This window comes from Saccostrea echinata, unplaced genomic scaffold (genome assembly GCF_033153115.1).
Source record: "Saccostrea echinata isolate AGI-Se365-2 ecotype Australia unplaced genomic scaffold, CSIRO_AGI_Sech_v1 ptg000025l, whole genome shotgun sequence".
In the NCBI taxonomy this organism is placed as follows: domain Eukaryota; kingdom Metazoa; phylum Mollusca; class Bivalvia; order Ostreida; family Ostreidae; genus Saccostrea; species Saccostrea echinata.
This window is the reverse complement of record NW_026889774.1, coordinates 2,776,780-2,848,868: the sequence shown is the minus strand read 5'-3', so window position 1 is coordinate 2,848,868 and position 72,089 is coordinate 2,776,780. Positions and strand designations below refer to the sequence as shown.

Genomic DNA, 72,089 nt, shown 5'->3' with positions numbered 1-72,089 from the left:
TGGATCTGCCAGTTTAAAAGTACTCGCCTAAGTCGTTGTATTCGAGATCCCCTCCAGCAATAAATTTATATTTTACTACACGTATAGAAACTGTTTCCAGAACCAAGGGTCCGTTTTTTCAAAGGAACTTACGATCATGTCTAAGGCCAAAACTTGTTTACTATAAAATTTGAAAAAAATATGATTCTTTAAAAAAAAAATCCCGCATAAACTTTTTGAAAGGAATAAATCACTTTTCAAATTAATGTAAACAAGAAAGTTATTTGCAAAATAATATTTTGGTTGCACAGGCCCGTAGGAAGCAATTTCCGGAAGGGGGGGAGGGGTTCACATCCGAACCAAATTCCTTGAAAAGCAAAAAAAGTTATTATATTCATAGTAATGATAAAAAAGATATAAATTAAAAGAATAAATAAATAAAATGTCATCAGACTTTTTGTTTATTATTATTGAAGGGACACGTATAAATTACTTTGTTTTCTAATTTTTACAATATATACCAATAAAATAATGGAGGGGTGACTATCATACATTTGCTTTGTTTTCTATATTGCAATATATACACTGGCAAAATTATCCCCCTCCTCCCTACTACCACTTCTTACAGTCCTGAGAATTCAAGTCAGATTGATTGCTTTGTTTAACACGAAAATGAGAATGACCCTTAGCTTTGCGTTTAATTCTTTTACAATATGCAGGGTAATTCGTTTTGTAAAATAAACGATTCAAAAGATCATGGTTGTTCTTCCCTTAGCACCAGCCTCTCTCTCTCTCTCTCTCTCTCTCTCTCTCTCTCTCTCTCTCTCTCTCTCCATTTACCGATCGAGAAATAACAGCTAATCTGAATCCCCTCATTAATTAACATTAAAAAATGTTTTTTTTTTTTAAAGACATTCTCAATTGGAGTCACAAGGTTCTACCCTTTTATAATTAAATTGCTTATCAAAACGCTGTCTAAGATGTCGTCTCTTATCCTAACTTAAATTTTGAATCCACACTTGGAGAGCTGTATTATATTTATTATATTTTGTTTGATGCATGGGAGTCTATATAACTAACTCAATACATTAATATTTTTTTAATCTGGTAAAACCATGGCAAACAACATAACTTGCCATGTTTCATCTGTAGTAATTAACCTTTAATTAAAATCAACTTGGGGAGGGGGGGGGGCATCAGAATAGAAAACGACATCGTAATATATTGCACCTTAACTTAGGGTAAAGGCAGTATGTAAGCGCTGAAATGCTAATCCTTTCCTTTAATCGTCGGAACTGGGAAGGAGTGTAAGTGACCCAGATGATTTTGTAAAAGCAACCCACCCATCCTCCAAAGACATGAAATTCTCACAGAAATAATAGATAAAACTTGCATTTTTATCATATATACACTGTGTAAGACCAACTTTGTTGAAAGGCCACTGGGTGAAAAAAGCAGTTTCCCGTCATGGGAAACTATATGGAAACCACATGGAAACCTCATGTTTACATCATGTTTCCTAGTGGTTTCTGCAGCGGATGCCAGGTTATTCCATCAAGTTTCCGTACCACGGAAACTACTACGCTCCGATTCCATTAGGTATCCCCAACCACGGAAACCTCAGGAAACCTGAAGTTTCCTGAGCCTCCATGTGGTTTCCCGTAATGGGAAACCTGAAGATTCCACTGGTTTCCATAATTAGGAAACTATGTGGAATCGGAGCGTAGTGGTTTCCATGGAATGGAAACTCGATGGAATCCTCAGATTTCCCATGAACGGAATCTAGAGGAAACCTCGTGATTCCTCAAGTTTCCATGACTCAGGAAACTACATGGAATCGGAGCGTAGCGGTTTCCGTGTGATGGAAACTTGGTGGAATTATCTGGTGTCTCATAAAAGGAAATGACAGGGAAACTTCAAGATTCCCTTATTTTTCTGAGACGGGAAGCAATGTGTAATTGTGGTGTAATAGTTTCCATACCATGGAAACTACAGGGTAGGTTGAGCATTTCAATTTCGAAAAATGATCGACTAGCAACTGGAAGCTCAAGGATCCCTGTATTTACCATGGTAAATCTTTCTTGTCTAGAATGTGAAAAGAGAACAGCAGGTTTAAATCAAAATATATATTATTAATTTCCTTGGTAGACTGTGTTTTCTTTTCAAAATCTATCAAGAAAATGTATAAAAAGGAAAAAGCATTATCAAATCATGTGTTTAATAATTCATTTGATGTGCAAAAACATTATTTGAAAATGATAACAAAATAAATCAAATTATATATCTTGGTAAACAATGAAGTAGTCTTTCACATCTAAGTCCATTCATAAACTTCATTAAATACTCTATACTTCTTTCAACATCAGCTTCCTTTGTATTTTCTTCACATCATCTGCGATCTGCAATATATTTTCATATAAAATTATTATTTGATGTAAGAATTGTATGCTTGAATATTATTTAGAAATCTTACAAGATCACTCAATGTCCTTTAATGTACCAATATCAGTGATTATAATCAGTTTCAGTCTTTAAATTTAATGACCATGAACTCCGAATAATGAACATTACATAGTAAGGTTTTAAGCCAGATTAATATTAAAGCAGAATATGACCATCTCATACATGTATGACCATTTCATACACTGCTTTTAGTTGAGTGAATTGGAGAGAAATGTGCTCTGGACAAGGATATTATGAATCTTTTTTTTTCTTATTGACATTTGACCTAGAAATTTTGTTAAAGATCACTAAAAACCCTTCATCCCATGGCACACAAGCCAGATCATACCAAGGGAGAAAAATTATGCTGTGGACAAGGACTTTAAATAAAGATATATAGTGTGTTTTGATACTGACCTTTGACCTTGATAACTGGTCCAAGGTCACCTTTTACCCTCCATCCACAGGCACTCTATGAGTTAAATTTGAGTGAGATTGGGCTAAGAGGAGAGAAAATATACTCAGGACAAGTGATATCAGATGGACAGACAAGATCATCTCATGGCATCTGCAGAACAGGACCCTAAAAAAACAATGCACATACATGATAAGCTATATCCTTACAAGTCAATATGAATTCATCATATGTTGCATTGCATACACATACTTTAATCATGTTTAATACCTTCTGAATAATTTTATGTTGCATGTACACTCAGTTTACATACATATAATTTAAATTTCATAAAAAACGACCAACATATCAGCCATTCAAGATTTAGCTAATCAACATTCAGTACAAGTTCTACCACAGTATATGCTATATCATATGTACAGACACATACTAGTATTATTTACCTACATTCTAAATCTTGTTTTATGTCACTGAAAATTAAGGCAATAGCCATTACCGGTAACAAATTTTTACCCCCAATTTACATACATGCATGTTGTAATGTTTGTTCAAAACTTCTCATTTATAAATATTACCTTAGAGTATATTTAGTTAACATATACCTACAGTTAAAGCTTCAAAGTGTTTCATTGAATATTTTAGAAATTACAGTCATCAAAATACTGACCAGCCAGAAATCAGTAAATTTTTATTTTTCATTATTGTCTTGTTTCATTTAACATGTTTCAATGTTAGAAAGTTTTAGTAAGTTATAATATTTACTACTTTAGCATAGCCATACAGTTGAACTTTGGCATCTCGAATACCATAGATATGTCGAAGTAATTTGGAAGTATTTTTTAAATATTTTACTCCTGATATCTCGAATCCTCAAATACATGTATCACAAAATAATTTTAATTGAACTTTAAACCTTGACAGAAGGACTCTTAAACAAATATTCATTATTCTTAAAATAAAGTCTACAGAATACAAAATAATGAGTTGCTCAAAAATGTCTTATGATCATATCAATAATATCTGAAAGAATTGATCATTTCCCCTTGGGGTGAAGGGGGGTGGGGGGTGGGGTGGGGGCTTCCTCTGTACAATTTAAAATATTCTTACTTTGTGTCAACCTTTGTTAAAATTAGTGGTTCTTGAGAAGAAGTTGAAAATGTGAAAAGCTCACTGATGGATAGACAGTTTGATGGACAAAAGACAAAACAAAAGATGATCAGAAAAGTTTACTTGAGTTTTTAGCTCGGGTGAACTAAAATCCTCACTGCATGGTGTATATTATGCTAGATATCATCCAGACAGAAAATTTTATAGAGAAGTGACTCCAAGCCATACAATTACATAAGGCCAAACAAAAAAATATGTTTGCTTACTGTTACATGCTGAAATGAAATAGGGTCGGTTGGTAGGAATTTTTTATTTTATTGAATTTTTTTATACACAAATTCACATGAATTGGTTGAAATACAAAACAGTTTTACCATTGTGTGGTGCTGTTTTATTTTTTGTTTGGGCTTGCCATATAGGCGATAGACAATATCTTTCTTGCCAACTGCCTTACAGCTACCACACAATGAAAAAACTGTCTTGTATTTCTTCTTTAATTCCATGTTGCACTAACTATTTTTAGTACTTTCGATTCAAACGCTTGACCGATTAAGATGCATGTAAAAGTTAAACCGACAAATGAGTGACTTATGGATTTTTACAATGAAAAAAAAATTTGGGTTGGCTATTAGATATAGGGTCAGTCGGGTAACCATAAACAAACATATTTTTTTATTATGCCTAACCAGTTGTAGTTTGCAGCTGGTAGTTCAACATTCCAATTAAAATTGGAATCAAGTTCTTTTCTTTTAATGCAATTGTCATACATGCCTATTTATGACTGAATTAATTACCACTTACCACATGATCACATCTTGATTCATCATACATCTTTAGTTACTGGTTCTCCTTTAATGTCAGTTTTCTTCTCTCTGAAAGAATATATTATGTACAGTTACTACACTGTATTGCATTCTGATTTCACATATAAGACCAACAATAAACAAGAGTCCTAGGGGCCACATTGCTCACCTGAGCACTTTAGGTAGAAAAAAGCATAAATCAGTTCAGTATTTAAAAGTTTAAATATAAAAGTGGTTCAGAGAGAGAGAGAGGGGGGGGGGGTGGTTATGAATTCTACACTTTCTAAGGATGCTTTTGAATTAATATGACACATATTACCATTGCTATCCTTAAGAAGAAAATTTTTATCAATATATCCTTTTTCTTCCTTTTTACAGTAAAACTCAGGTATAACGAAGTCACTGAGACCTGTGAAATTACTTTGCTATATCCTTAATTTGTTATATCCATATAAGGAATTAGTAAAATTTATTTACCTGGGGATCCAAGAAAACTTTGCTATATCTGTGAATTCGCAATATCCGTGTTTATACTAAACGAGTTTTACTGTGTAACTGTGATCCCCTGTTATGGTCCCTTTATTCTCCTGGGGAGGGAGGGGGGAGTGTCATGATTTGAATAAATAGAATCTACATTACTTCAGGATGCTTTTATATTATTATGACCAATTTTTACGATATTGGTCTTGAGAAGAATTTTAAAGATCTTTCCTATGTAACAGTATCGTTCGTAAAACGTTGATCGCCCATTGTGGCCCCACCCTACCCATGGGGGTCATGATTTGAACAAACTTGCATCTACACTACCTGAAGATGCTTCCATATAAATATGACGAATCATGGCTTTGCTGTTCTTGAATAGAAAAATTTCTAAGATTTTTCCTATGTACTTTGATCGTTCATTGTAGCCCCGTCCTACCCCGGGGGTCATGATTTGAACAAACTTGAATTTACACTAGCTGAGGATGTTTTAACATAAGTTTCATCTTTCCTGATACAGTGGTTCTAGTGAAGAAGATTTTCAAAGATTTTATCCTATGTATTCCTATGTAAAACTTGATCATCCATTGTGGCTCCACCCTACACCCGGGGGTCATGATTTAAACAAATTTGAATCTACTCTTCCTGAGGATGCTTCCAAATAAGTTTAATTTTTCCTGGCCTAGTGGTTCCAGAAAAGAAGATTTTTAAATGATGCCATTAATTTTTCATTTATTTGTAATTATCTCCTCTTAGAAGAAGATATGGCCCTTCATTTAAATAAAGTTGAATCCCCTTTACCCAAGGATACTTTGTAGCAAGTTTGATTGAAATTGGCAGTGGTTCTTGAGAAGAAGATTCAAATGTGAAAAGTTTACGACAATGACAGCGACAGACAAATTTTGATCAGAAAAGCTCTTTTGAGCCATTAGCTCAGGTGAGCTATGAATAATTTGCTTGATGTACTCCAAAAGATCCATCAAAATCACCCATACCCAATCATTTTTTTAAGTGTTTTAATTTTACTTCATATTTTTCTTTTTTTTTTGGCTTCAGGGAAATAAAGTTTGTTTCATTATAAAGTTGAGGTTTATAATTTCTCCAAGACACTTGTTTTATTGAAAGCAATAAATATTAAATCTGTCTAGCTGTCCATTGTGTAATGATACATCAATAAATTTCTAATTCTGTGTTTTTGTATGACAAAAAATCAATTTGTTAGATACTGCCAAAAAAAAATCTACCTACCTACCTTACCATTTTACAAAATTTGGGTCGAAGTATACAGGGTTGTCCCTAAGAACTGAAATAGAAGGGGACATTTAAAAAGTAGAGGGGAACTGGGATTCCTCCCTTACTGGGAAGTTTAGGAGGAATATCGAAATAACCCGGGGATTACATCATTAAAGGTGGGGAAATTCCTCGACCCCCGGGTCTTAAAGACAACCCTGAGTACATCTGATCATTGACAAACAAAAGTATTTTTAATAATAGCCAAAACTTCAACAACTACCAGGGAGGAATAAAATAAACAAACAAAAATTTATCGTTATGATACAACATATATCAAACAAAAATTTCAAACAAATGAGGATTCACTTATTTTTACCATTAGACTTCTATGATGTTGCGACCACCATCAATAACTGATGATTGTTACTCAGATGATTCATTTGCATTACTTGAAATACTATCAAAAATGATCAATATTTGTACATCTTGTAGGTTTATTATTTTTAACATTTTCAGTAAATCTCTCAGCAGGTCACACATGAGAAATTTTGTCTTTTGAACAGTAAATTGTTTCAATTTACAATATATCACTTGTTTCTTACATAGTTGTTATATTATTATAGACAGTACTTTAAAACCAATACATTTTCCCTATACATATCATCATTATGCATATGAATAAGGGTTGTGCTATGACTTTGTAAGATGTATATGAACTTTAGTTACAGACAATCTATTTAAATTGTTATAATGATTCTTCATAATTTCTAATTTTATCTGCCAAATAAAGGCGGCTAACAATAGTCAGAACTCTCTCTTTTAACTGTTTAAATTTCCATCGATGATGATGTCCTTCGTGAATAATGATAAGTTGAGATTGCGGACACTTTTTGTTTAAATATTGGTGACTTAATCGTAATTTAGAAGGAGAAATAATTCATTTTTACCTTGTCGTTACATCATAAAAAGTTCCAGAAGTCCAAAAGTACAAGAAGTTGCATTCCGAGAACACATGTATTCAAACCGGATATATGTTTGTCCGTATTAACAAAGAAACCATATTCGGTAAAAACATTATTATCCGATTTAACAACGAAAAAAAATCATACACTTTTCATTTATTTATAGAGAGAGAGAACTATTATAGTAAGCATTCATTTTCATTAAAAAAAATCTACAAAGGCGAAACGTTAACATACAACATACAGCATTACCTTATATATATGTACCAATTAATGATCTATTTTACATACCGTTTTTCAATGTTAAATGTATCAATCCTTGACCTATGGAGAGAACGATTAAAGGCATTATGCCTGCTGTTCAATCCATTTCATTTGTAATGAATAAATATATTTTAAACTATACAGCATGGAAAAAGACAAATGTGGTGCCATAGGGCCTAACTATACAAAGTCTACTATCTATATATATCTATGATTGAACGTAAAACACTAAATATTGTGTAATTCAAGTTTCTCTTTCCGTTTTTGCAATATGTAAACTAAAATATTTAAAACTTTGATATCAAACTTTTCAAAATGGCGTCAAAACGAATGTGGTCTTCGATGGGAAAGATTTGTTCTGCCCAATATTAGTATTATTTACCGTAAAAAGTATATGAAAATATACTTACACTAAACCTTGGATGTTGATCATTGCATTTTTCATAGTTTTAAAGACACTGGGTGGCGAAAACATCGTTAACTTTTCACATTTGCACCTTACACCTGAGTTCTTCTCCGTCTTGCTCAACTCCAAAAATGGCGCCTCGTGAAAATTGACCAATGAAATTAAAGCCTCTGCAGAGCGACGCATTATGGGAAACGGAACCTGTTTACGTTAATTATGTTAGAGGGTAATAAAATTTTTTATATATAATATAATTTCCCTGTAACGGTGATTATGAGTTCATATCCATAGTGAAGTTCTTCACTGTTCATAGAAAGGGGGTGCTCCTCAATAAATTTGCTGATAATTAGTATACTATAGAAAACAAAGCGTTTTTCTGAGGGTAACCAGAGACATTTTATGTTTCTGGTGTGACCCCTCAAATTAATTGACTGGGGGGGGGGGGGGCTTGGTAGGTAGTGCCCATCCAAACAGAAAATGTCCGGTTATCCCCCCCCCCACTACTTTTTCATTAAATTATTCATTATTCTGATTAATGTATAATGTCACAACAAAAGATGTTAAACCTTTATACATGTATACATGTTTTAAAATTTGAAGCGTCAGAAAATGAACATTAGTTGAAGACCGTAGAAAATAAGAGGGGGGGGGGCATAGTGGACATGCCATACGTCCCTAAACATATTTTTTGCAGTATAGAAAACAAAGCTTATTTCCTGTTGCGCCTCTCAAATTAAACGTATAATGACTCTTTATCAGCTGTTTATTATTTTGTGACAAGAATGTTGTCCTTTGAAGTCTGCCGTAAATTTCGATCTGCATTTGGCATGCAAATGAACTACATGACATGTATACAGAACAGTATTTTATTTTTAGTGATGATGGAAAAGTTCGGTGTCAAAAATTGCTTGTTAGTAGAAGGAATCAGGGTATGTTAGATTAGTATACACTTGTGAAAATCAATACAAAATAATTTAATTACCAGCAAGGGCGGTTCAAGAATAATAAAGATCTGATGATTTTTTTTTCTCTTGTTCGGCTTTAGATACTTTATTGAACCCCCTCCTTTTTTGGTTTCGATTTTAGCCTGATATCAATAATAATCAGTGGACGAAATTGCTGGACTTTTTTCTATTTGCTATATTTTACTTCAAACACCTTTGCCTTTAGTTAAGATAATTCTCACCGTTATAATGTATCAGAATTTTTCACATTAAATTTGAAAATTGATTTATAAAAAAGGAGAGTAAACACAAGGTCCCACTTTTGAAACTGTTGCTACTGACCTGAAACACATAATTAAAATAAGCCCAAAATTTTTGCAGGTAACCTACAATCATGTCCATTGCGTTCAGAGTTTTAGTCGTGACTGGTAACAATTAGTCAATATTTGATCATCTGATTTGTTGGAAAATACTCTTTGATGTGCAGGGCTGTATATATATATATATATATATATATATATATATATATATATATATATATATATATATATATATATATATATATACGTGGCTTTAGCCGTTCAGCCAGTACCGCCCTGTATCTTTCATACATGTATATCTTTTTTCTGGTAATTTCTGGTAAGGTTTGCTAGTTAAGAACTTTCTGGTAAAGTTTGTGCCCCAAACTGAAATTATACAGGCCTGTGGTTTGAGTAGACAGTTTTAAGTGCAGTTTTTTTTTTAAATATGTAATGGTACATGTAGGGGTATAAAAATCAAGAAATGGACGGCATATATAAAGAAATGTTTGTACATGTAGTAGTATTGACAATCACCACATCAGTATATTATACCTAAATATCGAAAGAAACTATTTTCTCTCCATATTTTGAAGGAGGGGAGGGGGCTTAAATTTGAAAGGGGTAACCTTCTGTTTAACACAATACACGATTTAAAAATATTAAGTTTTCGCTAAGCATCTACGTGTAAAACAAATTAATAAATTATTGGGTTTTTTTTCTTCAATGAATTGCCTTAGCATGCAGTTCTTCAGAAGACGTTGTTCTTAAGGAAAAGAAAATCATGTTATATAAATATTATAGACTTTTCTTTATTTAGAGCCAGCATTGGTCTCTGTGCACAAAATGACTAAATTAAATATACGTGCATGTATGCATTTAAGACCAGCATTATTGTAATTTCCTGCGAAAAATGAAGACATTTACTACATCAGGGTCTGTGTACAGATATAAATTAAAAAAATAAGTTATTTAGTTAACACTCATTAATTTTGTATATGAATATTATTCTGCTGTATTATCTTATACATGTCTTTGTAGAGGACTATATACGAATTTCACACAAAACATTAGTAATTTAGTTCTTATGTTGTATATCTCATAAACAATTAAGCAGGCAACAAAGTTGATAATTAATAATTCTTTCTATGTTTTCAATATTCAACGTTTACATTGATGTCAAACAAGGACGATTCGTTAATTACCGATTAAGAAATTTTATTTCATTTATCTATGCACTTACAAATTTATTTGAAAAGGAATTACGATTTAACACATAACGAGAATTTAGATTTATTCTAGACCGATAGAAGAGTATATAGAATTTTTAAACGGCTAGGAAATTTTGTTTTTTAATCAGTAATGAAAAATTAAAATACAATTCTTTTTTTTTTCTTCTCTCATTGAACATCTTAAAATTAATTTAGTTTATTTTATCAATATTCTGTGGTGTTATTGATAATTTAATTTTTTTTTTTTTACATCAAATCAATGGCCAGCAATTATCACCTAAATTTAAACTGAATTTGTGGAGACTATGTGTATGTACATGTTTGACCACAGCCCATTGTTCCCCTTAGGTAGAAAACCCTCTCAAATCACATAGAATATACAAAAAATACACAGTCGCAGGTGTCTTCGCGACACGTGTCTCCACCTGTGGCACGTGAGAACAGGTGCCCGCGATTACAAGGTTAGCGCAATGATTGAATTTTATCTGAACAGTTTACACTGATTTTTCTAAAATTAAAAGTTGTATTTATTCTTCTCTTACTACTATAATTCCAATTCACGTGTCTTTATGAGTTTTACCGAGACTAAAATGTTAAAAAAATATTTAATTTGTCACAGAATGTTCAATTTTATGACACAGAATTACAAAACAGCTTTTTTTAAATTATTCTTTTGATACACGTTTCCAAAATGTCTATTATCGGGAAAATAGGTGTAAACCACAGCATACGTGTTTTCCATATCTGGGAAACATGCAGGAAACTACAGGTTGATTGCTTCCATATCAAGAATCTACCTGGAAACCACTACTGCATGTTTCCGCGGTTTCCCATATTGGGAAACTTACGGGAAACCACAGGTTGATTGTTTCCATATCGGGAATCTACCTGGAAACCACTACTGCATGTTTCCACGGTTTCCCATATTGGGAAACTTACGGGAAACCACAGGTTGATTGTTTCCATATCGGGAATCTACGGGGAAACCACTATGTGGTTTCCATAAAATGGAAACTATATGGAAACTACTGATGTCACGATTCCCATATGTTTCCATCGGGTTTCCAAATTTGGGAAACCTGGTTTTTCATCCTGTGGGCCATGCAGAGGGTTTTTAAGAGTGGATAGACAATATTACTTTTTTTCCAGTTTTTTTTTTAGCATGTCATAGTTTCGAGTACCATTTTCAGGCAAGCAGGAGAAAAGAACTGTAAAACCGAAGACGGATCCAGCGCCGGGCGCCCCCCCCCCCTTATTTGAATTTTGTTAAAAATTTTGTTTGTATAACAAGCATTTATCTTCACTTTAGTCCAGTGGAGCAGCCCCCAGACCCTTGCCTTCTACTCCCCCCCCCCCCCGCGTTATGAAATTCCTAGGCATTTTACCGGTATTACATGTACCAAATAAACAGTAATGGACTATATTCCTCCTTTGGGGTGGGGGTGGGGGCTTTTTGCTACGTACGTAATTTCGGTCAAACACGACAAGGAGACTAAATGGTAAGTTAAATTAACCAGACGAAAGTGTTCCACCGAGAAAAGAATCTGAAATTAAATCTCTTTTAATATCTTTGCAATGTGTACTAGTAGTTAATGTACATTTAATATGGCTGAATACTCTAACTGTACATTGATTTAGGATAAAAATATCTAACATTCAGGAAATGTTTGTAAAATAATAGGGAACACCATATTTTGGATGTAATGATTTGAACTTAAAAAAGAATAAACATAGACCAAAAAAAATTTGATAAATAATGAATAGTTGAATGACTAAAAAAATGTAACCAAGCCATTTTTTTTTCAGTTTATTCCTTTTATACCAAAGTAAATATATAATTACAAAATTTACCAACATTAATTAATACAACCCCATTTGCAAAAATGTAGAACGATATTATGCAAACAAATCTGAATTCGCAAAAATTATTAATCAGGAATATAGATCGAATGAATGATGCTAATTTTGACTTAAGTTCTATGTGTGTGTGTGTGTGTGTGTGTGTGTGTGTGTGTGTGTGTGTGTGCAGTTGAACAGGTGGGAGAATAAACACAATGGTATGTACAATGCGAAAGCACTTCCTAATTTTTTGTTTCGTAATCCTGCATCCACTCAGAAACTTGTTTTCGTGAAGGAGTAACGATGTCACTGCTGCACAGGAATGCATCATAAATCATAACGCTGCTGCTAGTCGCCCTATAATTACAATTGTCAGATGAAAAAGAATGCAGGGATCTGCCCTCACCACTAGAATCACACATTTGTAGCTGTCGGCAATCACTACTCATATACATCCTTGCTGATTTCACTTTTTTGTGTATTTATGTTGTTTTCTGTTGTGATATTAACAACAAAATGGCGAGAGACATGTATTGCCCTAATGAAGGTAAGTTGCAGTGACATAAACTAGTTTTGAAACTTCAGTTAAAGTTTTAGGGACATATGCTAGCTGCTTATGAAATCGTGCTATATACCTTTTATGCAAAATGGCAAACACCTTATGAATCCATCATTTATGTTGAAAGTTATGTTTGTTACACGACGTAAAGAAACATCGCTCTTGTCTTTCAAATAAAAAAAAAAACTCATGTAATTTTATGCCATATTTAATATCTGTAGACATTTTCCCTGAAGTTTTAGTTGCGAGCTGTGTTACAAAGTTATAATATCTGGATGTTTTGATTTCAAATTAACGCATTCATAGGATTCTGTTCTACATGTTTGCCCACGCATGCTTTCGTGAAAACACGAATCAACATGGAATCAACATGAAATAATGTACATGTACGAAGCATGATTAAAGTGTAAATTGTTAATCAATCTGCGCCGAAAATTTCAGCCAGTATATTTTTCTTCTTTTGAGGATTGATTCAAATGAATATAAATTACTTAACAAATAGTAATAATATATAAATAAATCGTAATTAAAATACATCTTAAATCAAGTTGTTATTGTCTGATTTACAGAAATTGTTGTTAACAACAATAAATAAACAACTGTAGGCGGAATAAAGATTATTCGTTGAATTAAGCACTGCATGTGTATGACTAGTACAAACAACACAGCAGGAGATACTTATACTCTAGGAATTCATTTGTTGTCAATGAGTTCAGTGTTTGTGTTTGTTCTATTTTTAAATTAACTTGCTTTGTTTTTGTATAAACGCAGAAGATTAGGCCTGAAGGTACATCATAAAATTTACAACAAGAATGTCAAAATCGTAGCATATTATATGAAATGTAAGAAGATTATGTTGTATATTATCAATGGATCTCTTGAATGAAGGATTCAATATGTTATAATGACCACCTTCTTATATTCTTATATTTAATACTTGCATTCGTTTCCCTATATGTTGAATTGTTTGAAATTGGTTTCTAGAGCTATTTCATAAAAGAAACTCTCAAAGTTCCACCGACAATTGCAGTACAAACAAGATTGAAATAATCTCAAAAGGACGTACTATAAAGCATATGCAAACAACCAACCCACGAATTACATGTAGAAACAATAACGTCATGATGATCATACCTAAGTACAAGATATTATTATTAAGCGGTTCGAATGATACTTTGCTACTTGCATGGTCACCTCTCTATTGGGAACTTTTTCGTGCCAGCTTCCTTTACGGCATCTACAGTCCGACTCAAAAATCGTCTTCACGTCCTTCAATTTGATTCGAACCCGCGACATACTGTAAGGATCAACTCCTTACTCCACATTTTAGCTGGTAAAAGTACAGTATATAGCGGGGGATAGCTTCTTTTTATGAACCCCAAATTTAGAGAAAACTGAAAAACTTATCCTTAAAAGTAGCTGTTTATGCGTTGAAGTAATACTTCTTATTTGCACAAAATTAAACAAGCCATTATGTACATGTACCAAAGGAAAAATAAACGAAATGGTAATTTTATAAATTTAAACCCCTAAACAGTATGTGTGTTGTCAAGAAGCACCTTGCTATTCTAACGAAAAACAACAACAACGACAAAAAAGACAAGCATAAAAACAAAACAAAGGATGTGTTTGTGAAACACTGATGCCCCCGTATGGCAGCTTATGGCGAAGGTTAAAGTTTCTCAAATGCAAGTCAAAATCCAGGCCAAAAGATAAAAAATGTTGATACCCAAAGAAAGATCTTGTCTCGAGGAATACACCTGTGAAATTTGAAAGACCTAGATACAACTGTTCAAAAGTTATGGCGAAGGTTAAAGTTTTTTAAATAAAAGTAAAACGTCAAGGTCAAGGTCAAAGTGGTTGGTATCCAAAGGAAGATCTTGTCACAAGGATTACATATGTGAAGTATGAAAGCCCTAGCACCAACCATTTAAAAGTTATGGCCAAGGTTAAAGTTTTTCAAAAGTAGGTCAAACTCCTAGGTCAAGGTCAAAGGGTGAAAGTGGTTGGTATCCAAAGGAAGGTCTTGTCACAAGGATTACATGTGTGAAGTATGAAAGCCCTAGCATCAACCATTCAAAAGTTATAGCCAAGGTTAAAGTTTTTCAAAAGTAGGTCAAACTCCTAGGTCAAGGTCAAAAGGTCAAAGTGGTTGGTATTCAAAGGAAGGTCTTGTCACAAGGATTACATATGTGAAGTATGAAAGCCATGGCTCCAACCATTCGAAAGTTATGGCCAAGGTTAAGTTTTTCAAAAGCAGGTCAAACTCCTAGGTCAAGGTCAAAAGGTCAAAGTGGTTGATATCCAGAGGAAGGTCTTGTCACAAGGAATACACGTGAAGTTTGAAACCCTAAGCACCAACTGTTCAAAAGTTATGGCCAAGGTTAAAGTTTTTCAAAAGTAGGTCAAAGTCCAAGGTCAAGGTCAAAAGATCAAAGTTGTTGGTATCCAGAGGAAGGCCTTGTCACAAAGAATACACAGGTGAAGTTTGAAACCCCAAGCACCAACTGTTCAGAAGTTATGGCCAAGGTTAAAGTCTCATAAAATTTTGCAAAAGTGGGTCAAACTCCAAGGTCAAAAGGTCAAATATGATGGTACCCAAAGAAAGGTCTTGTCACAAGGAATACACATGTGAAATATGAAAGTCATAGCTCCAACCAATCAAAAGTTATGGGTAAGGTTAAAGTTGACAACAGACAAACAGACACACGGACAAACAGACAAACAGATAAACTGACAAACAGACAGACAGGACAAAAACAATATACCCCCGGGATCTTTCGATCCGGGGGCATAATAAAAACAAACAAGTTGTACTATACAATTTTTGAATTATGCATCAGAACAATATCAACTTTATGCAGCTGTACGGAAAGGGAAGTTTAAAGCACAAGTGTAGTGCCTAGGCTGTTAAGATTAATATGTATTTTGAAGTACATGTATACACTCAGTCAATTCATTTGCTTTTAATATTTTGGGTTTCATTCCTTTGTTACTCTCTATTGTACTTCCCCCTTCCCTTTGTGTTTTTTCTTTGATAGCCCCCACATCGCATTTTTATTCTGCCTCGTTTTTCTATCTGATTCTGCTCTTTCTGTATTATTAGATCATAGCTGAATGTATTCTTCACCGTTTGATTAGCTTCCTTCAATATTTTTAGAATACTGGCTGCTAGTAAATATCAAATGTACATCTTAAGTAGTAGTACTAGTAATACTGTAATTATATAATGTACGAGGAGTTATCAAAAAGTTCGTGGACTGATGCGATAAAATTAATACTACATGTATGTAGTCTGTGCTTACAAAATTTATGAGGAACATAAAACAACAAAAGTTTAAGAAATGTTGAAAATTTTAGCTTGATACGTTGATAATTTGCCAAATTATTATAAAATACGAAAGACATTATATGTATATGATCACCCGACGCTGTCGCCGTTTAGTTTCATGACGTACGACAACGTCATTGTTTCTCAATGTTCGCTCACTCTACCCTATACATTTATCTTGATGAGATTCCCTGGAGTTAGGTAAGGACTTACACCCGTCTTCTTTATATATCTTTACAATGTCATGAACAGCAGCTTGCAATGTATATAATATTGTAAATGGATCTACACATAGGGAAAGATCCTCACTTGGTTATGCCAGCATATTTTGTTTGTTGGAGTTCAGTATCTACCACACATGCTCAACGTCACTTTTCGACGTGACTGACTTTTGGCACACTGACTACAAATGGACACTAACTGTGCATCTCTCATCTCTGCTAATCTTTTTTTGCATTTAAAAAACAAGTACTCTGGATGCATTTTATATCTCTGTAGCCTGTTAAATGTTTTCTAGGTCTACACCAGTTTTTCTAGGGGCGAAACTATATAGAATATTGGAAAAAGAAACCCCTCCCCCTTTTTGACGTCATTTTTAGCCCTTAGTTGTTTGGACACTCCATACAAAATTTACGATAAAATTTCATAGAACTTACAGAATGAGGTAAAATTGCAAATATTGCGGAACAATAGGGTCATACCGCATGTCTTAATTAGCAGGATTTTTGGATGACAAGTGCCCATTTCTCAAAACGTCATGATCGAAGTTGCGCTGCCTTGACATACTATTGCTTAGAAAAACATAAACAAATTATTAAAAAATACAACTTATGATTTATGGTTTATTCTATTGATAGAAAAGATGATGCTTAGTAAATGTTTTAAAATTCATTAATATAACTAAAGCGGTTTTAATTTTATTGCGCTAGTCAAAGAACTTTTTGATAACCCCTCGTTCATGTCTCTAAGACTTTGGGAAAATTCAAAGGATTGTTTCTTTAAAATTTTCCTTTCTTATTTCTCTAGGAAAAGATGGAACGGTTTAAGATATTATTCACGTTTTTCGGTTTTCACGTGCATGAATTGTGCGTATATGTGTGGGTGATAATCTTAATATCCTTTTGAAGTATATTGAGTTCTGAAAAAGTCACTGACTGTTGGAATCGTTTACCTTTTTATAACTTTGCCACTGTACATACGAAGTTATATCCCTTGGGAGCAAAGAACTCCCTATTTCTGCAGCAGCTGAAATATATGGTTTTTTCTTGCGTAAATATTCTAAGAGAACTGCTCCATGTATTGGAGGGTTAGTACAAACAATGCAAGTGATTTGATAAACGTTTTTTCCACTTAAATTACAAACCTGTCTACCCAATATTCATTGTTGGTCCCCAATTTTCATTATTGAGAGGCACCATATGGGAAAATAGCAGTTGTGAAACTAGCCGAAAGAAAATCAGGAATGCTGGTATTGATACACAGCGGGGTATGTGTAGGGGACGGGCATGGAAAGGTGGCGCTTGCTCACTGACCGTTCTAAAATTGGTTCCAATATATTTAATAACGTTTTATTGCCCAGTAGCAGTAGCAAGAAATCAGTTTTATAGAATTACATGCTTTTATCTTTTTCCTTATGTACATGTACCTAAACATAAAGATTAATGTGCCCTTGCTGGGTCATTTAGCTTTGACAAACATGATCGAACGCTATACACTAGCATACCCTATTACACTATCATAAAAATCTTACAAGTATCTCCATGGCAAAAAAAATTGTGAATCTGATCTTTTTAGACAAGGGCAAGGGGAAAAAACTGAAACGTTAATTCAGTAAGTTCATGGGCCCCAACGCTAATCTGAGTCATATTAGCCCTGATGTTTTCCTTTATATTCCCATGGGGGAAAAGAAAACGTTAAGCTCATATTGTGGCAACACCATAGCCCCAAGAGGCCATGGCTTAAACAAACCTGAATCCAATATGAGGATGCTGAATATCAATATGACTCGCTTTTCTTGAGAAGATTTTTTTTATCTCCCTTTTGTATCCACGAATTATGTATAATTGGTATCCCGCTTTTAGCTGCACCCTTACTCCGGCTAGCATCCATAATTTAAACACGTTTGAATCTATACGTGACTTGGGAATATTTATATATGAATATAATTTTGCGTGATCCTGCCACTCTTGAATTCTTGAATTTTCATTTTTTTTTTCAATTTTCAATTTAGGCTTAGCGAAAATGCAGGCACAACATCAAACTAAATATATAATGAACAGAATTATACATAAAAATTTAGAGACAAAACTTCACCTACTTGTATGTTTTGATAACCTTTACCCTTTTATTTTTATGAAGCGAAAAAATGCATATATACTCTGAAAAGGACCTTTACATTTGTAATAATAATTTTTTTTTTTTTTTTTTTTTTTTTTTTTTTTTTGCTGCATGGGTATAAAAGGTTTGTATCTATAAATGTCATTATACACAGGTCAATTCACTTCCCTTTTCTTCAAGGTAAAAAAAATGCACACTAAGATTGTAATCAAAATCTACTATAATGACAAGAGTCATGCCCTGTTCTATAATATTCATCGAAAAATGTACCCAAAAATAATACTTTCCCCTCATCTAATACTGTTAGATTTTTTTTACCACATATATTTTGTGCATTCTAAAGTTTATTTATAACCAAAAAATATTATTAATAACCAAAAATCTGTTCCAAGTAGTTTGATGTCTTATTGATGTTATAAATTAACTGAACTAAATCCGTATTTTAGCCCCTTCATAGCACCAGGGTTTTGATTGAATAAATATGATGAAGTGCCACAATAAAATGCTTGCATATCAATATTAGTAATTGTACCTGGGTTTTTTTTACCTTTTTTTTTTTTTTTGTGAGAAGGCTTTTAAAATATTTTATTTTTTTACTTTTATATTCTTCATGTATGTTAACATTTGGTCCCTCATTGTGGCTCCACAAGTAGTTTCTACACTATTTGGAGATGCTAGCGCATCAAGATTTATTTTTCTTAATAATAAAAAGATATAAAAATATTTAAAATAAAAATTTAGCTCACCTGAACTGAAAGCTCAGTGGACCTTTTCTGGTCACATTTTGTCCAGCGTCCCCTGTCTTTCCGACTGTAAACTTTTCACATTTTCGACATCTCAAGAACCACTGGGCCAATTTCAACCAACCTGCCACAAAGCATCCTTTGCTAAAGGAGATTTAATTTTGTTCAAAAGAAGAGCCGTACCCTCTTCCAAGGGTTTGTTAAAATTTTAAAAATTTTATGGCATCTTTTAAAAATTTCCTTCTCATGAACCAAGGGAACAGACATAATGAAACTTACGTAAAAGGTTCATTACAAAGTGTAGATTTAAATTTCTACAAAATTAATCATGACACCCCCCCCCCCCGGGGTAGGATTGGAGAATAATGGCCGCGGTATCTCTTTGATCTTTGCAATAATCGTAGTAGAATGGCCCACAATGGGCGTTCAAAGTATAACATAGGAATATATAAGAAAAACCTTCCAAAATCCTATTCCTAAGAACAACAAAGCCATGATTAGTCACATTTATATGGAAGTATTTTCAGGTAGTGTTAAAATCATGACCCCTCGGGACAGGGTGGGGCCACAATAGGCGGTCAAATTTTACATAGAAATATATAGAGCAAAAATCTTTAAAAATCTTACTCCCAAGAAGCAAAGCCATGATTAGTCAAACATGTATTTATTTGAATGCATCCTCAGGTAGTGTAGATTCGAATGTGTTCAATTCCTGATCCCGGGAGTAAGGTGGGGCCACAGTATGTGATCAAAGTTTTACAAAGGAATATAAATAGGGAAAATTCTGCTAATGAACAGCAAGGCCATTGTGACTCAGGTGAGGGTTGTTTTGAACATATTATATTGAATTAATCAAAAGGATTGGAAACAAGTTCTTGCAACTTACTGGTTCCTCTCCTTAAATATAACAATATGTCATGCAAGTAATACATTAAAATATAATATTTTCAAGTGATATAAGTGAATAAGAATATATATAATTATATATATTATATAAGAATATAAATAGGGGAAAACTCTGCTAATGAACGACAAGGCCATTGTGACTCAGGTGAGCGTTGTGGCCCATGACCCTCTTGTTTTATTTTCTCTTCGTATTCCCTGAAAACCTTGGACCCCTTATTAAGGCCCGACCCTACACTTGTGCAATTAAAAAAAACGGGATTATGACTTCCTGATGATGGTTACATTATATATATTTTTTTTAAAGTTCCTCTATATAGTACATGATATTCCCATGTTAACCTTGTAGTGATTTAACTTAACGAGGAGGCCATAATTTTAACAAACTTGAATCTGCATAGAGGATACTTGCAAAAATAAATCTAAGAAGTCAAAAATGCGAAATGTTAACGGACACCAGACGGACGGACCTACAAAAGCTCACTGTCTTCAGCCTTTGGTTCAGGTGAGCTAATAAAGCATATTTGAAATAAAAAGTCTTACAAACATTGCTTTTTCACTGGGAAAAAATCATAAGAAAATTAATGTGCACACATGTCATTGAATGACAAATGACGTAATCGATATCATTGTTAACGTCGTCAAACTGAACTGTGTCAAATTGTTCATTTAGTACAATACAGGTATATGGTTAACCATTAACCTTTGATTTATATTACAGTGTAATCAAGAAGTATAAGAATAAATTTACACAGTAAGTTTGTAACAACAATAGAAATATGTAACAGTTACTTTTTATATTATCCTTGAAAACTTAATGATAGAATTGATACTAACCGTCACTCAAACGCCTTATATGAATACAAAATATCATTGTCATAAGTCTGACAAATCTAAGGATTGAATTGTCGATAAATACTATTTTGATTTGACATCTGTAGACTGGAAGCCAGCTAACGACTGCAGACATTCAGTTTCCACCTACTCCTAACTTCTCATACGAGGGGGTGTGTGTGTAGTTCGCGGAGCGTTCAAAACTTCACAATAAAATAGCAGCAAAATTGAAGCATTGATTTTTTACTTCTTTACTAATGCATGGCATGTGCTCTTCTGGCCTCTGACCAGGCCTAAAAGTGAGACTGAGATCAAAATTGAGCTCATCTAAGTTTTATGGCCCCGGAGCCTGAAGATCTAATGCATAAGTAAGGTGTCGGTCTGTCAGTCTTTCTGTAAACAATTTTTTCGAAAACTACCCCTCCTACAATTTTGGTCCAACTACAATAAGACTTGATACACAATTAGACTACACTAGCTATAGTATACTGAACCTTGTTTATCATTTTTTGATTTCAACGAATGATGTTGCCATGATTACTAAAATAGAAATTTCAGTGAAATTCTTTCAAATCGGTACTCCACGACCAGCTACAGTTAGGTCTGATTTCAAAAAGACTTCAAGTTGGTACACAGGTAGACTATACTAAGATACATAATTCTCTTTATCGGTTTTTATACATTGAAGAACGTTGTTGCGATGGTCAATATATACTGATACTTTTTTTTTCGAAAACGATTCTCATCTTTTAGTTTTGGACCAATTTCAAAAGGACTTGGTACACAAGTAAACTTTACTAAAATACATACATAAAATACTATATTTCAGATTTTGATTTCGACGAAGACTGGTTACTAAAAATAGAAAGAAATTTTTGTGAAAATGATACTTCTCTTTCAGTTGTAGTCCAATTTGCAGAAAAATTAGTACGCAATTCCAGGTTTCGGTCCTTTTTCAATACGATAGGACTTTGTACATAATTAGACTATAACTAGTCCTGCATTTTTATTTGGTTTGGATTTGTTTTGGTTTTAGATGAATATTGTTGTAATGTGTACCAAATGTACGATAATGTTAATTGGATTTTCCCCCCCAACAAACGCTACTTTCTATGTTTTTGGTCTCACTTTAATCAATCTTGGTACACACGAAAACTAAGCCAAGGATCATACCGATAATTCTTATTTAATTGAGTGACCATGGCTTCTTTGCTTCAAGTGCAGGTGCTGCGTTTTTTTTTTTCTTTTTATCAATTTCAAACCAGCAGAGCTATAGGCACACCAAAGATTTCTGGTTGTAAGGAGTTGTTCTATTTGAATTATGTAACAATAAATCTTTGAATTTAAAAGGTGGAGCCCGAAAGTTATGTTTACAAAACCAACTTTGAACAAAACGGACGTTTGAATTTCCAAGCGTCAAAAAAAGATAGTGCTTGAATTTATCAGATATTTTTGTATTTTGTATTTAAGAGATTTATACGGAATTTTTAAACATTGCTGGTACACGGCATATTTGATGTGTCTCTTAAGCTTTCAGAATACCCAATTCAAGAGCTTGACGTAGTTTAAAAGGGAAAATCATCAAGTAATACATGTTATTTAAAACACGGATTGGGTATATATATAATATGTTGTGTAATTTTGCATTTAAAGACATCTTAACAAATGACGCAAATTTTTCACTATATGCTAGGTCGAAATAATTTTTTTCAATAATTATTCCAATGTAAACAACATTGCAATTAATTCTTTTCACGATTAGTCTCTGAATTTTAATTGTCTATCGAACAGAATTTAAGGTTATAAAAAATATTAACAGGGCCATCGCTAGATTTCTGACAAGGGCTTGGGTTTGGGGTCTGGACAGGGTATAAATGGGTACCATTCAAGGGGGATCTGGTGCATTCTTTACATATCAAATGAGCAAAATGAAATCTTTAAGCAAATACATAAAGATTTTAATTTGTTTCAAACATTTAATTTTCAACTGTTTTTTAAAGGATGAGGATGTTATCTCACCCAAAGCACCCCCATTCCGACGGCCTTAACATACACATTACTCGTTTACTTCGTTTACTTACATATATGTATATGTTCATACATTTTCGAACTCAATATTATTTATAATTACGAATTCAGTAATGATTTACAAACAGTATAGTTAGAAGAGAGAGCTCATTTAAGCATCTATATAATACTCATGCCCTCACAATGTCAGGGAGAAGGAGTGGACAACAATAACGATTTAAAACAACGATTTAAATTAAATTTGGGTTACATCTGCACATAATGCAGTCTCCCTGCTCGATAATTTATAATCACACCTTTGGCGTTTTGTCGGAATTTTCTTAGTACAGAAAGTAATAAGCAGTCCCTCTCTACTGTGCATTAAAATAAACACATCCTTGTTTTTGCAGCTTTGTGAGTATGGTTGTGTGTTTACTATAAGAAAATTTAAATATCGATAAAATTAGGACCCACTGATCGAATTCCGGTAATCGTCGATTTATCGTAATCATTCTACTGCACTTGAAGAAGGAAAAATAAGAGCAGAAAAAGAAAACGATGTACATGTATAAATTCACAATGCTCATGCATTTAAAAGTAGTTCTTTTGACAAGTAGACTATACAGTGTTTCAGGTGCGTTAACGTTCACAAGCAGGACATAAGTGTAGTGTAAATTGACCATATTACAAAAGCGAGGAAGTTGTTTACTTCATTGCCATCGATTATTTGAAACTAGTGTTTATTCAAGTTGATTGTGTTTAAATGACAAAAATGCAAGCGTTCTTTTCTATTCCAGAGAAACTGGTATTTTTCTCTTTGAAGTACTAAGCTGGTGAACCGTCATACTTGTATATGTAATACTCTTCACTTTGATGCAGCCGAAATTAACCATATTCAATTCATATGTGTCCGTGTTTAATAACACAGTACATATATGGATTTACTTTATAATGGAATTCAATTGACGACTATTATGTACCACTGAAAGTCTCTCACTACATTAATTTTCATTCTATGAATATAAAAAGTTCACTGTAGATCTGATAGTACCTAATGAAATTAAGGGGACAAAGATACTATATAACTAGTAGTTTATATATTTATGTGTGTCTCAGTGAGTATAAATGAACGGAAGTCATTACGACTAAAACGTCTGATAATCATGTGATTACTAATACTTACATCTGTCACCTAGATTCTTGATCTGCTCAAGTATTTCAAATCTTTTAATCGTTATACTTGTACTTAAAACGTGCATGACTATAACTGCATACTTCCATTTTTGTGTACCGTACTTAGGTACTTCCTCTGTTATTTGAAATAGAGATCTTGATGAGGATAAAGTTTTAAATGACTGCAGTATATTTCGAGTCATTTTAAGGCGTTGATATTTGTGTTCAGTTGTGTGCAACGATGCTGAACCAAATCTAGTAGTACATTAATATATACATATACGTCTACCAATTGTTTTGCTATCTACCCAGTTTAAATACCCATCTGGAATGGTTTAAGTGGTCGGAGTTACATTTTTTCGATTATAGGACCGCTTTTCGTTTTGTTTAATCTTAGGATATGTTAGCCATTCTAGCAGATTAATAATGAAGAACCGATTGTGGTATGGTAAGTAGTACCGGTGATTTATAAAAAAGCGTTAGAAGTTCTGCATTCTTAATGAAGACTCAATCTGTAATGAATTAAAGACTCATTCAGTTTGACAAGGTAGACATGAAGATATGTACTTAACATACACTTCTATGCATATTTATGTTGACACTTCCGACATGGCTATGCACATTGTAGACAAAATTGCTACGTAATTTAAAACCGCTATTTTATCGACATAGGTAAAGTAATGTTACATGGTATACTTTTTAAAATGATAGTACATGTACTATGTCATTTATATATACTGTTTAATTTTAATTGTACTTTTTTAAGCTGATCATTCATTTCTCTCTGCTTTTATTATTTCGCATTGTAGACAACTACACAGTCATACGTTTGAAAATTTACTTTAAGTTTTAATATAAAAAAAAATCTTGTAGCATAAACCCATAAATGTACATGATTTGCGCCAAAGTTCTCCATCCATTATATTCTTTAGTGATGGATTTACATTCCGACGTTCATTGTCGAAATAAAATCTTCATATTATATTGTGTAAAGGTCCAAAATTTTATGTGACATTCATATAAAGTTCCCAAGGTCACCTTGTAAAGCCGAAGTCCTTGGTTCATTTTCCGACCATATTTTGTACGTATTGTTGCTGTATTTTGTGTTTCGCGACATCTGCCGACCAATATTTATATACTTTCCCTTTTTATTGATTTTCCCCCTTTTTCGGTCACACAAATAATGTGGAGTATTACTTGATGTAATAATATTTTTATTATATTACTGGCTAAAGGGACAATGACTATTGTTCAACACCATATGTATTCCATCTGTGTAAAATGTTCAGAGATTTCTCTAACAATATAGTTATCATAGTTTGCAAATAATAATTTTCTTCACGGGAAATAAAACGTCGGCAAGAAGATAGAAGAAAACTTTTCTTCTTACGAGTACGGTTAAGGTTATTCAGTAGTCTCGCACTACGAGCATTGACTGGTTGGTATTTGTCGCTGTTTATTTATTATTATTTTTTTTTTTTTTTTGCATTGAGTAATGCAGTAGATTGCAAGCATTTTTATAAGGTGACGATAGTTGCATGCCTATTTGCCTAACTCTTTACCTAAAATTTGTTTTATGAAAGGGTTTTTGCAAACTGCAATGTTTGTTCTAAAGATTGTTAAAGGGTTGGAGAAATATGTATGAACGAAAAGTTTAGATTTTTTTTATCCAAGTTAGTTGTAAAACCCATTGAGATACTACTATAGTATTTTTCACATGATCTTTCCGGATAATATCATTGAGCGATGCATGGAAACCAATAGTCTTTACTTGTCCTTTGAATTTGAATGATATATCAAATATTACATAAACTGTTAGCAGTTTCAATGGTAACTCATCTACTTTGGAAGCTTTTGTAAATCAAGGATATTATAAGGCTGTGAGAAACTTAAAAATTTTAATTTCTTTCTTTAAACAATTAAAGGAGTTTCGCCCCGAAAAGTGTAATACATTATTCAGAATGTATCGAATCATATATAGACAATAACTTTGGCGGAAGAATTTTTCTTAAATTGCTATGAGATTTCTTCAATAAATATTAGGAAATGTGATATTGCATGTATGCAATACCCAATACTAAGTTGTCTGAATATTGCTTTCTTTTGATATTTTCCCTATTTTTACAATACGGTGTTTTAAAAGTTTTTCTTCAAAGCTGAACGACTTTACAATTATCACAAGTAAACCCTTTTTTATGTCAGTCCTGCTCTAAGGGGTAGTCAATGGTCAATCTTCTTCTCGACCTTTTCACCTGTATATGTAAAGGGTTTATTTCAAGGAACCATATTCACTTTCAATATCTATTTGTCTGATCTGGGTAAACGCCTCAAGTTGTAATCGGTCATTTTCATTTCTTGATTGTGGCCATTTATGTGTTACTTGGTAATAGATTGCATAAAAATGGATATACCACGTATTGGTTTGGGTTTCGTCTTGTCAAAAGTCAAAACGTTTAATATGTTTCCGTACCCCCTCCCCCTCTCTCTCTCTCTGGAAAGTACGGATAATTAGTTAAGATGACGCGTGACCTTGTAATGATCTTTATTGTCTGCCTCTTCACGTGTCTGCATACATCAAAACTAATTAAAATGCAGTGCTTGAAATGTAAATTTAATGTACATTTGTACATATTTATCTGTTTGTGAATTATTTGTCTCGTAACATTTGACATTCTGAAATTAAAAAAAAAATGTGAGAAATTGTGTGTGGGTCCTCTGTCTATCTAAAAAGTAAAAATTAACATTTAAGTTAAGGAAGTATAAGTCTTAAATTTGGTTTTATGTTTTTTCAAGACCGTCTGTTTAAGAAATAAAATTAATGAATATATTCATGAATTATCTCTTTGCGCATTTCTTTCGGTTGCATTTGGGATACTTATTCTTGTTCAAATACATGTAGCTACATGTACATGTAGTAACTTTCTAACAATAAATACCATAAAGCAAAAAGAACACAAACCCCTTGAAAGAAGAACAATTTTTGTTCATTTGACAAATGAAGCTGTAGGCATTAATAATAGGTTAATAGGTAAAATGCAAATTTTCTTTTAGCTGGTCTCTAATTAGGTTTGCCAGACCGTTAATGGAAGTGTCTTTGTGGTCCTTCGTGTGACATTCAGACGGTAATGTGTAAATGAATTAACTATGCCCTGTGTTAGGCAATAAGCGTAATGGTGCCAGACAGACAGAAAAGTAGGTAATTCAAATGATTTATAGTGGCCATATTGGAATTGTCAATAATCTGGCATCGTATATAATTTGTCACAAGTATGCATTTGTTATTAAACATAACGAAACCTTAAAAATAAACATAATATAAAACAATGTTTGATATTTAAATCTTAGGTTAACCAAGGATTATATGTGATATTAATTTATCAAGTGTATCGGTTTTCCCAAAATAATATCTCTTGCTAAGTTTCAGTCTCTAATTAGTCTTTGCTGATGGTTGCTAGCGCTATGTCTTCCAAATTAAAATTCATGCAGTAAAGCTAAGGATTGTTCTACTAGACTAAGCCTAAAAAACTTGCACATAAAGAAATGATATATACCTGCTGCACATATATACTCAAATTACATGTTTTGAAATTGGCTTCTGGAAAACAAAACTCCCAGCAAAATTGTGTAGAATGCAGAATTTCTTTTAGAGTACCTTATGTCCCAACAAATAACATAGACCCAATAAACAAATCTAGATCTTTTCTTGCATTTTGTGAGTATGCTCTCTTTATTTCAAAGAACGGTGCTTTTCTATTCACGGAACATTTTTTAAATGAAAGCTTTTAAACAATCTTAATATTTTCATTTTAAATTTGCATTCGTTTTAAAAATCCAGACTCCATTGAAAGACATGTTGCCATTGTCCCGATAAGGAAAAACAAGTAATTGTTGAACAACTTGACGAACATGTTCAAGATGACACGTAGTTACTTCTCAATTATGTCTAGGGGCAGTCCAGTTACACAGCGAATTTTTAAGCAATGATAATTTAACAACCTTAATATTCACGAGCGGCAGCCTCGTGCGGAAGTTAAAAGAAAGGGACTTTGCTTTATTAATTGATTAATCTAATGTCGACCAACGGTATAGGCTGGAGTAAAATCTATACAGCCGCTTAGCGATTGTTTTCCCGCGGGATCCAACTAAATCGGGACAAACAGGACTGAATATCGTCTGCTTGCTAAGTGCACAGTCGGGACTTCAGAGATTGGAATTGCTTCTTCCAAAGTGAAGACAGTTTCCGGTCATATTGGGAACCACGAACATATGTAAGGTCAGAATAATTATACGTATGTATATAACGAAGATCAGCCAACCGAATCGGGTCGATAAGTGCTTGTGTCAATCATTGTAAGTTTCTGCTCCAGTGGGAATTACACTATTTTGAATAAAACTGTGTATTGGATTTTATTCCATCGCTGGAAGTTAAGTTGGAGAATGTGAAGCTCTGGGATCGACTATACTGCCATTGTGCACAGGAGGCTTACAGAATTTATACACTATGTTTTAACCAATGCATTATTTATACTTGTTTCATGCTCATTCGACGTTGAATATTTAGAATTATCGGCTGTGTTTGAAAACAACCCCTGTTGCACTGCAAAGAGCCCAGGATAATGTGAGGAGAAGGAATTTACGCTACTTTCCCAGGCATACGTAACTGCGCATGGAAACGTAACTTTTTATGCACTCAGTTGTAAATCGTTTTGTTTGCAAACAAATTTACGAGGATATTTGAAAAATAAACTGGATTCCAGTTAATCATGGAGCAAGAAGGTCCCTGGGAATCTATGCGAGCTGAACAGGAGAACGGAGAACTGCTTTCCGAAGATGAAAGAACGGAAGCATCCAAAGACCCACGAGAAGAGGAGCAACAAGGCAACGTCAAAGAAGGTATATGCATTTCGTGACCCCATTTCCTGGTCGTTATTACAGCGGGAATGTTTATAAATAATTGAAGATTTATGCAGGTGTATAGGCTGTGTTCAGTAATCAGGAACTACTACAAATTTATATATAGAAAAGAGTTGTAAACATTCTACACAGGTGTTCTCAAGGTACGGGGCCAAATACCATGAATTAAATGTCCTCATATTAGATACGTGTTGTAACCTATATCCTTTTACAACAATGTAAATTGAACACATATGTATAGTAAAGGGGGTTGATTACTAGATAATCCTTTTGAATGAATGATTGTTTGTAAAGTAATATTGATGTACTTTGCCCAACTAACCTAGTTGCAATGTTATGGATCCCACTCAACTGACATTTTCTGTGCAGGAAAATTATTTAACTGATTGTAAATGCATGTGATTAACTATAACATATGTACATGGAAAACCAAGAGCAAGCTTATGAATTATTTTATGCGTCTGTAAATAATAAATCGGGCGTATACTTGAATGCATTAGCCTTCGCCATCGGGATATGTTCAAGATCAAAATGAATCTTAGAGGAACGATATGAAGTCCGGAGCATTTCCTCTGAAATCGAACATATATAGAAAGATAAAAATCATTAGCCCCATCTTGTTTCACTGACTACATTCAAAGATTAATTTCAAGAATAAATTAACTGTTGCTTTTCAGATTCTGACCTAGATTTTGTTTTAAGAGGGGGCGGACTGTTTTGTAAACCGTTAATTGTCGAAAGAGTTTTTTTTTTCCAGAGCATAGTTGTATAGTCTGTTTTTCATCATTTATTCAATTTTGAAGCGCCGAATTTGACAACTTTTCAATAAAGACAGTGTATAAGAAAAAAACGGTTGTATAATGGTAATGCCGAGTAGAACCACATGCCAACAAGACGCGATAGTTCCGTCTGCCTCCACAGAAAATCCTCCAAGACCATTAATAATTATCTCTTCATCTTCAAGCTCAAGCACGTAAAATAAAGCGCTCTGTGCTCCTTAAAAATTGTTTGTTATTCTAAATAACATTTTGTTTGTAAGCATTTCATCGAGAATCTATTTCACTGCACGCGTCAAACCTTAGCCAATGAAAATTTGATGGCAAACCACTTAGAGTGAACAAAGTTATGTTCACCTTTTTCATTATCTGCACTGATACATGCATTTAGTTAAACTTATAAGTACAACATATTAAAAACAGTTATCATCACGTATGTTTTTCACCAAATCAACTGCTCGTTTGACATTTATTAAAATCCATATTTATGGTACATGTATGACACGATATTGAAACATCATAAACTGTTTTGGGGGGAAAGCAGACGAATGTCAATAAACTGAAATAATTAGCTGGATAGTATGATACAGAAATGACATTATTGAGCTTATTAAGCTTCTTACTAATGAGGTATATTGATTTTTATTCTTTGCTGAGAGCAAACTAAAGATATAGGCTTCCAACCTTATATTGAGCATATCTCAACAAATAATGTTTAATTGTCGTACATGTAATTGATTCATTCAAATGTACCATTCGTATCAACCATACTTTGTTTTCATGTTGTTTTTTAATAACATTATATTAATTAACATCCAGACATTTCGACCGATGACAAATTAATACTTTCATTAGTATCTCTCAGTGCTGATGATTTCCAGTATTCCATATTGCAATGTCATGATATTTTTATAACAGAAAATACGTGGGATCATACTGTTCCATCATTTTACTTATTGCCAGTAAATTAAATTCACTCCAGTCTTCTCCAAATTTTAATTGTTTTCCCGGGTTGTAAAAATTTATGATCTATTATCAAATGACTCTTGTATTTGCTGAAAATTTTCAAAATGACCAAGAATGTTGACCCACGTTGTATGATAGAAAACGTCTAAACAAACTTTTAATCGGTTTTTCAGTCTGGATTTCCATGTCCGATGGTTGTACGTATTTTCACTATTTTGTTTGGGTTTTATTTATTTTTTAGTACACCTTATATTTGCCAATCGCTTTTTGACCCGCCAAAGCTATTGTGTCAACTGTTGCAAGATCACCTCACAATGCACTACACCACTCGAGACATGCTAGAAATTCTTAAAACTCTAAAGTTTCCTCAAGTTTAAAACTTGAAAAATACTTCAGAACTCATTACATTGTTGAGTTGATCTTGTAAATGCACTGTAATTTTTGTTTTTATAAGGTCAAGGGGAAAATGGAAAATGCTTGAAAATTCCTGCCAACAGAAACATCATTTGTATAGAGCATATGCCTTAGCAACGTATGAATAAGTAAATATTCATCTAGGTCCAAAAATGAGAAATATACCGAAATCACCCCCGAAATTATTGTTAAATAAATAATATACAGAAAAATTTGCTTAAAAATAAGAGATATCTCTTGAGAAAGATAAACTTATCTCGACTCCCCCGCTGTTTCAGCAACATGGATGATAAGTAAAAAGTATAAATCTTACACTGGCAGATCGTATGTCGAGGTAACCAGAGATACAAAAAGTCTCTACTGGTTTGTAGGGGATTTATTCTCTAAAGATAAACTATGTTGTTTTTTTTCTCTCCGGATCTAAGGATATGGCGTGTTTTTTAATCGAACTTTGATCCCTTTCTCTGTGGGGTTCTTCAAATTAGTTTTTTTTTATGTTTGTAAGAGCTAGGAGAAGATGTTTTATCTATTCGTGGTCTATAATTACAAGTCATATAATGAAGCTTAATGTAATTAATGAACAATCAAAGTTGGTTTACAAAGTTTGCGTTGAGCAAATTGATTTTTTTTCTATTTCCGGTATGATAACCCGGTTAACAAATTTCCCGTTGTCTTCACAATTTTACAAGGATACAAGAATGCACAGTTTTTATGCATGTATGTTGTGAACACCTTGCAACGTGCTAATATATGTTTTATAATCCTTCGCTGCATGCAAAACTGTAATATATATTATTGCACGTCTGTTGCAATTAGTAGTCTAGAATCTTTTTTATTGACATTGATCCCTGTTTCCAAGTAACTATGGAGAAACAATCAGTATAAAATAACTAAACCTTATCCTCTTTGATTTTTTTCTAGTGACAGCAATTTAATATTTCATGAGATGTATATTAAGTGATTCTCCCAAGTTGTAAAATGTGGTGAAAGTGTTTCAGAAAATCACTGAAACAGAACGAGCCGAGTGTATTTTCCGCATTGATTTTCATAGTTGTGTCTTGGCTAATTCTGGAATGATTGTAGCAGAACTTTGGTGATATTTTCCCAAAGGCGCGAGATAGCTGGGAGACTTTTGTCTTTAATGTTTTTGCAGACTATTAGGCTTTTGTTATTGCCAAGTTCCAACTCTGTGCTGTAGTAATGTGTTATCTAAACGAAAATACTTCATTACTGCATTAGCACGGATACAGATAAAAATTGGTATAATCCTCTTAGCTAATCAATTGGTATCATCATGAAATTAAGTTCTTTTTTCATTTTTGTCAAGAACGGTCACTGAACCATGTTTCATTATTATGTGTGTAAAAAAAAAAATTCAATGTAAAATTTAGGCTCCTCTAAGAAAACGGCCAAGCATTGAATTTTCAGAAAAAAGAATACTCTTTGAAATCTTTTTATCGGAAATCAAAGCAAAAAGGGAAATAAATTCTCCAAGGGGTAGTTCATTAAAACGTACATCGTGTGTCATATTATAATATTTAATGACTATTTGCAAGCCAGATCAATGTTTCTGAAAATTAAAGAATTTTTAAAACTCATATATCTGTGAAACTTTTTACACGTGATTATTATATTTGTGTCTGTACAAATTCTAATTTTCTTTATTTTGAATTTCCTCTTCTGTGCAAAAAAAAAAAAAAATGTATCTTGTTTATATTATGGCACTTTGCTTTGTAACAATCCTGTCTTATCTTGTTTCGACAGCAACAAGTACATGTACATTTATACATGTATAATACAAGCTAATGAAAATAAATTAACCTTCTTCTATTTCTAACAGAGAGCAATTTTGATCTATCCCTCCCCTTAGAACTCCGATTTCTTTTAATTGATAATTTGAATTCTTGATTTGCATTTCATAAGCCAAAAACATTTTTGATTCGTTACATAGGAGAAATCAATGTAATGACAATATAAAGCATTATTGTATAGCGCGCCTAATAAATGTTAGACTGTGTTACAAAATATAACATCAGCTGAAATTAATGGTTTTAAATCTACTAGTATTGTAAAAGCAATACAATGTATACTCTAAGTTTTGTTCTACTGCATTTGAAAATGCGAAATTCAATACCAGCTTAAACAGCACGAGTTTCAATTTGTCTGTGCGATAATTGCAAATTCTGGTATTTGGTTGCAATTTTCCAGATGAGTGTTTCATTACTGAGATTAAACTCATCTCATCAGAAGCTGGTATGATGTGAACATCAAAAAAAAAGGGTTAATCGACAACTGATTGCAGTGTTCTGAAAAGCAAGATAGTTTTCATATTTGCAATTCTCTTTAATGTATCGATTTCAGTGTGTTTTGTTGAAGCTTTTAAGATAAATTGTGTCACTATCGGTGTTTGTGTATCGGAGAAAATCGATGAAGCTGTCCCAGAAACTACTGTTTTGCTTTTGAAACTCCATTGTCACGTGATCATATTTATAATGCTGCAGCGAATAAGTATCTGATCTGAACAGAGCTGTTTTGCATAAATGGTAGATGTATGTGCTACATGTAAGAACGATTGGAAGGGTTAATTATGATTGATTGACGTCTTATTCTGTTGAAGTTTTGTTCCAACATTAATACCTATACTTCTCATTAAATGTAGAAAGACAGATCTCATATTAATTAACTACTTGATGGTATGTTGACACTCTTTTCTCTATTAGTTGGTATAATACTACATTGTAACTGTTCGTTTCTACTGTTAATTGGGATTTGTTTTCCGATTAAGCTTACATGGGAAACTGCTGAATAATTTCTTCTTTCTTTAGTATTTTGTCCATTCTTCCTGACATACCGATTTTCCATCGGTTTTCTTGGACCCCCTTTTTCTCAACTGAACTTGCTAGTCCAAAGTTCCTGTGGGTAATTAAGTTCAACTTTTGTTTCAGTGGATGTGCATCCTTACAAGGTGACATAATGAAACCATTAATGTGGTCATCTGTTCTTTTATTAGAATCGCCTGTTCCTTTACTATATACGTATTTAAAAAAGTTTCATGGTATACTTTCAGTACATTTCAATTTTCTTCATGTCCTGATACACTTGCAATGCGTGGCCCAAATCTCTGTGGGATAAAAAGTATGAAACATTTATTTATATAAAAAAAAAAAATAAATAAAACGATCCAGAAGGTCTGTATGTATACCAAGGAAAAAAATTAAAAGAAATCGAATTGACTGCAAAATTTTAATCAATATTCAAATTCAAGCATTCATTTGAAAAGTTTAACATAGGAAAAGTAGATGAAATTGAATTCTTTAGAATGTGGATTAAGCTTCCTCGACCCTCTGATAAGAGAGACAACTCTCACTGAAATAAAGGAATATTATTCCTTTATAAAATTATCAAGTTTCTGTCATTTTCCCCGCATGGTGTGATGAAACTGTGTGCATTTTAATTATAAATTAGGTTTCCTTTGGGAAATAATTATCATATAGGTGAAATTTCATGAGTGAATAGAGGGATAATAAACTTCAGACTACTTATATAGCTTAAGTTTTGATTATTAAATCAAGGAAAATCAAAAGTTATATTTTCGTTTGAAGACTGACAAGTTATATGGCCTGCAACGTCTAATGCTTATAATTTTCAAATTATTCATAGAAATATACATGTATTGAGTACGGCGAGTTTTTGAATGAATTACTTTGCCAACCACAGACGGGGTAGTACATACACTGTAGTCAATATCACACTCAGTCGGTTAGCCTCTCGGCTCTAATGGGGCGGAAATTAGCCATTGACACAAAATATCTTTCTTTGATTTCAAAACAACTTGTTATACCTTACAAAATATATTTATCATTTGAAAAGGTAGACTAACCAATCCAAGTCTATATGACTACTTTTAATTTTCTGCACCTGCATGTACGCAAACGTCCATAACGCTCTTAATAAAATGACATTTTTCATTTGCACCGAAAACACCTCGCTATTAATATTAGCATACATCACTTTCTAATTTCAAATTCATATTTATATAAATTCAGCTCTCTTTAAAGGTGACCCGCTAGCATATCGTATCTTGACATTGAAGAGACGTTCTTTCCTTCTTTTCTGTAACACTCTGAAATTGTAGGATTAACAATATGCGAAAAGGTTTGTGAATTTGTATTTTTATATATAGCTTGTTAAAATAACCACTCTACAAAAACAGTGAAAAGTTGTTTGTATGAAAATAATTGAATGTCATCTTTTTTCTCTACCTCATTTTTCTTCTTCCAGAACAGATTAATACTTGAATAGAAATATAAATAATATTCCTAATTTTTGTATAGATTTTAAGGAGATAAGTTGGCAAGATGTCGCATCACACCCTTAATCAATGTATACGACACAAATGCGATTTTAACAAGGTTCATGTACTGTAGGTCCTCAATCAATAGGTTAATGTTTTTGTTTCTTTGTACATAAAGGTTTACCCATGTCGATCGTTGGACAGGTTTAGTGATTGTTTCTTATTAATCTCAGCTAATGTGTACAAGGCCGCTGTGTGTGTATACTTACAGCGTGAATCACTACCTTGATTCTCAACACTTTTGAGAATCAGACATCCCGCCAGCCCTTCACACTTACCCATGTTTTTACCTATGTTGTGAGAATTGGATATTGATAAGAAAGCTGCCAAAATTTCCGAAACTACAGCGGAGTAGTTGTTGTAATCGCCATCTATCAATTCAGTACTACGAAAACCGATCGGATCTTCTGTACTAGCCTTAGGGTGTCTTCACGTGATAATGCAAAGATTGGGGGAAGACCCATAATTTACAAAGATAAGTGTTTCTTAAGCGTTTTTGGACACGGTACAATTAGGCGTGGGGAGGTGCTCCTATGTGTGTAACCTTATTTTTGTATAACTAAGGAGTAATTTGTGGTTTAAGTATATATTCCAGTGTGAGTAAATTTGTGTATCTTGGGAATTTTTCTTTCTTGGAAATGCAGCATAATAGTTGCCTTTGATCGACTGCAATCGGTCGTTTTGAACCATTAAATTTATAGTTCTTCATCATGGAAATAAGTGAAGAGCCAAAAGAGCGCAATGGGGTTTCCAACGAGGCTAACGATCAAGATAATAAACGTAAAGAAGGTAATTATTATAACAAGTGTGAGGAAGTGAAATGTGTATTGTGTTTGAGAATCTACATCGGAGTTGGAAGGTTGTAAAAATCCAGGCTCCACTTTGGTTCACTATCGCAGCTCTTCCTCTCAGTGATGACTTAAATAATGTCTTTTGACATCAAGTTCGAGGCATTATTATGCCGTAATCATATAACTCATTTTTCAGAATTCTAATGAATCTCAGTAGATGATTATACAGTCTTTAATTAAGCAGGTTTCTCTGAAGAACTATCATGGTTAATTAGATTTAAAGTTACATTTAGATTCCATCTTTCTAACATTTCTGTTGCGTTTATAAATGACCCCTTTAATTGGTCTTCTTTCACTCTTTCCATGTTCATTGCCTGCTTCAACATGCATAAGGTTAACGAAATGTCGCCGGAAGATATGTTGATATGTCCAAGAAGATAGTAAGCTCGGGCCTGCAGCGATGAACACTCTTTCTTAAAGGAAGATTCGTATCTTTATATTTTGAGGGAGATATGTTCAGAAAGCGTAAGTTTTGTACAGAAATTTAGGATGCTTCGTTTATAAATGACTATACCATTTATTTGTTAAACTTACGCGTTGTAGGCCATTGCTCTCAAAAGAAATAAATATCGATTAACCCCAAAATTTTACATCAAACGTTCCAGGGACATCCATTTGAATCCGTTATGTTCTATGTGGGGGTGTCATCGATGCATCGTTCCCTATATGTGAGCTTAATATCGAAGTATTCGACATTTTTATCGTTCATTCATTGATATTTTGTGGATAATAACGTCCAACCAGTGTTTTATTGCTCGATCTATTACCATCTATTAGCCATTAACTATAGACATCCGGGCAATACTTGTCATTACATCATTCTGTTTTCTGTGTCTTCTATACATCAATTTTTTTTCTTTACTCGCACTTTGTTCCTAAAATGGATTTTGTTAACTACATTGAGCATGTTGAGTGACCATGATTAAGTTGTACATACAAAGCATGGTCTGTATATTCCTGTCTCAGGCCAGTCAAACTCTTCTGTTGTTCCTAAAATGGATTTTGTTAACTACATTGAGTGACCATGATTAAGTTATACATATATACAAAATGTATGTCATATTCCTGCCTCGGACCATTTATCAAGTTCCCTTCAATGCCATTAATACATACATATCTTTAGATTATATTTAAAATATGCACAAGCTCATTTGCACTTGTATTTGCATTTCTACGTTTAATTCTGCATATTGTGCTGAAACCGCATCACTCTCTTCATTCACATCTGTCGTTGGCTCGCGTATAACCACGAGAAATACTGCATGCGTTTGTTTTAATTCATTATAATAATTAAAAGCCTGCGCTTATATTTGTCTTTTAAGGTAAATATTCCCTAAAAAGATCTAGAACTATTAGTTCCATTTCAAATTATCCATGGAATATCATGTTTTTAACTTTATGTCAAAAATTTTGATGTGAGCCCATTGCAGGTATGTCTTAAATAGGAACGAACGATAACTCTGCATATGTCTGTCAGAACATAATTTTTTTAAACGAGGTCAATCTATGCATTTTGACCATCAAAGGTATATAAAACAATTAAAAACAGTATGCATAGATATCATGTATTTCAATTACTGCCCAGACTTTCTCACAAGTTATGACAGATGACAATGTGTAATTGCCAGAGCAAGATTTACGAAACACATCCTTTGAAACACATGTTAGCTAATAAGTCAAATTCGAAAAGAACTTCAAATTCTTTACTTGAATAGATGTACAGTATAGGAATAATTTTTTCCTCACCTCCAGGAGTTGGTTTGAAAGCTTAAAAGTTCATGAAGCACTGATAAGGGAGATAACTCTTACTCTTCGGATAAATAGCTAATCCTCTGAAGAAATGTCGATTCCTGTCTTTTGACGCGCAGGGTATGCTAAAATTGAGTTTTAATTATAGATTAGATTTCTTTTGAAAAATTATTAATTACATGATATGTAGCGTTAAAACAAAGTTTTATATGTGTGAACAGACGGATGGGGAACTTCAAAATAGTGAAGTAACACAGTGAGCATACTTTGAACGTAATCAAAGATTTTCTTTTTTTCCGAACAGTACCACCTGTATATTATATTAACTTTTTTCACCTATGAACTCTTTCTAATTTGTTGACTGTGATCATCATGTCTGTCTACAGGAACATGGTTATTGTGTCCAGCATAACATAAGTTGTGATGCTTCCTTGTTCCTTTATTGACGCTAACTTCTGATGAGTGATTCGGGTTCTACAACTGACCTATATGTTTTGCTTCAGTTACGCTGATAAGTGGTATCTATTCAAACCAAACCTTGTCCTATTTAACACGACTAATTGTTTCTGTGATGGACATTTTTTTCAACCATTATTAAAAGTTCATCCGAAGAGGGGATTACTAATTTTGGAAGAGAACTCTACATTCTACATCATTTTTACTGTTATCTACATGTGAAGGTGTCATACTATGATGTTATGCAAGGTGATTTATAGCCAGATTTTATCTTCTTGAAAGATTATTTAAATGATAACGATTTTTGCATCTAAAATTTTTGCAACTAGATTTAATATCAGAGTTCATAGTGTAGGCACGATAGATAAGTTGTACCTGTAATCTACAGCATGCATTGAAATTGAGTGTAAGATCTTTATTTTGCTAAGGCTTAAGATCTTAAACTAGGGAGTTGTGAGTCAGGATTCAATGCGTCGTGAAACGGGTATCATTTTGTGGTGTTTGTTTGTTGTTTAACGCCCCTCTCAAGAATTTTTCACTCTTATGGGGACGTCAAAACGTGCCGGTGGATGGCTGCAAATTTATACCTATACTCGGCACTTAGGGCCATTGAGCAGTGAGGAATCTTTTTCCTGCCATCACCTAATGCGACGCGGGACCATGGTTTATACGGTCTCATCCGAAGGACCGGTCTCCACGTCCCGCAGTAGATTCGAACCAGCGACGTAAGGATCAGTTCTTTACTCCGCGACTCTAGAGCAAACGCTCTAACCACTGCGCCACATGAGCGACCAATATCTTGTGAATAAGTAATATAATAGAAAATTGAAGAAAAAACCTTTTTGGTCCATAATGATATATATTTATAACAACATAGCCTTGTTTGGTAATGACGGTTTATAATGAGGAACAAGACATAATTATGCATCTCCTTCAAAACAAATTAAGGCCTTTAATAATTGACAAATAAAATTATATATAATTACATCGATGATTTGTACAAAACATTATTCCAACGGGTAGGTAGAAAAACAACAACTTTTATGAATATACCACCAAGGACGTCCAAAGCAGGCGCTAACGATTCACCCTAGCAACAATTATCACCTCTGGATAATGGCGAACGTTTTGAGAAAAATATCAGTATCTGCTATACTCGGGTAAAGATGTCAGAATTTCTGTCATCCTCCGTCACAGAAAATAACAACAGACGCCCCAAAAGAGTACGGCCTCGCAGTACCTCTCTTTTCTTGACAATGTCCAACTCCAGTCAGGCGGAATGTCGACTGACCTTTTCCAGTAAGTAACTGAATGTGTGATTTTTGCTGCTTCTTTTAACGTTCTTAACGTTAATCAAATATAGACATGCAGATACCAAAATCGCAAAAAGGCTTCGTGACATTTTTCATGATTTTTAATTCGAGATGATCATAATTTCATCCTAGTATATTGATCAGAAGCAATATCGGTAGTTTATCCTCGAATAATGTCGGGAGATATTCCAAGTAGATTTGCGCACGTGTGTCTGAGTGTCTAAAATACGTCTTTGACACCATATGGAAAGAAGATCGTTTGGCTTTTCAACTCTAAACTTTTTTCAGAGACGCTAGAAGCCTTAAGAAAGAGGCACAACTTTCGATTTCGGTGCCACAGAATCAAAGCAATGAGTTAGCAATTAGTTGAATCCAAAATTTTGCAAAATTATGTCCCTCGGTCGCCATCTTTGGGGGAAACCCATGGAATCCTCACAGTAGCCTTTGTAGTTTTCTAGTTTATAACTGTCATTTGACTGAAAAAAAAATCTTTACCTCTTTTGTATGGATTGCCCCAGGATGGGGCTACTCATACATTGAAATAAAAAAAATTTAAATACAATAGATTTATATGAGCATGCAAATATGTTTGGTAGCATTAAGAGGAGAAAAGTCGTTTCTTCCCCTTTTCACCATTGGGTTGATCCTGCAAAGGGACACAACTATTGCAAAGTGTGGATTGGACTATACGGTTGACGTTAAACCAATTCAGGTTTGGTCTTTTCAGGGTCACTGTTATCGATATGTAGTAGAAAAGTAAAAAACCAACTGGTGTAAAAATATAAATCAAGCCTGAAATGTATTATCAATAAATGTTTCTTAGTATATGAATGTAATGTTGAAAAATGGTTTCCATGCAATAATGCATCGTGAGAAAGAATTCCTCATGTAACTCTCAATATTGTAAATGTCTGATGCATTAGTTTGATACAACTGAAACAAATGTCAAGAAACAAAACGCGATGTTAGAGAATTCTTGCCTGAAACTAGTCCAGAGTTAGCTCAAACCTCTGAACATTGTACAATAAAGAGTTCTAATTCCAGGATAGTTTTATGTAGTTAGTTAGAGTGATCTGCCCTTAGTAAATCGAGATCTGCAGGGAATGACAAAATCTGTATTAGACTTTAGTATAAATGCATTAATCCAAGGTTAGTAATTGTAATTGAAAACATTATTTTGTATGTATTTTCTATTTGTAAGTAAATAACGTTACCACTGATTTCTGTTCACTAGTGCATTGTACATCATTGTCTTTGAACATTTTTCCTGTACTGTGGTGTCCTACATGTCTATGTTGAAAATGCACTAGGTAAACTAAATATGTTACCTTCATATCATACAAGTTTCCCAAAATTAAAAAAAAACATTATTCTTTAAATTTGTGATACGTTTTGAATACCCCTTTCAATTTTTTTTTTTAATTTTTCATTGAGTAATGTTGAGTTGTTAAACCTGTATCAACAATGGTCGTCTATATAAACAGTTTTAAACCAATTATAATATAAGAGATCATCAGGAGTGGATCCAGTATTTTGTGTAAATAAGATTATAAATGAATGTGCTGTATTCGAAAAGTTAAAGACATGAGTGAGGTGTACACGGATCACTCATTTTTCAGCACGTACTTTTGTGGTATCCTTGTAGTGGGAGTTACGTATACGCCAGCTGCTTAATGGATGCAAACATGTATTTTATCCTCAAATGAATATATATGTACATAAAAGCTCATTCCTGCCTATTTCTACCAAAAGCTTTTGCTTAACTTTAATGTCTAGAAATTACACATGGCGGTTGACCACGATATTTATTTTACAAATAAAAATGCAACCAGATTATTTACAAGGCCAAAGGAAAACACTTTCCTGAGGTCCATTTAATGCGAACTTTTTTAAAATTGCTTAATATACACTTGTATGTAATACTATTACATAGACAAATTAAAAAAATAAATAAATAAACTAAGATATTCGAGAAGAATAAGTAGTTAAGAGTAGTGTTCACGTAACCCATTTGCTACGTGTATTTTCGTGGCAAGGTGGACCTTCATGAATGTCACAATTGAAAACAGTATCCTAATAAGAAGGTCTTACAGGTTCTTTGTTAACACTTCTTTATATCAATTAGTATTTGATATTTCATAGTGTTAATACAAGTTATTGTAGATGTTCGTTTTAGAACGCATCAACGCACTTTTCTGTTCAGTGCAAAGAAATATTTTTCTTTCATATCGAATTTTTTTTAAATAAAGAATTAAAAATAATCAACAGACAGAATGAATTACAGTAAAGCACGATTATACCAAATAGACTGAAGTAAATATATTCCAAAAACGAATCTATTTGAATGATTTTGTTACTTAGAAAATTTAAAATGACAAAATTTTACCAAAATCAATAACATCAAAAGGTACGACTTTTCAACACTTTACACAATCATTCCCCACGATTATTAAAATCCAGGTTTTTTTGACATCAGAGACGGCTGCTTTTTTCCAATAAGAATGGAACTCGTAAATTTACTTACCTTCTCACTGGTCATTTACAAAATTATATTGTTAAAACATTCTGATTGTACACACAAGTACTCTTGATATTAAAAAGATGCTTGAGTTTCTGATTGACAATATCTATATGGGTTTTGGAAATTAGGTCTTCCAAGAATCTGTCAGAATTTCCATGGGTACCAATTGTGCCCCGCGATAATCAGATGTATTTTTGTATTCATATGAAACAGAATTTATTCAAAAACCTGTTATGAGCAGAAGAAAACACTTCCTGGTATTCAACTCGACATTTAGATATATAGACGACGTATTTTCAATTAACAATAGTTACTTCCATTCATATGTAGATATATCCCAGTGAACTTGAAAGAAAAGATACCACGTAGTCTGTCACAACTGTTTCATATTTGGATATTTTACAAGAAAAAGACGTTAATGGTAACCTAAAAACAAAACTATTTGAAAGACGTGATGACTTCAACTTTTCTATCGTCAGTTTCCCTTACTTTGTAGCAGTATACCCTTATCACCTGCAAATGGGTTTTGTGTCTTTCAGTTCATTCGATATGCAAAAGCATGCTCTACGTTACAAACAATTCCTAAAATGAGGCAAGCTGTTGACAAACAAGTTGATGAAACAAGAATATCAACAGTCTCGTTTGAAGTCATCATTTCGAAAGTTCTACGGTCGCTAAAATGACCTTAAATTGTCAGAAAAATACAATCTATCATTAAGTCGAGTGCTGGCTGACGTTTTTCATACTAGTTGTTAGGCAATTATTTACACATAGAATTGTCTACGGATTTTTCCGTTTTCCCGATCATGACAAGGAGCACACGGCAGGTATGACCGGTCGGCAGGGGATGCTAACTCCTAAATGGCACCTGATCCCACCTCTGACTTTTTTAGAGGCCAATGCTTGCTCTGCTCCTGATTTGCGTTTTTTGATGGGCTTTTGAGCTTGATCACTGTTCGTTTTCTCCATATTTGATTATAAAAGAGCTGGTTCCATATTGGCTTATATTTCTTGGGCACATGTTTTTGCAACCAGGCCCTACTGCAAACAGATTGGTTCATTTGTTAATTGAAGATTTATGATCTAATGTTTATGTATCTGTACGCAAGATAAAAGAATATCAGTACTTTTTAGGGGAAAATTCGGCAGGTGCTTGACTTATGTTTATTTCATTAAATAAATATATTTTTCTACTTTGGTTTATCTCTTTGAGGAGGTAATATATTAAATAAACAAATTAATTTTTCTTTAATTCCTAAAATAAAATAATATGAAATTATTCATATATTTTTTTCTACGACGCATTTATTACATCATTTGCGAATCTTATTAAAATGTGTTTATCATTTGATGATAAAGGTGATAATTGTTTGTCCAAGTATCGATATTGTACAAGAATATTTGCCAAGCCTGAAGTATGATAATTGCCGCTAGAATATAGTTGCTCATTATTGTGTTTCCATAGTAATGTGATTTACGCAACGAACAAGTAAATAAGTGATAGACAATTTTTGAAAGTATATTTATCATGAATTGTTGTTATATATGCATTATGCAAATTACAACATGATGGCAAACACCCGCAAAGTCAGCTTTCATACTAAACGTAAGAATTTCCAAGTTGGAAAAAGAATATGGAAGTTATTTGAAAAAGAAACCTTTACCTTTAGCTGCAAATATAATAGAAAGAAATAAAGTTATATGTGAAGTAAGTGGAAAATAAAACTTTTTTTACAGCTCGAAGTGAAAAGTGCAGTGACAGATTCCTGCATTGCCTATCTCAAGTGCCATGTGGTTCCCTGATAGCATGGATAATACTGCTTGTTGGACTTGGTGGACTAACGGGCGGGCTTTTGATTGGTGCCCAAAAGACACGAGACATGCTGGCTAATGATGAGTTGTGAGTTTTCAATTTTTATACCGAAATAAAAAAAGCATTTTAAAGCTTACCTTAAGTAACAAAATGTACATCAATAGATATGAGATCCAGTGATATCTTTATCGTTTTCAATTTTAATTCCCATTTTTTTAAATTCATATCTGAAAATAACGTCTTTTCAGCTTGTGGTTTATTGAATACACCCTTATTGGTGTGGTGGTCAGTATGTTTGTAATCGGTACGCTCCTTCTCTGTGTCGGCCATATTTCCACCGAACCCACAAGCCGCCATGTTTTCCAGAGCACTAAAAAGAACATATGTGCTCAGGGGCTCAATATATTCGTAAGTACTCTTATTCATACAAGTTATGGAATAGATAGTTGTACAGTTTTTGGTTTATTTGTTTCCGTAGCAGGCAATATTCAACCTGTTTTCACTAAAGTTATTAATGTTTATCTTTTATATTGCTTGTTTTGAAACATTATTATACACTGAAAATATTTATTTGGGGGGTTAGAGTAATATTTTCCAAACATTTCTTGATTTTGTTCCTTGAATCTGTTGTTGCAGATAAACACACAGGTAACAAAACATTTCACTAGCAGTCAGAAGTTGCGTATTTACTAAATGATTATCTATCTAATATACTATTGTATTATTTTAGATATATGATGCTATATTATTATTTATGATATCTACATGTACTGTACGCATTTTAATCAAGATTTAACGAGTATTATAGAAATTTATATCTTACAATAATAAAGTATTTACAGAGAGAAGACAATTTTATTCATTTATTTGAAGAGTTTAAACATCTTCTAGAACTCTTTTTTTTTCTCGTAGTAAAAACGAAACCCATTGTTTTTTGATCACCTACAGTCCCCCTAAAAATTCCGCCAAATAACTAGAAACTTGACTTCATTTGTGCGTTTTTCGTCTTTTACAATCCATGAATCCATTCAAGTCCTGTGTAAGACCTAGTGCGTTTGTGCCCTGATATCATAATAGCACTGTGACTCTAAGGATCTTGTGATATCTCTACAGCTGATGATATTCTGTTACATCCTGGGCTTTTCTTGGATGGTGGCGTCGGTCGTCCTGGCCGTGCCCGTCTACCTCCTATCCCTCCTGTACTTTGTAGATTTCACAACCACTCAAGCCGACGGCAAACTCGTCAAGTGCATCAATCTAGTCCATTATGGTAATTTATAAAATGATCATGCTTAAAAAAGTGGTATTACAGACAAATAAAATATGCATTTAAAATTGTTTATCTACATCGATATATATTAATTATATAAATATAAAATATTGAATTTAAATACTGAATTCATTTAATCCTTGCTTTTTTATCCAGGCTTGGAGAAACAAGAATTTTGCGGCGCTGACTTTCAGAATTTTGAAAGAGAGGTAGGTTTAACATCATGTTAAATGAGTATCAAATTAAATGTTATCTTTTAAAATATATACCGTTCTATTAAAAGACATATAAACCTTTATACACGGCTGGAGTTTAAAACACTTGTGATTTTTTGCAGGGAAAACAACTAATCGTCAGCTATATTGCAGCACTAGTTTCATCTATTTTGATAGCTATAAGCTTGGTGAGTATATATACAGTCATAACAAACTGTTTTATGCTTTCTACTACTCACATGAAATGTCAGCTAAAACATTATATATTTAAACATTTGCAAAATGATATTTTAAGTCTCTTAGTTTGAATGTAGACTTGAACGCTACTTGCTAGCATATAAAAGTCTGAAAAATTATGAAACATCTTAAAATTATGTAACACCTACACCGAGGTTCTTGAAAGCATGTCTTATTTCAGTAGATTTTATATTCAGCACTTGTACTTTTCGTTTATTTTCTTTTTATGCGTAACTTTCACTTTCACTTTGCTTTGCCTTGTGTTTGTTTAGCTTCGAAATGATAACATTTGCTAATATTCCTCCTCATTACTAACAGTTCGTATGGAGAAGGTGACAGTCTACATTAAAATAGAGCAATATCTTGAATACATGTGCCAGGTTTGTTAAAAATAAATGGTTATTATATGGCGTCAACAAGTGTTGGGTTCCCTTGCCATTGATATAGTAATTAAGCGTGAGGCACGCATGAAAAAAGCACCTACATGTATTAATTGTTCATTATGAAAGCACAGGAAAATCATTTTGAATTTGCAACATTTTGTTGCAAATTTAAGTCGAAGTGGTGTGCAACCTTAAGCACTTGTAATGCGACTAAACGAGAATATTATGTTTGAAAGCAGAAAGCTAGAAGACTCTACGCGTGCGAGCTTTTTTCTATCGTTAATTTTAGTTGATTATGGTAAAACAAAAGTATTCAAGTTGATGATTTATAAACATTTTTTATAGTGCGAGTCATTATCGGATAGAAGCTGGGAATATTTTTATTTCGCACTCAAATATATCTTTCCAATATTTACTTAAAAAAGTAATGATAAACATTCCGTAGATTAACAGCTAAGTAGCTTTTTTTTTTAATTCAATGAACAGTTTATAAAATAGTTAAAGTAATTTCTATTGAAAGCCTAAGTGTAGGATAAGCAATTTGTTGATAAACATTTCGTTACACTATAAATAACTTCATAATTTATTAGGAAATTGAATAAAAAGTCTGTCTCAGTTTTATTTTAAGCTTAGAAATCTAAGACGTTACTGTTGAAGTTGTTTGTCAGTTCATATATATATAAATAGTACCAAAAAACTTTTTTTTTTTCAAAATCAGACTGCATGTATCCTTATTTTTGTTGTGTGTGTGCCCGTTTCACTTATTTTGATGAAAATTCTTTTTATTAGTTAATTTTTATTTTGATATCCATCATTGGTCATTCTCGTGTAAACTTAAGTCTTTGTTTCTCTTATCCTGTACATTTCTCATATCCTGTACGTTCTCACAGAAGGGCACTCATCCAATATTCTGATTTTGTTGGATTTTATATTCCAGATCCACTTTATGATTGCCATCAGCGCAAATCTTGCCCACCTTCGGAATTCTCGCGTTGCTACACTCAATGCCTATGATGATGACATGGCCAACTCAAAGCTTGTCGCAGACACCACCATGTAAGCAAACAACAAGAGTTTACATGACTATAAACGAGGCAGCTGTGACATCATCAGGTGGATGGTTTAATAAAGAAAATTTATTTACTGCTGAGGAATTGCAAATAGAAGACATATTTTTCAAAATGAGATTAAAAATGTACCCCATGATATTACATCATTTCGATTATTATAGCTGTTATACTGGGGTATTAACAGTAATATTGCCTGCTACGAAAACATTAAGAAACCAAGACACCTTGATGCTAAATGAAAAAGACACAGCCTTAAGAAGCACAGAGGAAATAAGGGCAGCAGCAACATTTCCTCTTTTTTTATATGTATATTTTTGAAACATTCGCTTTAAATGGAATTGTGCAATACATAGTTTCATATATATATATATATATATATATATATAATTATGTATCTAAGAAAAATTAGATTGTTGTTGTAAAATTTGCTTAGAAGGATATTTGTATCAGTAAACAATAATAGCAAATGGCATTACATAATTAGCTTTACATTAATACTTACGGTTTAGAACTCATGCAAAGGACTCGAAATCGGGATTCTTCAGGGTTTAAAGAAGAAAAGCAAGGGGGCCAATGATATTTTAAGAAATTCCATTATGCATTTTGACCAGGATTTGGTTTACTACTTCAATATTTCTAAACTGTTCTATAAATTCTCTATTCCCTCTGCTATGATCGTGATACCACGTACAAAGCATTTTCCTTTATCAAATTCTCGACAAAGAGCAATAACTCTATATGTAAAACATGATATATCTGCCTTAACTGTGTACAATGTAATTATTATGTAAATCATGAACAAGAACAGACAATAATTGATGAATGTCTAAATTTTACAATAAATAAACAAAAATCGTTTTCATTAGATTAACTTCTTGCTGTATATTTTAATGTCTTGAAAGCATCGGCCATTTTTTAATTGATCCAAAGCCAATGACCTCCAAAAAGTATTGAAGGACATTTGTCTCAATTGGAATATAAAACTCCTCAGACTTAAAGTGCATTATTAAAACAATCAGACGTGTACAATTTAACAAAACAATTTAAAGTGAGGTTAAGTGCAAAACGCGTTTTGTACATATAGTAACATGTGAAATACGTGTTCGTTGTTGTATTGTCAGCTAAAGGCATTAACTTATGTTTTGATTGTTTGAAAAATAAAACCTATTTGTGCCTGTTAAGATTTTTGTGATCTGAGAAGAAAATCACTCTTTTTGCAAAGGAAATTTGTTGATAAAATGTTTTTCATTGTTGAGTTATCAAGTTTGAATCTATTAGTTGATAAACAAATATCAGTGTTTTATTGTGAAGAAACATATATTTTCCGAATTAGTCAGACACAAACTCATTGTATCAAAATGAGGAGAGGTTGTTTATTTATATCCATGTTTAAAATGTTCAAGAATATTTACGTAATACGTAGTTGGTTCTTTAATAAATGTATAAAACAAGATGTATCTTTTTTTTTTACTCTTAGTACCTGTAGTACTTTTCCAGTGTTCCATTCTCGGAACATTTCAAAGTCGTTCTTTTTTTTTTTTAAAGTATGGTGCACAAATTACATGTATTTTCCACAATCATATGTGATGATAATAAATTGAGATTTTCCGTTTGCCCGACAAGGAGCACACGGCGGAAGTGTCCGGTCGACAAGAGATAATAATTGTGGACAAGAGATAATAATTCCTCCATGGCACCTGATCCCAAGTCTGATAATTTTAGAGGCCGATGTTTGCTCTGCTCCAAATTTGCATTGTTTCAATAGACTATGGATTTGATTACTCTTCGTTATCTTCATATTTCATACAACACCCTACACCAGACTGAAGCAGTAACTTATTAATGTAATGGAATTAACGCATTGTTTCCGTTAATTATGAGTATTTTCAATAGAAACTGGTTGTTTCATTGAACAGTCGCAAGAAATCAAAATTCACTTTAAACTTAACTTCTGAAATGTCTTGCAGAACTTGTTTAAATATGAAAACCCAAAACATTATGTATGAAGGATTTTTTTCCCCCAAAAGCATTATTCTTTTGAACATATAAATACATACGCTTACAATATATGGAGGTGTAAATTGATAAATTTTGAAATACATACTGGACGAATGGATCGGAATTAATTTTGTTAGAAAACAAGACAACGGGTTCTGGAATATAATGCCGATTATTCTTATAATTACTTTGTGATTTAGATTTGGAACATTGAAAGAAGGAATCAAATATTTAATTTATTTAGAACCACTTGTCTCCAGTGGACTAAATTTGGAAAAAAATGATTTTGTATTGAAATCGTATACAGAATACATCCGTGCCTTAAATTTAAATAAGGAGGAATGTGGCAGTCAGACGGGTTCGATCGCCGGTGGGCAGACAGCTAAGCTGGTAGAGCACCTGACTAGAAATTCAGGGCACCCGGGTTCGAACCCCAGTCTGGTACGTCGTATTTTTCTCCTCTCCCGTTACACGTCATATATCATATGTCATTAGCATTTCATACGAAGTTTTAATCCCCACGCCTCAAAAATCATTTGATCTAAAATATCCGATTTAGTCATATTTCTATGAAAACAGAGTTTTCAAAACTGGATATCCCTCTGATTCAAAAGGATTGTCCGAATTTCCGCATTAGAAATCAAAAGCAACAGTTCTACTGAATTATTGAAGGATGGAAAATAATTTTGCTTAAACGATGAGGGCATTCACTCAAAGAATATGGGACTTTCACACGTTACTTTTCTAGTAGGTGGAATAACATTTAGCGAGTATTTCATGCATCTTGGAATGGTGGTCTTTATTTTCCTTAAGGAGGAAGTTCTGCACTTCGTGGAGACCAAAAGAATAAGAAAGTTTTCACGCTTATGTGCCAACCAAAACTTAAGTAACAACAGTAGTGATAAACTCTGAATATGTTATTACTAAGGAGCTTGAGTTCTATTCAGTATTATTCATCCTCTGTTTTAATGCTTATTTTATTTCAGAATTTTGAACAAGACTGAATAATTCCAATATTGATAAAATTCATTAATTTTCTGTGTTTTGATTGGACAAGAACAGACTCCAAAAAGAATTTACACATCGATAAATTTTACGGCCGGAACTACTTTCTTCACCTTGTTTCTAGTGTAAACAATATGGCTGCCTCCATGTTCTCGTTGATTCTCTATTTACTTTGATTGTATAAAAGTCGTTTTATTCTCATTGCTATTAAATTAAAAAATATAGATTATATCTAAAATGCTTTTTTAATCACTTAAAATAAAGAAAATATTTTAAAATTTGAAAAAAAATAAGTTTTTTTTTATCGTCTGCATTAGACGTCATATGTAGCCTAATACATGGTACTACATGTAAAATGGAATCTGATGAAAACGAAAGTTTTGAGGCACCCCCAGTAACATTTGAGTTAAATTTATCCGAGAAAATGGATTCAGGAGAGGTTCTTAGTCTTCTAGATGTACTCCAGTCAGATGTCCAAGGTTTTGATGAGATGCTCTTGGATGCAGTTACAAACATACAAGACCAAACTTTAGAAGCAGTTACAGAAGCTGAGCTGCAACCTAGTACTACTGGGGCCTCACACATAAACACAAATTTACAGACTCCACCAGACAATTTTTCAGAGGTGACTACTGCTCAGAGATTTAAGACCTTAGAGGAACAAGATCTGCTGGAGATTGAAACTAACCAATACAGCAACTCGACAAAGAAAAATACCAAATGGGGCATTGGTGTCTTTAATGGTGAGCATATATTGTAAATAACAGTTTTGTTTCTAAGATGCATAATTCACCAATTCAACCCACTCAATGGTCAGTTTTGATATTAGAATAAAAAATCAAAACATGATCATTTATGGATAGATGGGTGTGAAAAATTTAAGCCAAAGAATTGTTTCTATAAGCTATAGTCTGTTTCAAACTAAATCAGATGACTCAGCACACATTCTAATACAGTGTAAACTGGTAGAGATCTAGACTGTCAATTAACAATGATTAAAAAAGTAAATCAATTTCAAAATTCAAGATTTAAAAGAATAAAAAGTAATAATCAACAATATTATTTCAGCATGGTGTATGGAAAGACTGAATGAGGTATTAGACTTGCATACAATTTCTGCACCTGTCTTGAATGAGAATCTGAGAAAATTCTATGCTGAAGCACAGCCAAAAAATTTGAGTAGTCGTGTGAAGAAAATGCCTCAGGAACATGCAGCTGAATACCACAAAAACTCAATGAAAAATGTAATAGCAGCTATCAACAGATATTTGAAAGACATAGGTAGATAAATTGATATTGTGAAGGACACTGAATTTAAAAGCTCAAATGCCATGCTAAGTTCAAAGCTGAAATGAAATATATGGAGATAACGAACAGTATTCAAGCTCAAAAGTCCATTAAACATTACAAAATAGGTGCAGAGCAAACATGGACCTCCAAAACATCAGAGGTTGGATCAGGTGCCATGGAGGCGTGAGCATCCCCTGCCGACCAGTCACACCCGCCGTGTGCTCCTTGTATGATCTGGAAATAACGGAAAAATCCGTCGACAATTCAGTGTGTAAATAATGGCCTAGCAATTAGTATGAAAAACGTCAGTCAGCATTTGACTCAATGATAAATTGTATTTGCTGACAAGGTCATTGTATCGACCATAGAACTTACGAAATGATGACTTTAAACGGGACTGCTGATATTCTTGTTTCATCAACTTGTTTGTCAGTAATTTACCTCGTTTTAGAAATTGTACATACGTAGAGCATGCTCTTGCGTATCGAATCAACTGAGAGATATATACCCCGTATGCAGGTGATGAAGGTATATTGCTGCATAAGTAAAGGAAGTTGACGATTGAAAAATTAAAGTCATCACATTTATCATAAAGCTTGGTTGTTAGATTACCATTAACGTCTTTTTCTAGTAAAATATCCAAATATGAAACAGATGTGTCAGAATCTGTGGTATCTCACTGGGATATATCATATCGACATAAGAATGGAAATAACAATTGTTTATTGACAATACGTCGTCGATTTATCTAAATGTCGAATTGAAGGCCACAGCAAGTGTTTTCTTCTTATCACGTATAAGATTTTGGACAAATTCTGCTTCATATGAATAAGAAAAAAGGTCTGCTAATAACGGGGCGCAATTGGTACCCATGGGAATTCCAATAGATTGTTGGAAGACCTGGTCTCCAAAAACCACATAGATATTGGCACTCAGAAACTTAAGCATCTTTTTAATGTCAACTTCAGAGTACTTGTGTGTACAATCAGAATGTTTTTTAACAAAATAATTTTGCAAATGACCAATGACAAGGTAAGTAAATCTACGAGTTCCATTTTTATTGAAAAAGCAGCTGTCAATGATATCAAAATGTCAACTTATAGCAAGGATTATCAAAACCTACAAAACATCACGTCACATTTCCTAATGATGATCTGATAAAAATTAACACCTACCTTTCAGAAAACAATCCTGTAGGACTAAGACTCAGAATTTGGTAATTCATTTTGTCAGTCGGGGATGTGAATTTCACCACCAATTATCACTAAAGTCTTTGAAATTTCAAAAGGATAAAAATGGCACAGAATATATAACCATTACACACGAGACACATCAAAAAACCACCAAGGAGGGTTAGAGGAGAGCTCTGAGGAAGCACAAGACAAACGTATGTATGCCACTGGTACAGCCATCTGCCCTGTCAAATAAGTGTGACAAAGATGCTCTGCATTCAGAATATCTCGATGCTCATGAAATTTGGTATTCAAATATGCCAGTGAAACCAAAAAGGTTTACTACATTTACGCCAGACATATGTAAAAATTCTACAACACAAAAATAAACAGTACATTCTTTGAGAACAACGGCCATTACAGCCACGAGCGACGCAGAACTGACAGACAGAAACATTATGCTTATGTCGGATCACAAATGTGAAGAGTCTCTAAAATCGTATTACCGTCGCTCTAGCGTTCAACAAAAAAAATTATCAGTTCCGTTCTAGGAAGCGTTGCTGCTGGAGAGAGAAACTCAGGCTTACCTGTCGTCCCAGCTCCTGCTCTAGGCCTACCTTATCCAGTCTGTCCACCCCCTGCATCTCTACCAGCTCTTGTAAACAAACCAAAGGGTCAATATCAATCGAGAGTCCCGTCTTTTAACAGGTTTTGGCTCATATTCAATGTTTGAGTAATGCCACTTCCATTTCAACCAGTGACGCTTTCTGTACTATAAAAAAAAAACATGTCAAGGACGAATACTTAAAAACGATTATGGAAGGTTATTAATTGTATTCCTGATATTTGTTGACTTAAACAATACTAGTTGATGTTTATTGAGTTTGTTTTATTGTATGTTTTCAAAATTAAAGTTAATTTTATCAATGTTCCTCAGGACTGTTTTATTTTCATAGTGCGCAATGTATTCCTACGCCATATACAAAAGTTGTAGCAGCATAATGCCGAGGAAATATTGGAAATATAAGAATTAAACGTTCTTTTTTCAGAATTTATCGATGTGTAAACTCACGCCTTTGTACTCACCAACTTTACATAAAAGTGCGAAAAAAGAACGTTTAATCCTATAATAAATTAAAGAAATTTAAAAAAAACTTTAACTTTGTATTGAACGTTTCTGCTTGGTAGATTAAAATTTAGTGTAATTAAGTCAAAAGGAATCAGGAAAACGGTGAAAAATTTTTTGTTTAAAGATCTTATTCTTATGGCCTTAGATATTTGCATGCTTTTTCATATAAACTTAATTATTTCCCTCAAGGAATGTTTACCAAAAAAGAAATTGTTCAGCATTTACTGAACATGAAAATCGAAGATTCTGTCAATTTTGTATTTACTGCAACCCTCTAAAACATGAGGATTCTTCGAATGGAAAAACAATCAAAACATTGCTCAAAGCGTAAGAGCAACTCAGTTTTAACAGGGCATCGAGTCGTAAGCAAAATTGAGAACAATAGGAACCCTTATTTAAAGCTATCCAATCTGATGAATTGATTGATTGTATATTAACGTCCCATTCGAGAATTTTTTTTACACATATAGAGACGTCACCATATACCGTGAAAGGGCTTCAAAGTTAGACCTATACCCGGCACTCAGGGCCATTGAGCAGTGAGGGTTCTTTATCGTGCCAACGCCTATCGTGACACGGGGCCTCGGTTTTTAAGGTCTCATCCGAAAGACCCGCGACTTTCACTTCTTATTCCGGGCGCTTGGCGAATGAACAGTCACTACTTTGTGCTTACGTCTCAGGTTTGACGCGGCGCGGCGAATGAGAATCGAACTCTGGCCTCCCGTTCACGAAGTGAACAAAAAAAGGCGGACATTTCGTGACGGCGGACATTTCGTGACGATTTTTTCCGAAAAAAGGCAGACATTTCGTGACGGCGGACAAAATGTGACTCAATACCTTACTGTGATCGGTTCAATCTGATGGAAAAAATTGTTTTTGCAGCTGTCTTTAAATGTTTCATACCAGCAGCAATTGAAAGCAAACCTCCTCAGCGTATTCACCATGCCGGATGAACTGTCTAATGTGTAATTTTGTAGTCCTCATCATATCTGCTTTGAAAGGTCTTGAGTGGGCTTTTTTATATGTAATTTATTTGGACAGAAGTGATTTAAAACTGTCCGAATGCGGATTTTCATCCTCTTCTTGTAGCCCTAAAAGGATTTCAGGCAGACTTTAATATTTATCCATTGACTACCATCTCTCAGCAAATCAAGTTAAAGCCAAAACGCTCAGGCTTAAATTCTTGATCCTGGGCTAGATGGGAAAAAATAGTTAACTGTCATTCGATAGCTTTTTGGGTACTGGTTCGATCTGGTGCTACTTCTGAAAATGAGAGACTTCTGTTTTGATTTCTGAGAGAGGATTGAGTTTTCTGTCTCTGATATAACGTGCCCCTGGTACCTGCCTTTGGTATTAAGATGTAAACAATCTCAGAAATAATATAAAATTTGAGTGTTTACATACTTTTCATTTCTATAATTGCATTATAGATTTACTTGCTATTTTGGTATAAATGACTAAAACAAGTAACAAATCATGGATGAGTACCATTTTTCTATATGATATAATATAAAGTATAGTTTTGCTTTTTCTAGCGATCAATAGTTACATTCTTTTTACATTCTTAAAAAAACTATTGAAAAACTGGTCATTCTTGTCGAATGCAAATAGAGTTTTAGCACAAATTCGTGAATCCTCATGGAAACTATGGCTTTACTAGTGATCTAGAGGAAGGAAAAGTATATACCATATCTGGATAAACGTTCTATACGTAAATTCAATGCATGTAGAATCCAAAGTATGAAACTATTTCTATGCATTATTTCTGTGTAACAGTACGTGCCTAAGATACTCCTACCCACCGTAAGAGGGGTAATTTGTTACAATGTAAAAGGTGAAGATAACGAACAGTGATCAATCTCATAAACAAATAAAGAATACTTTATTTTTCACATAAAAGAAGACGTAAATAATCGGGTTAGAAAAGTATTCAAGACATATCGAAAATCCCTTTTCCAAATTAAAGAGGTCTCCCAGCATTGCAACAAATCTAAACCCTCCAAAAGAACACAGTAAAGAGGGCATAATCTAAATCTCGGTGTACACTAGGTGAAACAACCACTTTTTTACAATATGGGAACATTATGGAAACATTTGTAGGATATTTAAATTGTAAGTTGTAAGAAAAGAATGTATTTATTGCAACTGTTTTTTTTTTATTATTGATTATTCTTATAATTAAATGTACATTGTAATTAAATTAATCAATGCGTGTCTACGAGAAAACCATGCCAAATCCAAATTTTATTATGAAAGGCATTGTGATCATTTTAACTGATTTGATAGTTTCTAATTAGCATGTGTCCTCTAATATAATTCAGTGTAAATACTGCCAATTCCCCATGTGTTCCAATTTAAAGGGCCTGTTCTATTTTTAGCATGGTTTCTTTTAAAAATATGAAGAAAATAGTAATAAATTTACGAATAAAAATAACAAAAAATTGCAATTTTATTCAAATGAGAAATATTTTTTAAAAATTTTTGGAAACATCCTATCTAGAAATATTTGTTTTTATTTTAATATCAACTTTGACTCCATATATAGTGGGATTTAAAATTGATTAAATCAATGTGTGGAAAACTGCCACCCTATGTAGAATGCTGTAAAAACCCAAGAAACGCATAAAATATTATGAATACATATCTGTTTAAATGAAAAACTCCAAAAAATCAATACATAGCTACGAGGAGTTTGGTTGCAAATAAAATTATTTAAAGTAAGCGGGTTATGTGAATTTTTTTCTGCAATAGCTGCGACGTTAATTCCCGTACTAACAAACAAAGAAAGACATTTTATTGTTTATATTTATATCTTTTTAAAACAAACATTCAAAGTAAATTAAATATGTTAAATATTATATTATAGATGTGTACGTCATTGTATGCATAATTGATGGAACAGCCGTTGCTTAAAAAATCTATGCAGGTGGCTTGCTTATTGTTGTTTATGGACAGATTAACGGCAATGGTTTTTATAAGAAATAAAGGAAATAATATTCAGTGGATGTAAATATACAAGTTTAAACATCGAATGAAATAGGGGTGAAGTATTGGAAAAAATATCTGCCTTAATGGATTGATTGATTATATGTTGTTTTACGTCCCGTTCGAGAATTTTTCACTCATATAGAGATGTCACCATATACCGGTGAAGGGCTTCAAATTTAGACCTTTAATCGGCACTCAGGGCCAATGAACAATGAGGGTGCTTTATCGTGCCAACGCCTACCGTGACACGAGACCTCGGTTTTTATGGTCTCATCCGAAGGACCGCTCCCTTAGTGGAAGTCTCCTTACTTAAAGGAACTAAAAGTATGACGTCTTAATGGCATACGAAAAAATAAGGTGTTCTTTTGGGGACAACTCTGGTTTTATTAAAAGAATGTAAAAAAGATACAGCTGCTCATACAAGATAATTAAAATGCAGAACAGAAGACATTTCTGTTCCTGAAACTCTCTTTATACTAAACCGTGCAGGTGCCATGGGACTTGGGGTGTCTAATTTATGTAAACTTGCATGTATGAAACACAGAGGTGTTTTAGGTCTGCATGCATTGGAAAAGAAACAAAAGAACGTGTTGTCATCCATTACGTGATAAAACTAAATCCAGCAATGTTGCTCGGGGATTCACTTTTGTCCAAAGTCGAAAAATACGGCTCAAGCTAAATGCAGCTCTGCCATTTGGATCTAGTAAGATCATACAGTTTTTTTCTTCAGTAAATTTAAAACTTGAAGAAACTTTTACATTTACTTGAATTAACTTTATTTTTTTTTTTACTTTATTAAAGTTTTCAGAGAGACACTGGAATTGTGACAATGAAGTTTCGGAATTTCTCTGTGATGTGTGGAACAACTAGGGATGTGTAGGACCATCTTTAAAATAATGTTTTTTTGCCTTCTCCCCACTCCGAGTAAAAAAATAAGGTTGGTAGGTAGGTGGGAATTTTTTTTCTAGAAAATGTTGACAAGATTCAGGGGAAAAAAAAGTTTCGAGTCGGTCCATTTTTGGCCAGTCGGTCGGGAGAGGGCAAACAAAAAATTTTTTAAAGATGGCCTAGGCCATCAATAAGCTAGACGAAAGAAATTTTACTGACAATGTAAACAAGCAAATTCAAAGAATTGTGGTCCCCCGCTTTCAGTGTCTTGGTGGATGGGATACCATTATTTATGGTATATTGTACCTGTCTTGTCTTCATACGAAAAAGACATCAATTATTGAATTAATAACACTCATGGCAAAGATCATAACTTCTCAAAACTATATCAATCTTCAAGATCAAAGTCATGAAGTCAAATATCATAATACATCCGAAAGGTCTTGTCACAAGTAATGCACATGTGAAAAAAATATAAAAGCCCTGTCTCTTATGGAGCAAACTTCTAAGTCAAGGTCTTGAAGTCAAAAATGATATACTTTTCTGAAAGGTGTTGACATAGGTAATGTACATGTAGAAATATGAAAACGCTATCCTCTCTCATTCAAAGTTATTACAAATTTAAAAGTAATTTGAAAAAAAAAACTTAGGTTAAACTTTAAGGTCAGGGTCACGAAGTCAAATACCAGAGTATACAATCGGAAAGGTCTTGAAACAGGTAATGCACACGTCAAATGTAAATGCTATATCTACTCTCAAACAAAATTTATCAGCAATGTTAAAATTTTAGAAAATTGTCAAAGTCATTGACTATGGCATGTCAAACGTTGCAATATTCGATCTTTTCCATTTGTATTGTATAATTTTCCATTTATATTCTATAATTCTCCATTTATATTCTATAATTTTCCATTTGTATTGTATAATGTTTATTTGTATTCTATAATTTTCCATTTGTATTCTATAATTTTTCATTTGTATTGTAAAATTTTTATTTGTATTCTATAATATTTCATTTGTATTGTATATTTTTTCATTTGTATTGTATAATTTTTATTTGCATTGTATAACTTTCCATTTGTATTCAATAATTTTTCATTTATGTTGCATAATTTTTCATTTGTATTGTATAATTTTTATTTGTATTCTATAATTTTCCATTTGTATTGTGTAATTTTCCATTTGTATTGTATAAATTTCCATTTGTATTCTATAATTTTACAATACAAATGAGAAATTATACAATACAAATGGAAAATTATACAATACAAATGGAGAATTATACAATACAAATAAAAATTATACAATACAAATGAAAAATTAAAGAATACAAATTGAAAATTATACAATACAAATAAAAATTATACAATACAAATAAAAAATTATACAATACAAATAAAAAATTATACAATACAAATGAAGAATTATTGAATACAAATGAAAAATATAGAATACAAATAAAAATTTTACAATGCAAATGAAAAATTATAGAATACAAATGAAAAATTATAGAATACAAATGAAAAATTATAGAATACAAATGGAAACTTTTACAATACAAATGGAAAATTATACAATACAAATAGAAAATTATACAATACAAATAAAAATTATACAATACAAATGAAAAATTAAAGAATACAAATTGAAAATTATACAATACAAATAAAAAATTATACAATACAAATAAAAAATTATACAATACAAATGAAGAATTATTGAATACAAATGAAAAATATAGAATACAAATAAAAATTTTACAATGCAAATGAAAAATTATAGAATACAAATGAAAAATTATAGAATACAAATGAAAAATTATAGAATACAAATGGGAACTTTTACAATACAAATGGAAAATTATACAATACAAATAGAAAATTATACAATACAAATAGAAAATTTTACAATACAAATGGAAAAGATCGAATATTGCAACATTTGACATGCCATAATTGACAATTGAGATAATACCAGTATTTTTCATGCTCCTTTAATATGTGATGAGTCTGAAAGATCTAATTTTAATTAGATTGAAGATCTTGCAGACAAGTTGAAGAATTACCCTCTACCCGTCTATCCAAGAATCTGAAAATGACACTCATTTACTATAATAATTTCCATTACTTAATGAAGAAGGTCAGAGGTCACAATAGACATTATAACAGTTCCTGGTGTACATCGGCTCTGAACGTTACCCCCCCCCCCCCCCTCCCCCCAGACGACTAATTTTTAAACATGATATAAACATATAAATGAAAAAAAGATACTTTCAGAAAAATTAAAATTTGTTTTTTAACCACATCATGTAATGGAGAAACACTGGAAACTCATACTTGACATGATAATCCCTTATGACTTAGGGATATGTCTTGATATTGGTCATTTTGGCAAATTCAAGGACACTGCCAAGAAAAATTTTAAATTTATGTCTGATCTATCTAATTTAAAAACACCAGGAGTTCATTCTTCACAAAAATAATACTAACAGCTTTAATGTGTGAAACAACCTTAGGCCAAAGTCATTCCTGCAAGTTCAAGGTCACTTCAGAGAAAAATGTAAAATTCATACAAGGTTCACAACTTTCTAATGGAAAAATACTACAATACTGATTACCAGAGTCCACAGAAGGTGTCTTTTTTAGCTAACCTGAGCCAAAGGCTCAAATGAGCTTTTCAGATCAAAATTTTTCCGTTGTCTGTTGTCGTCGTTGTCGTAAATATTTAACATTTTCATCTTCTCCAGAACTACTGGGCCAATTTCCACCAAACCTGGCACAGAATATTCTTAGGAAAAGGGGATTCAAATTTGTTCAAATGAAGGGCCACACCTTCCAAGGGGAGATAACCAAGAAATAGTGAAAATTGGATAGGGGTATTAAAAAATCTCAAGAACCACTGGGCCAAAAAAGATGAAACTTATGTGAAAGCTGTTGACATAATGTAGATTCAAGTTTGTTCAAATCATTACCCTTGGGGGTAGGGAGGTGCCATAATTGGTTATCAAAGTTTAACACGAGAATACGTAGGAGAAATTGTTAAAAATTTTCTTACCAAGAATAGCAAATGCATGATCAGTCATAATAATGCAGAAGCATCCTCAGGTAAGATATATTCCAATTTGTTCAAATCATGTCCCTTGGGGTTAGGGCGTGGCCACAATAGAAGATCAAACATAGAGAAAAAAGCTTCTAAAGCTATGATTAGACAAAGAAATATGAAAGCGTTCTCAGTTAGTGTAGATCCAAGTGTGAATAAGTATGACCCCTTTTCTTATGAGAGGGGGGTATTTGTGATCACTCATATTTAACCTATTCACTAAACCAATTTCTGTTTTTTTTTTGTTTTAGCAGAAATCAGTTTAGTGAGCTATGTGGCCCATGGACCTCTTGTCATTTCTTAGGGATATGGAAAAAAACCCTTTAAAAACATTGCAGGGGGGGGGGGTATATTTTTAGGAGCTTGCTCACAGTTTCTCTATTTTTATGTGTAATCATGAATCTAGTTCTTATAGGAATATATTCACTTTGAAAGGGTCCAAAGACATTAGTTGTATCAGAGAGTTAGGATGTTAGAATGAAGACATGTATTGAGGCTTCATGCAGATTTTCATAAAAGTGATTATTTATTTAAATGTTAATTTTTTGGGGGTAGAATTATCTAATTAGATGCTTATATTTGGTTTATTTGAAAGTGAAAACGGTAGAATGTGGAAAAGAGTTCAACAGAGGACAGAAACTGAAACAGAACATTTTGATGCAATATCAAAATCAAGACTAGCAAGCAGAGATCAGAAATTGAACACGATGTCAAACAGTCAGTGGAGAAAATCTTAAATTGGCGAAACCATATTTTGAGGACTATCAATCAGGACTCCTGTAAATCAGATCTCCTCAGCAATATTCAAGACCACCAATTCCTTCTTATCACAGATTGAGCAATGAGGTATCTCCTCCATTAGTTTCGAGAAGCACAAAGTGAATGGTTTTGGAAACAGGGAATTACATGTAGCTGGTACGTAACTTGTGCAATGATGAAGATCCACACGAAAAATATATATAATTCATTCTTTTGTTCACTTGTTGGCCAATGGAACTCAAGGCTGGTTCTCCGTATCTCAGATTCTTCTCCACATTTTCAGAATGCTAAAGGAAAAACAGCCACAACTCAAGGAGGTCTACCTTCACTAAGACAATGCAGGATGTTACCACTGCTTCCCACCACTTACTTTCCTTTGGAAGTTTCAGAAGGAGATTGATTTGGATGTTAAAGAGTACATCTTCAGTGAATCTCAGTCAGGCAAGGACATTTGTAATTCTCAGACTGGATGTTGCAGACTCCATATCCAAAACTTCAATAATGAAGGAAATAATGTCAAAGCAAAATATTGAGATCGCCTATTTAAATATCTTTCATTTCAGGTTATATCTCCTAAGCCTGCTGTTTTCCCTGCTGAAAAAAGTGAGATCAAAGAAAGAATCTATTCATCCCCATCCATGTTTTGATCCCGATTGTATAAAACAGTTTCGGAAGGAGGATCATCTTGAATACATGGCAGTCGGAAAAAACGTGTATGATACGGAGGAGTGTGATACAACACTAGGCATAGCTAAACGGCTATGGGCAGAGAAGTGTATTTCATTAAGGACTCTGGAACCTCATCTTAGTGATCAAACAACTTTCCTAGATAAGGATTCAGCAGCTTATGAATGTCTTGGTTATGATTTGAAGAAATGAAAGAAGATAACACGATTCTCACCGAAAGTGAAAGACAACCTTTAAATTTTTGAATATCTTTCAAACAGGAGAGAACAGTGGGAAAAAGTTGAATCCCTACACTGTTTCCAAAATGATTCGAAATGAAAATCATAACATTGGGAAGCGCATGTTTTCCCCACCAGATTGGCTTTCTAATCAGCAAGTTCGAGGAGTATTCGCAAACTACGCAATGAGAAACAGAGGAAAGTCCAGCAACACAATGGAACAAAGCGTCTGAAGATAGATGAAGAGGCTGTACAAGATGAAGACCTATAGAATGTGATTGAGGCATTTGTGGCAGCAGAGCATACATGGAGGCTATAAATTCACTTAAAGAGGAACTAACTGGGTAGTGTGAAATCGCTGTATAAAAATAGTGATCCTAGTTTTTTAGAAATGCATGTAGACACTCTGTAATATGAACAGTAAGAATCATTAGTGTGCAATCAACATGACGCTTAGTAGAAATCTTTTTGTCCTCCGCTTTCACTGAAAGTCTCTTATTCTGTCTGTGTGTAACACTTTCATTTCTAAAGAATATCTTTTACTTGTTTGTTTAACGTCCCTCTTGAAATTTTACACATATGGAGACGCCACCACTTGCCGGTGGAGGGCTGCAAGTTTTGACCTATATGCTGCACTCGGGGCCATTGAGCAGTGAGGGATCTTTTACGAGCCAGCACCTTATGCGACACGTGACCTCGGTTTATACGGTCTCATCCAAAGGACCGGTCTCCACGTCCCTCAGTGGGATTCGAACCCGCGACGTAAGGATCAACTCCTTACTCCGCGACTCTAGAGCAAGGCTCTAACCACTGCGCCACGCGGGTGACTTAAGAAAAGCCTGCAAGATTTTGCAATTAATTTTTATTGCTTTTGAGGTCAAAAGGCCCAAGTCAGAAATTTATACATTGCACATCAAATTTTCTTGATGATAATTTCAGTTTTATTTGAGCTTTTTTTTCCAATGAAATATAATATCACATAATATCACATAATATGGCTTAAAGAAAATCCCTTTTGACTTTGAGGAGCAAAGGTCAAGGCCAAGAAATACTACAATAATATATTGTGTCTGTATGTAACACTTTCATTTTCAAACCTTAAAAACCCTTTACCATTTATATTGAAATTTTAAACCTTAAATTCATATGATTTATAGAACACCCCTATTGATTTTAAGGTCGAAAAGTCAAAGGTGAAGGTCAGATTACTGTTTTATCGCATAAAATGGTTGATCTCACTTCATATGCAGAGTTACAAGAAATTTTGAAAAAGTTGATGTCATAACCTTTTGCATGGTTTTCTCGTAGACATGCACTCAATCGTTTGCCTACAATTAAAAGGGATCATAGTACATGTAGTTTATGGGCTCGGTCCCATTTTGTAATTCCTTTATTTTTTAGGAAATGCACCTTTTAATTACTTTTTTGTAAATTTCAATATATTTTTCTCATGCAGTTGGTTTCAAAAAGTAAAATACTTTTTGAAACCAACTGCATGAGAAAATATATATTGAGATTTACAAGAAAGTAATTAAAGTAAACAACATGAACTCAAAACGACTGTTATTAGTTATCGTTTGGATGGTTGCTCATCTAATTTATTTTTTTTTTTAATTTAAGAAATAATTGAAAATGAAATAATTTTGTTACTCATTACGATTCATGCAGCAGAGAAGGCCTAATCTATAATTTTAATGTGTTATCTATCACTGTTTATTGTAAAGCCATATCCATCATGTCAATGTTATTTTAACACCCCCCCCCCCCCCCCCTGCATTAGCTGCAACAGAAAGAACAACACTTCTATCTTTATTTCGTGTCAATTAATATATTTTTTCTGTGGTTAAAATGATCATTCACCGTGTGAACAAGATTTTGAGATTTTTACTTTTGGACAGCTGATGGTATACTATATAATCTTTAAAACTGCACTATCATGAGGATTACGATTTTTTCAACATATTTTTCTTCCGTCGTAATTTTTATGCTTAAATTTTATGTACGATACATGTGCATATACAAGGATTACATGTGGTCGAGATCGGTATCGGCCCTGTTTTGTTTACATTGACATACAGTTACGAGGATAATGAGCACTATTTTATGAATTGTCCAGCATATAGCATACAAAGAAATGAACTTATAATAAAAAATTTACAAGAGCTAAGTATACCGTATGAACTAAAGATTCTTTTACATGGGTATTCGAAGTTATCGTATCAAACGAACATCAACATTACAAATTATGTACAAGAATATATTAGGTCAACAAAACGTTTTTAAATACATTTCCTTTTGATATATATATTTTTTACTATATTTTATTAATACTATTATGTGTTATGCTTAATTCATCTGGATCTGTGTGTGCTTGCGTGTGTGTCTGTATGTTTCTGTATGTGTGTCTGTGTGTGTTTACCCGCATTGTAATATGTATATATATATATATATATATATATATATATATATATATATATATATATATATATATATATATATATTCACTCAGTCCATTGTATTTTGTAACTTTGATTCTTGTATAGAGAGGGGTATTTATAGGCATTGCCTGTTGCCCAATCTATTCATTATTTTGAATAAATATTGTTTAAACCATACAGTTATGCTCATTTGTCGATTATAACAGTTATATATGCACGTCATACATATGAACACCTCTTACCTCCCTATAATTATTGGGACATTTCGGAATTTAGAAAACTTTAATTTCAGCAATGATATTTCTGGCACCACCTGAAGAAAGATGTTGAGACCTGGTGTCGAAAATGTCATTTCTGTGGAAGCAAGAAGCCACTACCAAAGAAGTGGAAGGGACATCTACAACGATATAATATTGGATCACCTTTTGAACGTGTACGTAGGAATAGATATTTTGGGTCCATTTCCCAGAACAAGGGAAATAAATATATGTTGGTAATCGGATATTACTTTCCCAAGTGGTTGGAAGCCAGCCCCATATTATAGGATCAACAGGCTACCACAATAGCGAAAGCTTTTATCAATAGAATAGTGTCCATATTTGGAACACCTTCACAGTTCCATAAGGTAAAAGTTTTTGAGTCTACGGTTTTCAAGCAAGTGTGCAACCTATAAGGAAATCAGAAAACTTGAACCACCTCCATCTCCAGTCTGATGGAGTGGTCGAAAAAGGCTTTTCTTTCAGAAAAAATGAACATATATACTTCTTAATGTTAGCCTACAGATCTTCATTGCATGAAACGACTAATGTTACCCCCAATGAAACGATGTTTCGTCGACAAGTCACCTTACTCATGCATGAATTGCTGCATGGTACCCCTATAGTAGACAGCAATCTTCCAGACTGTAGCAAAGAAGACCAGAAATGGACACCCTCAGAAAGACACCAAATTCAACTCAACAACAGAAAAAGTCAAATCAGAAAACTTTTAGTTAGATGCAAAGGGATTGCTTGTATGTATGTTGTTTTACGTCCCATTCGAGATTTTTTTACTCGTATAGAGACGTCACCAATCACCATATACCGGTGAAGGGCTTCAAATTTAGACCTTTACTCGGCAGTCAGGGCCATTGAGCAGTGAGGGTTCTTGATCATGCTAAAGACTACCATGACACGGGATCTCGGTTTTTAAGGTCTCATCCGAACGAGCGCTAGGCGAAGGAACAATTGCTACCTATTTTTATCGACTTAGGTCAGTCGCGGTCGTGATTCGAACACACGACCTTCCGATCACTTGATGCAAAGGGAAAAAGAGAATCAATAGAACCAGCACTAGGCAAGTGATAAAAACATGTATATTTAATACCTTACAAGTGTCCATTGTATTTGTATATTTTGCCTTCATTGTCATACTTGTCAGACTTGGGCAAACCAAGTACGATCCCAAGGGGATCGCTTGGGTCTTGCATGTTACAATAAGCAAGGGTAATTTTTACCAGATTTTTGAAATTCTTATTCATCATAACTTTATCTTTCGGTTAATTTTGCTTTATACTTCTATGGATCCTTTCATAATTGTATTATACTCAGGTGACCGTTAAGGCCCTTGGGCCTCTTGCCTAGAAATTGGGAGGATCGATATACTATTAAACAAAAAAAATCTTATCTTTCTTATGAGATTGGAAGAGGTCCCTCAGATGTGGCAAACATTGTCCACTATATTCTACTTTGGAAGGCTGTCAACACTCACAAATCTGCAATCATTGAGAGAATTATAACATATTTATTATCAATACAATTATAACGAGATGGTTGTAAAAAACTTACCCCCCCCCCCCGCATAAATAATTGGAATTTTTCTAAGTAACTCTGTCAAAATTGCTCGATCGTACCCCAAAAAAAATTGATCTACATATTTTTATGATAAATCTGTATACCAAATTTCATTTCAGTATGTGCAATCTCTGCGAAGAAAACGAACGGAAACTGCAAATAATTATAATTTTTCAAAGTAAAAGAGACATAACTCTGTCAAAAATTGCTCGACCGTACCCAAAACAGAATTTGACCTAGATATTTATGATAAATCTGCATAACAAATTTCATTTCAGTATGTGCAACCTCTGTTCAATGTTTAACATTAAATCACATAATATAGCTCGTGCGTGTGTCTAAAAGTATATGAATTTATGATACTGTAAGTTTATTCTGTTAATATACGTATCTAATTAATTGTTAATGTATTGATATACATGTTTATTGTATTACAACGAATCGGTAAGTTACTGCTATCTAGACTGCAATTACAAACAAGAAGCCTAAGGACCTTAACGGTCACCTGAGTATAATACAACAATGTAAAGGATCCATAGACTGATTGATTGTTGTTTTACGTCCCATTCGAGGATTTTTCACTCATATAAAGACTTCACCATATACCGGTGAAGGGCCTCAAATTTTGACCTTTACTCGGCACTCAGGGCCATTGAGCAGTGAGGGATCTTTATCGTGCCAACACCTGCCGTGACACGGGGCCGCGGTTTTTAAGGTCTCCTCCGAAGGTCCCGCAACTTTCACTTCAAAGTGCCGAGCGCATGGCGAAGAAACTGTTGCTACCCATTTTTTTATCGACTTAGCTAGGTCAGTCGCAGCCGAGATTCGAACTCACGACCTTCCGATCACGGAACGAGCGCTCTACCGACTGAGCTACCGAGAACGGTAAAGGACCCATACATGTTTGTTTGTTTATTGTTTAACGTCCCTCTCGAGAATTTTTCACTCATATGGAGACGCCACCACTTGCCGGTGGAGAGCTGCAAATTTTGACCTATACTCGGCTCTGAGGGCCATTGAGCAGTGAGGGATCTTTTTCGTGCCAACATCTACTGCGACACGGGACCTCGGTTTATACGGTCTCATCCCAAGGACCGGTCTCCACGTCCCACAGTAAAATTTGAACCCGCGACGTAAGGATCAACTCCTTACTCCGCTACTCTAGAGCAAACGCTCTAACCACTGCGCCAAGCGGGCGAAGTACTTTTTGTAAAAACCATATATTATAAAAATTCTTATATAATTATTTTATTCAATTGACTTTCAATTACATTTCTTACAGTAACTATCATAGGTTAATAGCAGAGGGAAATAACTTCTCTCAATAGAAAACAAATTAATAGAAGCCTGCCCAGCTCCAGAAGACTTGATCAAGTAGTCCAGAATTTCAGAGATTTTCAAAGAATTAATGCATTTTCATGATACATTTAACAGAGCCCTGTCCTAACACCAAAACCCCTGACCCAGGGGGTATGGATTTTATAATTTTGGAAGAGGCATCCTTGCTCATAATAACCAAGCAAGTAGTTTGTTTGCCAAATACCAAGGGGCAGAGAAGAAGATATTTAAAAATTTTTGCATTTTCAATATCTGATCTATAGAACCCTGCCCTAAACAAACAAAAGAACTCCGGAACCAAGGGCCATAAAATTAACAATTGTGGAAGAGGCTCCCTAACTCATCATAACCATGTACCTAGTTTATTTGCTTAGTTCCAAGGAACAGAGATTTTCAAAAAAAATATTTTACGACATAATCAATAGAGCGCTGCCTTAAAACCAGAACCCCTGATCAAGGGCAAAGAAATTCACAATTTTGGGAGAGGCACCCCTGCTCGTCATAAAGAGACGACCATTTAATTTTTAGGGGGGGGGGGGCTGGAAAAATTTTTCCGAGTCAGATTTATTTTTTTATGCAGTCGAGGACAGATTATTTTTTTTTTCAAGATGATAAAAGGCGGATTATTTATTTTCTTCGCTTAAAAACAAGTTTGACAAGCAAGCAAAAAAAAAAAAAAAAGAAAAAAAAAGAAAGAAAGAAAGAAAAGAAGAAAAAAAAGCCCCTAACTCCAAAACTCAATTTCATTAGGGGGATAACACTAGTCAAGGACAGATTTATATCTTTCCAGTCGAGGACAGATTTTCTTTGTTTTCAACATTTTGGAGAACAGATTATTTATTTCCAAAATCTGCCAACCCCCCCCCCCCGGGGGGGGGGGATAGAATCAAATAGTCATCCCCTAATTATGCACTTTGTTTAATAGTTTCTATACCAGTCATTATCAGTATGCTGATTTGCTGAAGTAACACCCCTCTCTTTTCGTATAGTATACTTACCTCTTCAAAGTGATAACACAAGACAACCGGCTGTAAATTTTATTCCATAAATAACATCTGTTTTATACAATAAGTAATTGAAACTTTATTCACGGACTGACGTTTTTCCCTTGTTAATCGTTATCCATTTTCCCCCTTTGTACTTGACAACACGTCGATTTTAAACTTGACAGATAATTTTTGGTTAAGACAAGTGTTTTAAGCTCTACTAGTCAGAGATTATGCGATAGTAATGTGTCCGTCGGTCGGTCAGTCTGTCTGTAAACAATTTTTCAAAACGCTACTCCTCCTACAGTTTTGATCTGATTTCAATATAACTTGGCACAAAGGTAGACTACACTAAGATACATAAATTAGTGCATCGGTTTTGGATTTTGATGAACGGTGTTGCCATGGTTGCTAAAAAAAAAAAAAAGAAATTTCTGAAAAAATCCTTAAAACGCTACTTCTCCTACAGTTTTGGTCTGATTTCAATATAACTTGGCAAACAAGTACACTACACTAAGATACGAATTTCACAGAAATTTCTATTTTTACTAACCATGGCAACACCTTCATCAAAATCCAAAACCTATTGAAGTATCTTTAAAATGCTTCTCCTCCTACAGTTTTGGTGAGATTTCAATATTACTTGGCACACAAGATCGGGTGAGTTAATCATGCATCGGACACATACCTTGCTTCGGACAACTTTAAGCAATAAACTTTCATTGAACCCGAGTCTCCCCGTGTTTTTACTTGTTTCTGTCTTAAAGGTGAAGATTTAAACTTTTTAATGATGCCCATTTTTATTTTCATGTTGTGATAAAAATACCACAAGAATGGCCTTGAAATTACGTCATATTTTGCATCATCAAAAGGGGACTAACCAGAAATTTACGATTTTGCAATTTGTAGAGTTGTCGTTCTTTTAAATAGATGTCAACAGAACGGGTGGGACCTAGGTAAAATTTATCAATAATTGATAATTTTACAGAAATTTTCGAAAATTTTACTTCAGTGTTTGTATAATATTTCTTAGAGTTGTTTTTAACTAGTATGTTTATTTCACCGTACATCGGACACAAATTATCCATGCATCGAACACTTTCCGATGCATGGGTAATCACTTCCATTTTCATATAAAACCCAAATGACAGCTGTTTTTTACGGAAATAGAAAATAGAATCTCTAAATTTTCAGTGAAAATACAAATAATCGATATATGACGACTAGAAGTGGACTCAATTTATTTCTTTAAAGTAGATGATGATAACCCACGAGACAAAGGCGCGAGTTGCCATATTACTAGTACTGTAAAGCCTTTCTAAGGCGATGTGATGCAACTAAAATCTCTTCACATTTGTGGATCGAAATAGTCATTTAAATTTAATTAGAAGGTTAATTTTTAAATAAAAGATAAAAATGTTTTGATATCACTCATTTTAAAGCACCGAGATCAAGATATGATATTTTTCTGGTTTAAATATCGATGTCCGTTGCATTGTGAATATTGTCCGATCCAAGGTGAATTCTGACTTATTCCGAAAAAATCGATTTTTAATGATATTTTCTCAATAAATAGGGCACGGTTGTGTCAAAAATTTATATTTTAACCACATACTACATATTAAGTTCCATTCTGATAATATTCGGTCGGTAGCGATATCGTTAGAACTTGTTGAAGTGCGAGGGTGTCCGATGCATGGTTAATTCACCCTACGTAATTTAGTGTATCGGTTTCTGATTTCGATTAACGCTGTTGCCATGGTTACTAAAAGTAGACATATCTGTGAAATTCCTTGAAAACGCTACTCCTGCTACAGTTTTGGTCTGATTTCAGTATAATTTGGCATACAAGTAGACTACACTAAGATACATAATATAATCCATCGGTTTTGGATTTTGATGAAAGGTTTTGCCATGGTTACTAAAAATAGAAATTTCTGTTGAAATTCTTGAAAACGCTTCTCCTCATACAGTTTTGTCTGATTTCAATTTTACTTGGCACACAGGTAGACTACACTAAGATACATTAATAAGTGCATTGGTTTTTGATTTCGATGAACTTTGTTGCCATGGTTACTAAAAATAGAAATTTCTGTGAAAATCCTTTAAAACGCAACTCCTGCTTCAATTTTGGTCTGATTTCAATATAACGTGGCACACAAGTAGACTATACTAAGGTACATAATTTAGTGCATCGGTTTTTGATTTCGAGGAACGGCTTTGCCATGATTTCTGAAAATCGAAATATCTGTGAAATTACTTTAAAACGCTACTCCTCCTACAGTTTTGGTTTTATTTCAACATAATTTGGCATACAAGTAGATTACACTAAGATACATAATTCAATGCATCAGTATTTGATTTCGATGAACGCTGTTGCCATGGTTACTAAAAATAGAAATATCTGTGAAATTCTTTGAAAACGCAAATCTTTCTACAGTTTTAGTCTAATTTAGTATAACTTGGCACACAAGTAGACTACACTAAGATATATAAATTGATGAACTGGTTTTTGATTTTGACGAATGGCTTTGCCATGGTTAATAAAAATATAAATTACTGTAAATTCCTTTAAAACATTACTCATGCTACAGTTTTGGTTTGATTTCAATCTAATTTGGCAAACCATTAGACTTTACAACGATACATAATAGTGTATTTCGGTTTT

At 33.4% G+C, this 72,089-nt stretch overlaps 1 protein-coding gene and 1 long non-coding RNA gene across 8 annotated transcripts; one reads left to right on the top strand and one right to left on the bottom strand.

The window, feature by feature from the left end:
- Window positions 1–2,271: 2,271 nt before the first annotated feature.
- Window positions 2,272–4,783, bottom strand: LOC133192498 (uncharacterized). Its single transcript, XR_009721816.1, has 3 exons — window positions 4,745–4,783; window positions 2,839–3,004; window positions 2,272–2,378 (listed from the first exon to the last, which is right to left on the bottom strand). It is a non-coding gene; the product is annotated as an uncharacterized LOC133192498 (long non-coding RNA).
- Window positions 4,784–12,685: 7,902 nt separating this feature from the next.
- On the top strand, window positions 12,686–49,045 carry LOC133191871 (neuronal membrane glycoprotein M6-b-like). Of its 7 annotated transcripts, none has more exons than XM_061327614.1 (8): window positions 12,686–12,952; window positions 31,122–31,145; window positions 44,344–44,506; window positions 44,668–44,827; window positions 45,533–45,689; window positions 45,846–45,898; window positions 46,027–46,092; window positions 47,462–49,045. In XM_061327614.1, the coding sequence occupies exons 1-8, from the start codon at window positions 12,922–12,924 to the stop codon at window positions 47,582–47,584; spliced, it is 777 nt and encodes a 258-aa protein (XP_061183598.1). In that variant the 5' UTR covers window positions 12,686–12,921; the 3' UTR covers window positions 47,585–49,045. The 7 variants fall into 7 exon arrangements, with proteins under 7 accessions (XP_061183598.1, XP_061183599.1, XP_061183600.1 ...); XM_061327611.1 differs by lacking the exon at window positions 12,686–12,952 and adding an exon at window positions 28,285–29,185; XM_061327615.1 differs by lacking the exon at window positions 31,122–31,145 and having other exon boundaries at window positions 12,687–12,952.
- Window positions 49,046–72,089: the final 23,044 nt, after the last annotated feature.

Bases quoted from the DNA above. Each gene is read 5' to 3' on its own strand.
- LOC133191871 (XM_061327611.1), top strand. From the start codon at position 29,056: ATGGAGCAAGAAGGTCCCTGGGAATCTATGCGAGCTGAACAGGAGAAC. The intron at 29,186-31,121 runs GTATATGCATTT...TCGGTTTTTCAG, and splicing joins ACAAGGCAACGTCAAAGAAG to TCTGGATTTCCATGTCCGAT. The intron at 31,146-44,343 runs GTACGTATTTTC...CTTTTTTTACAG, and splicing joins GATTTCCATGTCCGATGGTT to CTCGAAGTGAAAAGTGCAGT.